The sequence below is a fragment of the Onychomys torridus genome, chromosome 10 (assembly GCF_903995425.1).
Source record: "Onychomys torridus chromosome 10, mOncTor1.1, whole genome shotgun sequence".
Taxonomy (NCBI): Eukaryota; Metazoa; Chordata; class Mammalia; order Rodentia; family Cricetidae; genus Onychomys; species Onychomys torridus.
Window position 1 is genome coordinate 2,047,296 of NC_050452.1, and position 72,089 is coordinate 2,119,384.

The window sequence follows — 72,089 nt, forward strand, 5'->3', positions numbered from 1 at the left end:
CCCAAATAAACCACACATGGAGGCATATTCTTAATTATACATTCCCAGCATTTAGCTTGGCTTGTTTCTTGCCAGCTTTTCTTAAATTATGCCATCTACCATTTGCCTCTGGGCTCTTTCCTGTTCTTACTTCAGTAATCTTACTTTCACTCTTACTCCGTGGCTGGCTGTGTGGTTGGGTGGCTGGCCCCTGGTGTCTTCCTTTTCTTGTTTTTGCTCCTTCTTCTAGACTTCTATTTATTCTCTCTGCCTGCCAGCCCTGCCTATCCTTTCTCGCTATTAGCCAGTTCAGCTCTTTATTAGACCATCAGGTGTTTTAGACAGGCAAAGAATCACATCTTCACAGAGTTAAAACAAATGCAACATTTAAATGCAACACAGCTTTGCATAATTAAACAAATGTTCCACAGCATAAACATGTAGTGGGTAGCCATCCTAGCCTTGGCCTGGAAGTTCCAACCCCCACTGAGGCTTCGGTAATGGTCACGCCCACAAGGCAGGGCTGAGGGAGGAGGCTGAAGACCCAGGATGGAGAGGAGAGGCTGCTCTTGGTTCCGGGACCCTGGACGCTGGAGGTAGACTGAGCAGTTAGTTCTCCAGAGAACACCGTCGGACTGCACCATCCCTTTCCCAGACCCTGCAACCTATCCCTTCATTTCAACCTATCCCCACAAAATAAACCTCCCTTTTAAATACGTGGAGTGGCCTTAATAATTTCACCAATATCAACAAATGTAACACACCTTAAAGTAATATTCTACAACATATGTGGGCCTCTAGGATCGAACTCAGGCTTGATGGCAAGTGCCTTTACCCACAAAAGCATCTTGCTGGCCCAACCTTTTAAACCTTTTTATATTTATTGTGCATGTGTGCAATCACTTGCCAGTATGTGTGAAGTCGGAGGACAACTTGGGGGAATCAGTTCTTTCCATCACATGGGGATTGAACTTAGATTGTCAGACGTGGTGGCAAGTGCCTATATCTGCTGAGCCATCTCATTGGCCCCTAACATGACTTTCAAAAACAAACAAAATCACAAAACAAAAATCAGAGCCATGATGCATATATGCAACTCCAACACTCAGGAAGCAGAGACAAAAAGATAGCTTCAAGTTGTATCAGCCTGTTTTATAGTGAGTTCCAGGGAAGTCAGGGCTACATTGCAAGAACCCTTTACTAGAGTGTCTATCAACTTTTTATTAATTAGTAACTATATTAAGTTTCCAAAGGAAACAGTACATCATATTGTAGCACTATAGTCCTAAGAGGCAAGGTTTTTTGTTTGGTGTGTGTTGCTGGGGACTGAATTCAGGGCCTATTAACATTCTCCATTTGAGAAGGGGAGGGTCACAAGATTCACCACAGGGGCAGGAATTTCTTTTGGGGTAGCTTCATGTCTGTTGCCCAGTGAACCTGTATACAACCCCAATGATTTCACTTGCTGCCCAGCTTGACTTGGATGGAATGCTCTCTCTGGCTAGATAGACTCCACAGAAATCATACAGCAGTCTCCAACTGCTTCCTCTGACAACCATCTCTGTGCTGGTTGATGGCTTCACTGTATCTAGCAAGCTTTCCACTGATATCAGAGCCTATTGCCTTCACAACCTTCAGGCAAAAACAGCAGTGTGACTGCTTCTTTCCCAACCCTATATATTATCCACCCATGAGACTTAAACACTGTTTTATCCTTGTCACTCAATGAGTCTTTAATTTTCTTTTCCATTTCTACTATCTGCCTTCCCTATTGTAAAGTTTCATGAGAAAGTATTTGTCAAAGCCTTTTAAACTGTTCATGATTTTGTTTATTCCTTGGAAATAGCCAAGCATATATTTGCCTGATTAAATGTTTTGAAAATGTTATCTGCTATCTCTACTTGTCTATAATTTTTAAATAAATTTTATTACATTTATTTACCTGGCAGTGGTACTCAAGTACCATGGTGTATATTTGGAGGTCAGAGAACAACTTGAAAGTGTGGCTTCTCTTTCCACAATGTGGGTCATCAGATCTTATTATAGATGGTTGTGAGCCACCATGTGGTTGCTGGGAATTGAGCGGAGAACGCCTGGAAGAACAGTCAATGCTCTTAACCTCTGAGCCATCTCTCCATTCCTTATCTGTATTCTTAATACAAAGCAAAAGACTATACTATGTGAAATTGGTTTATAAAATGGTTATTTTTGTTTTTGAATATAGAATACCACATGAAAATGAAGGCCCCTATCTGAAATTCTGTTTCTCAAATATCTTCACATCTCTTTCCTCTACTTCATTCAGGTCTCATTTTTAAATTTTATCTATTCATTGAAGTTGTTCTCGATCATTTCATTTCAAACAGTAACTTCTTATCACTTGTCCTGGTGTGTGTGTGTGTGTGTGTGTGTGTGTGTGTGTGTGTGTGTGTGTGTATTTTTGTCAACTTTATGCAAGCCAGGATCATCTGGGAAAAGGGAGCCTCAAATGAGAAAATGCTTCCATAGTCAAGTCTATGAGGGCATTTTATTGATTAATGCTTGATGTGCCAGGGCCCAGTTCACTGGGATAGGTGGTCCTAGATGTTATGAGGTAGCAGGCTAGGCTGCCGTGTGATGGTGGCACACACCTTTAATCCCAGCTCTTGTTGGGGCAGAGGCAGGCAGATCTCTGTGAGGCCAGCCTGGTCTACACAGAGAAACCCTGTCTTGAGAACCCCACCCCCATATATAAAAAATATGAAGATAATGACAAATATTTATTTAAAAAAAAAAAAAAAAAAAGATGGTAGGCTGAGTAAGCCATGGGGAGCAAGCCAGTAAGCAGCATTCCTCATGAGCTCTGCTTCAGTTTCTGCCTTGGCTCCCTCAATCGACTGTGATCTGGGCTCTCTAAGCCAAACAAGTCTTTTCCTCCCCAGGTTGACCTTGTTCACAGTCTATATACTACAGCAGCAGGACACACACTCCAACGCCTTACCCCCCCCCCCCCCAAATGCCTTTCTAATTTAGAGCACTGCCACTTCATCAGATGTATGTACTTGTTCACTGCCAGTTTTCTTCAAGCAGAAGTGAGCATGAACTTGAGCTCTGCTTGCTGATGTCCCTGTACATGTTGCAGTGCTTAGTCCATAGTAAATGAGTGAGTGAATGTGATGCTTGGCTGAGGTGAACAAAGACAGCTGCTGATGTTCAGGCTTCTACTTTAGATCCAGGAATTTAAGATGTTTTGGAAGAGGAGAAAAATAATCACATAAAAATCATAGTTTGATGCTGGAGAGATGGCTCAGTGGTTAAAAGCACCGACTGCTCTTCCAGAGGTCCTGAGTTCAATTCCCAGCATCCACATGGTGGCTCACAACCACTTGTAATGAGATCTGGTGCCCTCTTCTGGCCTGCAGGGATACATAATAAATAAATTTTTAAAAAAAAGGTAGAAAACAAACAAACAAAAACCCATAGTTTGAGCAAGTAAAATGGCTCAGTAAAGGTGCAATAATTATTTTCAAGTCTGATGACCCGAGTTTGTTTCCTGAAACTTACATAGTAGAAAAACAACTTCTACAAGTCATTCTGATCCCCACACATGCACAAAATAAATAAGAAAAAATCAGAACACTTAATTCATGGTATGTCAAAAAAAAAAAGGTCATAAAATACAATTTGCAAATACCAGTATTCAGGACTATAAATTATTTTTTGGCATATGACAGCCCCAGATTATAAACTTCATAAGAGGGCCTGGTGGTGGTGGCATACACCAGCAAATTCTCTGAGTTCGAGGACAGCCTGGTCTACAGAGCAAGTTCCCGGACAGCCATGGCTACATAGAGAAACCCTGTCTCCAAAAAACAAAATCAGATAAAACAAAACTTTCATTAGAAATTATCCACATACCTTTAATCCCAGCACTCAGGAGGCAGGAGGATCTCTGTGAGTTCGAGGCTCCTAGTATATAGAGCAGTTCTAGGACAGGCTCCAAAGCTGCACTGAGAAACCCGGTCTTGAAAAAAACAAAAACAAACAAAAAATTATGGAAAAATGTCATGATCTGAATAAAGACAGAGAAGTCTTGGCTCAAATGGTGGTTCCTGGTTTATGCAGAGGTGAAGTGCTTCTGCTGTCCATTTAATGCTGTGGTGCTCCTCTAGAGTTCTAAGAACTGGCTCCATTTTTTCCCAAATTATTAGCAGTTTAGAGTCCCTTTGAAAAATAAGAGCAAATTTAAGAAAACAATTATAATTCTGAAATCCATCCACTAATGGTTATTGTCCCTTAAACTAAGGATTATGGCGGTCGGTCACTATTAATAACAGTATACCAAATATAGAAATCAAACTTGATCTTTAATTTTCCATTAATTGTTAATATTTTAGAAAGGGTATCAATGCTCTCTAATATGGTATTTCATACAGAATAATGTTTGTTGACTTATGTGTAAATGTATCTTAAAAGTCTTTGGCTTCGGGGTTGGGGATTTAGCTCAGTGGTAGAGTGCTTGCCTAGCAAGCACAAGGCCCTGGGTTCGGTCCTCAGCTCTGGCAAAAAAAAAAAAAAAAAAAAAAAAATTAGCTTTGGAGCCTGTCCTGGAACTCACTTTGTAGCCCAGGCTGGCCTCGAACTCACAGAGATCTGCCTGCCTCTGCCTCCCCAGTGTTGGGATTAAAGGCATGTGCCACTACTGCCTGGCATAATCCCATGGTTTTTTTTGGGGGGGGGGGGGGGCGGGAGGCTTCCAAGACAGGGTTTCTCTGTGTAGCTTTGCGCCTCTTCTGGATCTTACTCTGTAGACCAGGCTGGCCTCGAACTCACAAAGATCCGCCTCCCTCTGTGTCCCCAGTGCTGGGATTAAAGGCTTGCGACACCACTGCCCGGCATAGACTTTCATTTTTTTTTTTTTTATTAGATTTATTTTCTTATTATATATACAGAAGGGGCCGCCAGATCTCATTACAGATGGTTGTGAGCCACCATGTGCTGGGAATTGAACTCAGAACCTCTGGAAGAGCAGCCAGTGCTCTTAACCTCTGAGCCATCTCTCCAAACCCCTACCTTTTTTTTTTTTCTTGGTTTTTCGAGACAGGGTTTCTCCATGTAGCTTTGCGCCTTTTCTGGATCTCGTGCTGTAGACCAGGCCGACCTCAAACTCACAGAGATCCGCCTGGCTCTGCCTCCTGAGTGCTGGGATTAAAGGCTAAACCTCTGAACTGTAAACCAATCCCAATTAAATGTGTTCTTTATAAGAGTTGCTGTGAACTGGGCGTTGGTGGCGCACGCCTTTAATCCCAGCACTGGGAGGCAGAGCCAGGCAGATCTCTGTGAGTTTGAGGCTAGCCTGGTCTACCAAGTGAGTTCCAGGTAAGGCGCAAAGCTACACAGGGAAACCCTGTCTCAAAAAACCAAAAAACAAACAAACAAACAAAAAATCCAAAACATTGGACATGATGGCGCACACCTTTAATCCTAGCACTGGAGGCCAGCCTGGTCTACAGAGCAAGTTCGAGGACATCCAGGGCTACACAGAGAAACCCTGTCTTGAAAAACAAACAAACAAACAAACAAATCACTCTAGCAAGAATCCCATTTATAAGATTCATACCACTATAATATGGTTTGTGACTGAAAGATATACCATTAATAATAAAAATAGATATACCATTAAAAACTGAATCAAATTAGCTCCCTCAATGCCAATTAAATGTGTAATTTCTCTGAAGAAAAGGTTCTAGCTTTCAAAATGGCAAGTTCTAGTATAATAGGAGTAGGCAAGCATAGTTGTTGGGTAGAAGTGAGCCCTAAGATGACTAATGGAGAATGGCCATTACTATATATGAAGAGAAAGAAGGTACGGGAGAAGATCCTTAAGAGAGCATAAATGGTCTATTATTTTTCAGTAGTTTACAATTACAGGAACAAAAAGGTAATCTCTCCTAAGATATAAAAATAGCTTACTTTAAAAAAAAAGATTTATTTATCAATTATGTATACAGTGTTCTGCCTGCATGTATGCTTACATGTCAGAAGAGGGAACCGGAAGGTTCCCTCTTATAGATGGTTGTGAGCCACCATGTGGTTGCTGGGAATTGAACTCAGGACCTCTGAAAGAACAGCCATTGTGCTTAACCTCTGAGCTATCTCTCCAGCCTTACTTTTAATAATAAATATTTATTGATTTATAATCTAAATAAAATAAGCAAATATAGGTTGCTCCTGAAATAAAAAAGGCACATGAAATGTGTTGTAGAATAATCTTTGTGTACACTGCGAGGATGTGTCACTTAGATTGGTTTAATAAAGAACTGAACGGCCAATAGCTAGGCAGGTTTTCCAGGCACAGAGGATGCTGGGAAGAAGAAGGGTGGAGTCATGAGGAGACATGGAGGAAGCAGGAAAGCAGGATGGATGCTATGTGGATGAGGAAAACGAACCTGAGGCAGCACACTGTTTAACAGAAATGGGTTAATTTAAGTTATAAGAGCTATCTAAAAACAAGCCTAAGCTATTGGCCAAGATTTTATAATTAATAATAAATCACCATGTTGTGATTTAAGAGCTGGCTTGTAGAACAAAAAATCTTCCTATAGAAATGAGCATTTTAATACAAATAATTATTTTTAAATTATATATAATCTACACATTAAACAGGACTATTAAAATTTGTTTTGCAGAATGTCACTGTTGCATACAAAAGGGGTCAAGGGGAAGAGCTCGATGATGACTGTGGAACAGGCTCTCCCATTACAATGCTGCTTCTATCACTGAGAGTCTTGACAGCAGTTATAGCTGGAGACTGAAGTACTTTTCGAGAGAGCCTCATTCTTCCATCAGCTGGATCACGGCCAAAATATTTGACCTACGTTAAAGAAACAGATTGACTTTAAAGTTGACATGTAACTTAAAAGATACTTAAATTTGCGTTGTCCAAATAAGGCAGTAATTAATATTTATGTATCTAATAAAAGCACAGCTCAGTAATATGTAGAGACACACTCAATAAATACAATCATACAATCTGGTTAAATACCTGTTATAAAAAGGCAAAAAAAGAATCAAAGCATAGTACCCTATTATAATCCCAGAACTCCATAGGAGGCTTGAGTTTGATGTTAGCCGGAGCTACTGACTAAAACAAACCAATCAACCAAACAGGAAAAAGAGAGAGCAGACATTTAATTTTCAAATTAGTCTTCTAAAACTGTGCCTTTTTATGGTTTCCAGGCCCCTATACTTTAAGACCAAAGTCACAGTTCAGATAGGGCTTTGTATTTTCTCTATGATTCAGGGACCACTGCACTTTTCCATGAAGAAGACAAACAAGGGAAAATGCAACAGGCTTTAGGTCCTCTTTGATGTAAAGCAAACATTATGTGGAGGGATGTTATTTTGGACCTCAATTTTACCCAGAGCTACTTAAACAATAAGAGCCCAGAATGGGAATAAACTCATGGCCTTACTCAGGTGTACCCAGAACATACCCAGATCAGCAACAACTTCTATTCACTGACAGAGGACTACAAGACAGAGCCAGTTTTAGTATCAGAATTCTAGACCCCAACAACATCATTCTTAGTAAGTTAAAAAATTTAATTTAATGTCAAGTACAAAGTCCCAACTGCTAAAAATGACAAGGCTTTCAACCATGTTACCAAGTCTGTTTCCAAATGACAATCTGCACAGCTTTAAAGTGGAATTATTTATTTATTTGGTTGGTTGGTTTTTGGAAACAGGGTTTCTCTGTGTAGCTTTGTGCCTTTCCTGGAACTTGCTTTGGAGACCAGGCTGGCCTTGAACTCACAGAGATCCACCTGCCTCTGCCTCCTAAGTGCTGGGATTAAAGGCATGTGCCACCACCGCCCAGCGGGAATTTTTTTTTTTTTTTTTTTTTTAAGCTAAATTGTGATTTCCTTCAGGGAAAGGATCTTATTCTAAATCCTTAGCAAGTCTAGTTAAGCCACCCTGACTTCTAAAAGAAACACTGTACAGAAATATAAGCCAAAGGTGCTTATTCTATTCCTTCAAAAATACTAATTGGAACTTGAAGTAAAATTCACACCTTTAAAGAATTGAACACAAGTACCTGAATTTCTTGGCCAACTTCTAATCCTAGGGCAGTGGGATGTTTAATCTAAAAAAAAAAGTTAATGTTATATGTAATTATCTAGTAACAACAGAAGTGAACACCTTTCCCCAAGTGAACAGCTATATTTGTTTTTCTAATGAAATCTATTAATTGAAAAGGTTGAAAACAACATAAAAGTAGTCAGAAGAAAATGAAAACCACCCGAAACTATTTGTAGATAACTACTGTTACCACTTCAGTGTGTAGCCCTTCAAACATCTATTTAGTGTGCCCTGTTAAATGTGGGCTAGGGATGCAGCTCACTCAATATGCCAAAAATGTCCTTTCATACGAGTAACTGAAGCAGTATAAGTGAATATTCAAACTATAGTCCTTTAAAGAGGGCTGTTCAATTTCTTTACATTTCATTATTACAAACATTAGTGGCTGGTGTACTTAAACTATTACTAGGCAAAATACACAATTCTCAACAGTTTAGGTTTTATATACATACATATATACATATATATATATATATATATATACATACATACACACACATATTTTAAAGATTTGTTTATTATGTATACAGTGTTCTGCCTGCACACCAGAAGAGGGCACCAGATCTCATTATAGATGGTTGTGAGCCACCATGTGGTTGCTGGGAATTGAACTCAGGACCTCTGGAAGAGCAGCCAGTGCTCTTAACCTCTGAGCCATCTCTCCAGCCCGGTAATTTTTATATTAGTTATTTTTAACAATTATAAAAGTCAAGTCTGTTCTGGGGATATGGCTCAGAAGATAAGGACATTTGCAACACAAAAACAAGGACTTGAGTTCAAATCCCCAGCATCTGTATAAAAAGCCAAGAATAGTTAGTTATTCATGTGACTGTGACTCTAGTACTATAGGGATGAAGAGAGGGAGGATCTTTGGAGCTTGCTGGCCACTGGCTTAGATGAGGAATGGCAAACTGCAGGTTGTGAAAGACCAAGTCTCAAGGGAATAAGATAGGGTGTCCCAGAGCAGGACACCCTATGCCTGCATACACATGTGTACTCACACCATGCACATTTACCGCACACAGACATAAATGTGTCCTTCCTTTTACCTTTCGTTGGTCAAGTTGGGTGTTATGAAGTAGTACAGCAGTCATGTTTGGATACAGTTTTACCATTACTCCAGTGTCTCTACAAAAAGAGATCAGCTTGGTTAAAACAGTAAGTACGTGTACTGACAAACAGAATTGACGCTTTCTCAGAAGCAGGGTGTCAAATGAGTCTCCAGACTACATTCTAGAATATATTATTCTTGTTTTTTTTTTTTTTTTTTTTTTTTTGAGAGAGGGTCTCTCTGTATAGTCCTGGAACTCACTATGTAGGACCAGGCTGGTCTTGAACGCAGAGATCCACTTGCCTCTGCTTCCTGAGTGCTGGGACCAAAGGTGTATACCACCATGTCTGGCTTCTAGGATACATTTTTTTTTTTTTAAATATGTGGAGCTGAGGATCGAACCCAGGGCCTTGTGCTTGCTAGGCAAGCGCTCTACCACTGTGCTAAATCTCCAACCCCTAGGATACATTCTTATGACTGTAAAAATTATGATTACATAACAAGTATACTTCTCTTATACCCTCTCCCCCTTGTCTCCGACTCTCCCTTTCCTGTCTCATAGTACTTGGGACTGAACCTAGGCTCTCACACATAAATATCAAGAGTGCTAATAATAAGTCACATGTCCTGAGCTCAAGTACTTTGCAAAAGGAAATTATGCCCTATATTTAAATATTTGTGACTCAAATGACCAAGAAAGATAAAGATTTTAGAATACATATTCACCTGTGTTTATCGTCATATTTATAAAATTTTATTATTAAGGCTTATTTAATATGTATGAATTTTTGCCTGTAAGTATGTCTGTCTGTCTGTACCATGTGTAGAAGAGGGCAACCAGACCTAAGAATGGAAGGCTATGAGAAGTTCTCTTCCTTTTTTCTCTAGTCTGAAACAATCAATTGTGTTGCTTATTTTTCACCTGTAATGTTAAATAGATTATCCTATTCTCTTTCATTAATTTAAAAACATTTTCAAGAAATATTCTAAATAATTTCTTTTTCTTTTTTCTTTTTTTTTAGAAGTAGCATTTTGAGATAATTTCACTTGGTAAAAATACTTTGAGGTTGAAAGTGATTTGAAAATGTGTTAATTAAATATCAAATAATAGTTGCAGAAACAATAGCAATAAGAAGGAAATACTAATTTATAGTTTTGGGGAAAATAAAATTGGTAGAAAATGTGGTAAATTTTGAATTGAAAAATTCAAAATAAATTGAAATTTTTTAAAAAATTGAAAATAAAATATGGTAAAAAATTTGGTTTAAGAAAAAAATTCTGGCAGAAGAATCTATTATAGAACTATATTACTGAAAACTACAATGGCACAGAAAATAAAATTAGCTTAAAAAAAAAGAAAAGAAGGCCGGGCAGTGGTGGCACACGCCTGTAATCCCAGCACTCGGGAGGCAGAGGCAGGTGGATCTCTGTGAGTTCGAGGCCAACCTGGTCTACAGAGCGAGATCCAGGACAGGCTCCAAAGCTACAGAGAGACCCTGTCCCGGGGTAAAAAAAAAGAAAAAGAAAAAGAAAAGAATTCCATGGGGCTAGGGATGTAGGTCAGCTGGTAGAGGACTTCCATGCCCACGGCCCAGGGTTTGGTCCCCAGCACTACAAAAACAAGTCATGGGGGTGTCTACCTAGCATTACAGAGGTGAAAGCTGGAGGATCAGAAGGCCAGAGTCAGTTGGAGAGGTGGATCAACAATTAAAGAGTGCTGGCTGCTTTTCCAGAGGACTTGGGTTTGGGTCTCAGCACCCACATAGCTGCTCACATCCATCTGTAACTAGTTCAAGGAACTCTGATGCTCTCTTCTGGCCTCTGTAGCACCAGACACACATATAGTGCAAGATATACATGTAAGCAAAACATCCAAATGAAATAAAACAAATAATAAACACAACAAAACACAAAAAGGAGGTGGGGCTGGAGGGAAGTTCAGTGGTTAAGTGCCCTTCTTGATCTTCCAGAGAACTCAGGTTTGATTCCCAGCACCTGCCTAGTGGGTCACAAGCATCTAATTCTAGTCCTGAGGAATTCAACATCCTCTTCTCGCCTCTTCAGGCACAGCATGGTGGGTAGACATACTTGCAGGCAAAACATCCACACATATAAGAATAAAGAGAGAAAACAGAGTCGTTCCCAGCTACATACAAATTCTCTCTCTCTCTCTCTCTCTCTCTCTCTGTGTATGTGTCTCTCTGTCTGTCTCTCTCTCTCTCTCTCTCTCTCTCTCTCTCTCACACACACACACACACACACACACACAATTATTGGCATGTATCTAAATACAAAGTGATTCTGGGCTTGTAGTAAAAAGTGAAGCCATTGTTTATTTGTAATTACCTGATTTCAGTTATTGTAGCAGTATAAACTGCTCCAAATTCTAATTGTTGTTCTTGCTGTAAAGTTCAAAATAAATCATTAGGTTAATAAAGATAACAGCAAAGAAAAAAAATAGAGAAAAACTATCCTAAGATCTATACTTACATCATCTCTGCAAATTTCGGTAATGAAGTCTCTTGCCTCATGCATTGCACTAGGTGTTGGTGCAAATACAGAGAAGGTTTCTTCATCAACCTGACTAACTGTTACACCTTGAGAGTAAACCCAGCATCATGGTGAGCGGTGGTGGTGGTGGTGGTGGGGGGAACAAAGAAGAGGTAACACGTTAAAATGAACAAGCTCACGCTAGAGCTAATCTAAAAAGCAAATGTGAGACTAGGGAGGGCCTGGAAGCAGCTGGTTTGGGTTTCTCTGTGTCTAATGACTGTCCCTTAGTGAAGGAGTCACTCTCCTGCCATGGGTCCCATGGATATAACAGTGAACCATGTCCTAACACAGCAGAGCTAGTTTTGATGGCTTTTGTTTTGCTCTTTAATTATGACTAGAAATTGTAGCAGAACACTTTAATCTTCTTTTATTATTTTCATCCTTCAGAATGAATGAATCATGTCAGTTTCTTACTCTTAACATGGGTTAATGCAACTCTGCTGCTTGTCTTCTCACATGCTCAAAATAACTGTTAGGTCATCTCAACATCGCTTCTAGAAGAAACAAGTTAAAATGCGACCATTTCTGCAAATACTATTGTTTTTGTTTGTTTTGAAACAAAGTCTCAAATAAATGTAGCCTTGGCTGGCTGGCTTGGAACTCAGTATGTGGAGCAAGCAGGCTGGCCTTGAACTCACTGAGAGCTGCTTGCCTCTGCCCCTGAATGCACCTGGCCTCTGCATATACTCTTTGAACAAAAGAGTCTAAATGAAACTAAGTCAAAGCTGAAGAAGTAGGAGGACTGAATAAACCTTAAGTTATCTAGTTATAAAAAAACAAAAATTGTCTGGGAATGTTCAAGTCTAACTATGAAAGGAGTATGACGGCCTTTGCCATCCCCCTCTGGTCTAAGCCGCGGGCTTGCTTCCTTGTGTCCAGGCTGTCACCCAGTACTGGGGTCTGGGTGTGCTCCGCCATGACACTTTGCTCTTCTTGAACAGAGCTGAGCATTAAAACCTGCTGACTAGCTGGGCGGTGGTGGCGCACGCCTGTAATCCCAGCACTTGGGAGGCAGAGGCATGTGGATCTCTGTGAGTTCGAGGCCAGCCTGGGCTACAGAGCTAGTCCAGGGCAGGCTCCAAAGCTACAGAGAGAAACCCTGGAACCCTGGCTCGAGAAAAAAAAAAAAAAAACAAAAACAAACAAAAAAAAAAAACCAACAACAAAAAAAAAAACGTTGACTGACAAAAGAGTCCCACAGAAAACTCACAGACAGGAAAGACATCTTGTACTTTTCCTCTGATCTTTCTCTTATCTCTTAGATACTATTTTTGGAGTAATACAGTAGAGATCAAACAGCAACCTTATATGGTTTGGTATTTAACTCTTACCTGTGTCAGCTTGAAGTTTTTTTAAGTGATATCCACCAGGTCCAACAAATTTTGCTCGTTTTGACAATGGAACCTTAACTGTTTCTGAAATGCAATACACACAATCATGTAAAGAAAGCAAAGACATATGAACCTTAATGTATGTACAGATCTTTCATTATGAAACAGAAGAAATTCACTGTGATTAAAATTACTGAATAATGTACGTAAGTATGTTCTCAAATTTAAAGTTTGGTTTTCTTTCAATATAAACAAATTTATTTTTTAAATGATACATAAAAACACAGAAATTTTATGTATTTATTGTGATTTTTTTTTTCTGGTGCTGAGGACCGAACCCAGGGCCTTAAGCGCTCTACCACTGAGCTAAATCCCCAACCCCTTATTGTGATTTTTGATACACACACACACACACACACATTGCAATGATTAAATCTGAGTAAACGTATACGTTCTCACTTTTCCATTTTTTTTTTCTCTTTTTTTGTTTTTTTCCGAGACAGGGTTTCTCTGTGTAGTTTTGGTGCCTGTCCTGGATCTCACTCTGTAGATCAGGCTGGCCTGGAACTCACAGAGATCCGCCTGGCTCTACCTCCCAAGTGCTGGGATTAAAGGTGTGCACCACCACCACCACCACCACCACCACCACCACCACCACCACCACCCAGCCACTTTTCCATTTCTTTATGGAAAGAACATTTTAAATCTTTCTTCTAGGGCTGGTAAGAGTGCTGAGTGGGTAAAGGCATGTGCTGCCAAGCCTAATAACCTGAGTTCAATCTCCAGGACTCCCATGGTAGAAGAAGAGAATCAATCCCCACAAGTTGGCCTCTGACTGCCAGACATACAGTGTAGCACGTGCATGCCCACACACAAATAAGTGAATGATTGTAAAAGAATTTTTTCTTTGAAAGTATTTAGCAATAAAAGTACTTAAATATTTTTATTTTATTAAGAGAAAAATGTTTTAAAGTAGTAATAAATGTTTAAACACTAACGTTTATCAAGTTATCAGTAATAAGTTTAATGTCTTACCTACAACTGGTCCATTTTCTTTTCTAGATGCTCGAGGTTTTGAAATTGCTCTGCTCATTATCTGTAGTATTTCCTTCTTTGCCACTAGAAGAAGCAGCAACAGAATAAGTAAGTGTGATCTGACATAGTTTCCCTCTTGGTTTCTCTGGTGTGCAATCACAACTCTCCTCAGTAATGGAGTCTTCACACTCCAATGATATCTTAAGGGTTACTTCTATTCCTCATGCACTTCTCCAGACTCCTAGCTCAGAAAGCTGCTTACTTTGTAAAAGATTAAAATTCCATTGCTTTAAAAAAAAAAAGTTTGGGTAGTCTGTCAAGTGACCAATAATTAATACTTGATCATGTGAAGTTACAGGGCCCCACTCTTTCTGTTTTAATGGTGCTGGGGATCTGACCCAATACATCACAGGCAAACATTCTTCCATTGGCTACACTGATATTTTATAGTAAGCTTAGTGGGAATTATAGGCCCTATTAACAGACTAGACAGAAATGAGAGCAGCATAGGGCATATTGACTTACCTGATGCTTGCTGAATGGCTTCCATCACAATTTTAATTGGTATTCCTGGTAATTTAATATCAGCCTAATATAGAACAGCCAAAAATAAATACTAACTACATAAATAGTGGCTCACACCATTATTCACATATTAAACATGAAACAAGGTGTACCTGTAATGCAGTTATTCCCTTATTTGTGCCAGCTATTTTGAAATCCATGTCACCATTGTAATCTTCAATTCCCTTCAACAATTCAAGAAAGGACGGTAAAGTTTTAAACAACCCCAATTCACCCATAGTCACTGCAAAAGAATGTCAAGTCCTAGCTCTGGAAGTAAGCTGTGTCCTCTAAGGTTAAATGCAGGAGCTGCCTCGCTGCTTGGCTGCTGCTCCTGTGTACAAACTTGTCTTTGGAAATATTAGCTCATGCCTGTTCCTAATAAACACATAAAAATTAATTTAGAATTATCCCACAGGAAGCCATTCTAGATAAATATATAGTGATATATATCCTTTAAAATCCAAGGCAAATGGAAGAAATAAACACTGCATGTCTACTCCTGAAGTACAAACATTCTTCTAGTGGTCCTCGCCCTTCCTAATGCTGCAACCCTTTAGTACAATTCCTCAGATTGTGGGGACTCCAACCATAAAATCATTTCATTGCTACTTCATAACTGTAATTTTGCTACTATTATGAATTGCAATGTAAATATCTGTGTTATACAATGGTCTTAGTTGACACCTGTGGAAAGGTCATTTGACCTCCAAAGGGGCTAGCACCCACAGGGTGAGAACCACTGTTCTTGGCTGAGGTTTCTATATGTCGGCCTAGAACTTGCTATGTAATCTAGATTAGATTATGACTACTGATATTTCTGTCTCAGCCTATACAGGTCTATGCCACCATGATTGGTCTAAGCATATACTTTTAAATATACTTGAAAATATTTCAAACTGGGAATATACTTGCCAGAATATCTGTCAGCAAGCGATAATCTTCTATTTCACCTTTCTCTGGATTGTTTTTAGTAACCAACCCCACTGCTACACCTGCAACAGCAGATGAAATTGGGACTCCTAGAATTAAAAAACAACAAAAAGGTTTGTGTATAATAACATGTGGTAGCATGAAACATGCTGAAATTCTGCTGACATTATTTTAATGGAAGGAGATGGTGTTCTCTAAGTCACCAAATGGAATTGAAAAGCCCCACTCATTTCTTTTTGATCCTTTTAATAACGACTTGTGAAGCAACAGATAATAACAACACTTGGCAAAAACCTAAGAGAGAAAACTCTGAAGTTATCTGTGCTCTGCTATTTTGCTTTTGGGGCCTTCTTCAAACCCTGTATTTGGTAAACTTTCTAAGCTGGAATCTTCCCGTTCACTTCCCCATGGCAGTAGTATTGGAGTAGTTTTCTAGAGATTTCTGTATACAACTATAAATGTAAATATATTCTTCAAATTATCTGTGAGAAACATGATGTATGCATTATCTAGTACCTTGCCCTTTTTATTTAGCAACAAATCTACTGCATACTAATCCCCATATATGTAATAAATAAAATATAAAAGAGTACATATATGTTTTCCTCATTATTTTGAGATAAGATCTTCCTGCCTCAGTCTCCCAAGTGCTATGGTTGTAAGTATGAAATATATACACCATGTATGGCTCCCATATATAATACAATTTTTAAATTGACACCGTGTAGTCCTGGCTGGCCTTAAAGATTTGTCTGCCTCAGTCTCAAAAGTACTGGGTTTAAAGGTATGCTACACCATTTCCAGATAAAACAAAATTTTTAAATTTTTATTTTATTTTGTGTATTTAAGTATAGTTACATGTGTTCTACTGTGTGCACGTGGAGGTCAGAAGACAACTCTAGAGACTGTTCTCTCCTGCCACTCTGTGGGATCCTGGGATCCAACTTAGGCCATCAGTGCACTGCACTGAACCATCTACTCTAATATGCCATAAAGGAGGCACTTAATCAAAGGTTGTGGGCATTTATACTTGTTCAAACTGTCAAACTTTAACGTGTGTGTGTGTGTGTGTGTGTTTGTTGTGTGAGTGTGAGAAAGAGAGAGAGAGAGAGAACTCATGTGGCCTAGAATGGCTAAACTTTGTGATATAGTCAAGGCTGGCTGTGAGCTTCTGTTCTTCCTGCCTCTAACCCGTCAAGTCTTTCTTGGTAATTCTTATTAATCCTCCCCTTTTATTTTTGCTAATTTAAAAATGGTTATTTTCTAAAATTTTATTTGGTTTCTTTTTTATGTTAATGTGGCACAATTTTACTTTACTTTGTCTTTTCATACTGACTTGTATGCACTCTTGAAAACCTTTTCTTCTCTTAATGCTATAGGAGCTCTCCAAGATTTGTTATTAAAATGTGTTATTGCTTGTTCACTTTGATAACAATTTTTTTTTCCTCCCAGAGCTGAGGATCGAACCCCAGGCCCACTGAGCTAAATCCCCAACCCCACAATGGGTTTTTTTTTTACGGAGTAGAATCTTATAGTTTATGAGATCATGTTTCTTAGATTTTGCTTAGAAAGACATTTCTTCTCCAAGTTTTGATAAAAATCTTTTGCTTTTCTCTTTTTTCTTTAAAGTTTAAGTTTTGACCACTTGGAATTTATTTCAGAATAAAGCAATGTGATGGATAGCTCCTTTCATTCTAGGTGATCTTATCTATACTTCTGGTTTTAACTATTACTGCAATAATGTCTTCTTTTTAAAGATTTATTTATTTTACTTTATGTATATGAGTGTTTTGTCAAAATATGTCAGTGTATTAGGTGTGTGCTTGCTGCCTGTGGATGCCGGCAGAGTGCAATGGATTCCCTGGAACTTGAGTTATAGATGGCTGTGAGCCACCATATGGGTGCTGGGACCAAATCCAGGTCTTCTGAATGAGCATCAAGTGCTCTTAACCAATGAGCCATCTTGGTTACAATGTTATCTTAACTGCCTATTCCTTACATCTGGATCTCTTGGCCACAGCCTGGATCTGCTTAGACAAACTGTTTCCTGGAGTTCTTTACTGAAATAGAATCTAGTTAAAGAAATAAAAGTAAAACATAGGCTCCTTTAAGCTTTCTATAACCTGCTCTTAGAAGGTTTGTTTGTTTGTTTGTTTGTTGTGGTGATGGGGATGCTTAATACCAATGCTCCTGCATGCTAAGTAAGCACCGTATCACTTAGTTATATCTGAAAGCCAGAGATTTGTTATGTTAAAGATTTATTTTCTGCTGGGTGGTGGTGGTGCACGCTTTTAATCCCAGTACTCGGGAGGTGGATCTCTGTGAGTTCCAGGCCAGCCTGGTCTACCAAGTGAGTTCCAGGAAAGGCGCAAAGCTACACAGAGAAACCCCGTCTCAAAAAACCAAAAAAAAAAAAAAAAAAATTATTTTCTAATCATGTGTATGTGTGTGCTAAACTTGGAGCCAGACCCTTCAGAGCTGATGTTATAAGCGTAAGTGGGTGCTGGGAACTGAACTTGGGTCCTGTATAAGAGCAGTATATGCTCCTAACTTCTCAGCCATCTCTCTAGCCCCAAGCTGGGGGTCGAAAAATGTTTAGGACATTGAGGTGGTCTGGATGCGAATGTCCCCAGTTTGTGGTGCTGTTTGGGAGGTGCTTAGGCTTTAATGGAAGAAGTCTATCAATGGAGGCAGGCTTTGAGAATTCATAGACTGGCCCCCAGCTCCAGTTTTCTTTCTCTGCTTTGTGTCTACAGTTGAAGATACGATCTCTCAGCTTCTTGGTCCTGTAGCCACATCTGACACCTGCTGCCATGCTTCTGCTTGCCACGATGGCTTCTTAACCCTCTGTAACTGTAGGCCAACTCGAACCTTTTCTTTTTCTTCTTCTTCTTCTTTTTTTAATTTTTCGAGACAGGATTTCTCTGTGTAACAGTCCTAGCTGTCCTAGAACTCACTCTCAAATTCAGAGATCCACCTGCCTCTACCTCCCAAGTGTTGGAATTAAAGGCATGTGCCACCACTGCCCAGATGAACACTTTTATTTTTCATAAGTTGCTTTGGTCATGGTATTTTATGACAGCAAAAGAAAAATAATTAATATAGATATAGTGTATATGCTGTTCCTAGAAATTCAGTGTGGTGGTATTTTATTTGTGCTTTGATAAATAAAGCTTGCCTGGAGAATTGGAGATAAAAGAAAGCCATTATGCCCTTAATCCTATCACTTAGCAGGCAGGATCTCTGTGTGTTCAAGGCCAAATTAGAGAACAGAGCCAAACGTGGTGACACACGCCTTTAATCCTAGTACCAACCATAGAGGTCTGTAGGTCTGTACAGACAGACAGAAAGTGACAGAGCTGTGTAGGAAGAGGAAGTGATGTAGCTGGGCTAAGAAAGCCAATGAGAGAACAGAACAGAAAACAATAGAAAATTGTAATATATTTACCTCTACTGACTAGAACTAGGAAAAAGTCATTAGCAGTGTTTGCTTTGGCCTGCTTTAAGTTTTAATGTTTCTAAGTAACACTGAAATATACTCACACGACGGCTTCACTTCCTCTTTAGTTTATCCTCTGTGGTGCTTTGAATAGGCATGGCCCCCAGAGACTCATGTACTTGAACGCTTGACCCATAGGAAGAGGCACGATTAGCAGTGTCTTGTTGGAGGAAGGGTGTCACTGTAAGGTAGGCTTTGAGGTCTTATATGCTCAAGCTATACCCAGTGTGGTACAGTCTCCTTCTGCTGCCTATGGATCAAGATACAGAACTCCCAGCTCCTTCTCCAGCACCATGTCTGCCTGCATGCCATGCTTCTCACCATGATGATAGTGGACTAAACCTCTGAAACTGTAAGTCAGCCCCAATTAAATGTTTTCCTTTATAAGAGTTTTCTTAGTCATGGTAACTCTTCACAGCAATAGAAAGAAACCCTAAGTAAGACATTCTCCTTTCTATATTTCATATCTGTGTTGAGAATTTGACAACTTAGCAGAGAAATCCTTGTAGTAGTGCCTTTGGGTACCTCTGATCTTTCTTTTTGAGTAGTATTGTAACTGTTTGCCAGATGTTTGCTCTTGAAAGCCTAAGATGTGAACTCTTTTATTTCAGGGTCACAGATGGGGATTGCATCAAGCTACTTTCAGTATACCTTCCTACAATTCTGAACATATTTTTGGAGTGCTACTCTCTCCATGGCTACTATAAACTGACTCAAAGATTATAGGATTACTTTGTCTTATGGATTCTAAAACAAAATTCTTTTGTTTACTAACTGAAACAGCTTTATTGACTGGAATCAATTCTGGAAGTTTCCACTTTTGGAATGGGAGAAAGTTCATTGGGTCACCAAAGCAAGTATATAATTTTTAGTGTATTATAAATACTCAGTGTCTTTTAGTTGAAAATAAGAATTTCAGCCAATGTCTTTCTGATGTTCTACTTTGTAATTATCTTGTGTCTGGCTTAGGTTGGTAATCTATAATCTGATTTGACTCATTAAATCCAATTTAAACAAATCTTATATTCTGTGCTCATAAAATATATATGTAAAGTACTGACAGTTTTGAGACATAATTTTTTTTTTACCTGCATCCATTAATGCCAAACTTCCACCACATGCAGATGCCATAGAAGATGACCCTATTGAAAAAAAAAAAAAGAACCACTTTTACTGTAATATATTTGTAGCTGAAGTTTTCTCCAGTCCAGTTAGGACAAATCTCTCTCACCCAACTCTGAGTAAACACAGAGACTTATATTAATTACAGTGTATGGCCATGTGGCTCAGGCTTCTAGCTATCTAGTTCTTACATCTTTTTTTTTTTTGAGCTGAGGATCGAACCCAGGACCTTTTGCTTGCTAGGCAAGCGCTCTACCACTGAGAGTTCTTACATCTTAAATCAACCCATTTCTATAAATCTATACCTTGCCACATGGCTCCTGGCTTACCAGTATCTTACATGTTGGTACTCATGGTGGTGGCTGGCAACATCTCCTGACTCAGCCTTCCTGTTCCCAGATTTCTCTTCTCTGCTTGTCTGACTATCTTGTCCCACCTATACTTCCTGCCTGGCTACTGGTCAATCAGCATTTTATTTACACAGAGCGATATCCACAGCATATATTGATTTCTTAACATATAGAAAATTACTAGTGTCAATACCTTATAATAAAATTATACTTGAACATAAACAGTCAGTAGTCTTTTCTTCCTTCTTTGTAAAATCACTTAAGGGGCTGTGCGGGTATGAGGACCTGAGTTTGAATCCCTTGTACCCTTAACAAAAAGGCTGGGTGTGTGGCCAGATGTGCACTCTAGTGCCACAGAGTACAGAGACAGGGGGGTCACTGTGGCTTGCTAGCTGACAGCCTAGCTCCAGGGTCAGTGAGAAATCCTGAATCAAAGAAATAAGGTAGCAAGTGAGAGAGCGGGATATATGATTTTCTCTCTGGTCTCTGTGTCTGCACACACACATTTCTGCCAACCCTAACCCACCCCCCACTCACAACTACAACCACACCAATACATAAACCAACAAATAAAAATATAAAAACATTTAAGTCAATTTCTCCTAAGTTACAAAGTACACAGCAACATGGTATAATATGGTAGCCACTGGCCAACAAGTAGTTACTTAAATTTAAATTAATTGAAATAAATTCAGTTTCTCCAGAGTACTGCACAGGATTCCCATTATTATGAAGAATTCTAATGTGCCATTTTGCTGCAAGATTCTGAGCACAGAACCTCCCAGAAGGACTTGTGCTATTTCTGTTGCCTTAATTAGAAGGTGTAGACATAGGCCTAGCTCTCTCATTGGACCACAAGTCCAGTACCAACTAGTAAGGAACAGAAAAGTCTTCATTCTGAGCTTACTTTGGTGTTGCCTTAAAATCTGTGACCCCCTGACATAACTGCTGGACCCTGAAGAACTCTGCCTATTCTGCCTCATGATGATACCTAGTCTTGACTCGACTAATTTATTCTATTTAACCTTGACCTTTTAGCCTGGTTTCTTTCTAGGTGCCCACTAATTTTTATTCATTTCTTATATGTGGCAGCTAGCCTTGTCTAATGGATCCCTCTTCAAGCTTAACTTGCTCTGCTGTTTGTGTCCAAAAAATAAAGTTACCCAAATCAGGTGTATTATAATACATGCAGAGAGAAATACTTGTGTTTAAAGAGCTTCCAAAACAACTCAGTAGTTAAGAACAGATTCAAGACTATGGTATGAACAACTTAACATATTTTCTCCTGTAGCAGGCTTTAAGTTCTGTAGTAGAATTCATGACAGTGTAGTCTTAGGAAGGTAAAGACTGAATCAGCGATTCTAGTCTTTTCTAGGAAAGAAATACTGCAATATCTTACCGTTTGACTCAAGGACTTCGGATGTGACTCTTATGGTAAAAGGAAAATCTTTGGGAATAACAGGACACAAAGCTTTCTCAGCAAGAGCACCTAAATCAGAATACAAAACAATGAGCAAAATGCACTATGTCTCTTTAAGAATACAACACAAGCTGAGAATTATACTCACCATGCCCAAGTTCTCTTCTATTTACACCAGTAACTTTGCCAATTTCATTGGTTGCATAAGGAGGAAACTTCAAAACAAAATACACACACATGTAAGTGACATGGAAAGATGCCTAAGATACATTACCAAAACAATAAAGCAAATTACAAAACAACAGAATCCCAATTTTATTCTAAAAAGTATTCTTTCTTTCTTTCTTTCTTTCTTTCTTTCTTTCTTTCTTTCTTTCTTTCTATCTCTCTATCTATCTAACTTCTACATATCTATCATCTATCCATGTATCTGGAAGATGTCTGAAAAATCCAAAGTATGTATCACATTACTAAAATTAGCTATTTGTGGGGCTGGGGAGATAGCTCAATGGTTAAGAGCACTGGCTGCTCTTTCAGAGGACCTGGGTTCAATTCCCAGCACCCACATGGCAGGTCACAACTGTTTGTAATTCCAGTTTCAGGGGATCTGACATCTTCATACCAATGCACATAAAATAAAGTTAAATTATTTTTTTTTAAATTTAAAATTAGCTATTTATATTGTGTAAGTAGATTAAAGGGTAGGAAATGGTTATGGAAATTTATTTCATTTAAAGATCTATTTATTTTTATATTATGTATATGAGTGTTTTGCCTGCATGTCTGTGTGTGTGTGTCTAGAATCTGTGGAGGCCAGAAGAAGGTGCTAGATTTGGAGTTGGGGTGGTTATAAAGCACCATGTGGGGACTGGGGACAGGGAGTTACTGACTGGAAAGCTACTCATCTACATCTCTTAGAATTCTAAGCAATAAAATAATTACCAAATCAGTCTTCACAGATAAATGATAAAATGTTAATGGGAGGACCGAGGAAGTAAGTACACTATCAAGTTCTTTTAGTTTTGCTATATCCTAGAAACTTCTCACAATAAAAATGTTGGGAGAAAAAATAATCTTACCTCATAGTGCAGCATGAAATTTTTATCTTTTACCCCACTGTAAGAAAAAGGAATAATATTAGAAACATTATATGGACATAAGCAAATTTACTTCCATAAACTACTAAAAATGGTTCTTTATACTTTCAGAAAAACAATCAAGTATTAATGAGTGTTGGTCTGAAACGCAACACTGGAAAAACAGAGGATGGCTGGCATTTGTTTTGTTTCACACGGTCTCTTACTATGCCGACACTTAGGCAGTGTTCCCGCTTCAGCCCCTTGAGTAGCTGAGAGCGAGATGTCTGCCATAGCTGGGACTTTCAATTGGACTCTAGATTGATTGTGGAAAACAATTTTCCTTTAAAAAAAAGTCATATTATTGCTTTTTAGAGACAAGGTCTCATGTATCTAGTGTGCCCTCTAATCTGCTATGTAGTCAAGGACAAGCCTTGGGTTATTGCTCTTTGTGCCTCTGTGCTGACTATAGGTGTGCGCCACTATGCTGATTCAGGTGGTGATAGAGACTGAATCCTGGATTTTGTATATGTTAGGCAAACACTCTACTAACTGAACTACACACACCTCCAGTCTCCAAACTGTGAACTTATTATGTACATGAGAAGTGGGGATGGGAGTAGCAATCCTGATCACATTAGGGTTACTACCACCAGTTAGGCAGGACGGCTACGAGTCTCCAGATGATGATGCAGTGGGGCTGGTGGTTTGTAGGAACAGGACAGAACACAAAATCATAGTGTCAGTTGAGACCAGACAGTGTTCATTAATAGTCTGTGGCTTATTTTTAGCACCCAGGATTTCACTCTTATGAATATGTCTTCTCTTTTGTAATACAAAATTTAATCAAGATTACCTGAGAAGTTGGTCCTGGAGAATGTTTCTAGGGACATAAGCTAAATGAAATCACATTACAGAATGAATGCTTTGTAAGTGTGTTCAAATAAACAATTTAGAAGAAAATATGGTCTACCAACAAAGAAGCATTCTTTGCAATTCTTACTGTATAGACAGAAAATGAAGTGTACAGAGATAGAGGCTATAAACATAATAACCCAGTCAGCTCTGGGGGCTGCGATCTGTAATCCCAGCACTCAGAGGTTGAGGAGGATGACCGCTATGGACCTGTAAGCAAGCTGGGGCACACACTGAGGCCTTATCTCAAAAGAGCAAACAAACACAACAGCAATGCCCTTTAAGGGTTTGCTAGTGATGAGTGCAGAATAAAGTACTAGTGCACACAAAAAGACTATTTAGTGAAAACAGAAAATATAACATAAAAATATAACTTACTTTATAGCTGTTATAATTTGATCTGATTTAATACTGGATTCTAATGAATCAAATGTAACGGTACAGAGTACCTACGAAAAGAACACAGTTATTCTTTAAGCTTGAAAATATTAACAACAAAGATTAAAACCAACAGGAAATATTCATGTATAAATGAGTACACATACATACAAACATGTGTACACAGTTTATTGGTCTTTTCATCACTCCCCCCCCCACCCCCGTGTGTGTGTGTGTGTGTGTGTGTGTGTGTGTGTGTGTGTGTGTGTGTGTGTGTGTGTTGGGGGGATTGAATTGAGGGCCTTGCATACTAGCTACACTCCCAGCCCCAAACTAAAAATATCTGGCAAACTGTAGAGAAACAGATTGAGTACATAGTTTTAATATGTACTCAATCTGTTTCTCTACGGTGCATTCAGCCTATTTAACTAGCCTTGCATTTCTTTCACAATGTAACTAACCTTACTCTGTGTTCCAGGAAAGGTGCAAAGCTACAAAGAGAAACCCTGTCTCAAAAAAAAGAAAACAAAACAAAAAACAAGTATCCACCATAACTGTTCGTGGCAACAGTGGATATAATTTCTTCCCTTTTGAACTCTGATAAAGAACTGATTAAGAGATTCTTCATTCCTTTCCCATATCATGTTTTCTGTGCTGTTCAATAAATACAGAGCAAAGTCCATTGCTGGAAACAGACAAGAGTGGCAGGTTGAAGAGTGGCAGATTGAAGACACAGGAAGTGGAGAATTCAAATTTGGGTTCACTCTTGATCTAAACTCCTCCAGGAGGAAGACTTTTCTTTGATGTAGCACTGACACATTTTTGAAGGTATTAAAAATGTCAAAAATGGCAAACATGTGGGTCATTATAAAAATAAAAGACTATCTTTTTCCTCTTTAAATGCATATAACTGTTCAAAGTAAAGATACAGTACTGCCTTGTGAGCGAACAATACAAATAGAGCATAGAGGATGAAAGTAGGTGAAGATCCATGGAGATGGACGCAGAGTTTCCTTATTTTAATTCTAAGACTCAGAGAAAGCAGAGATGTCTACTATCTCTGTAATCACCACAGAAATAATGCGTAGGTGCAGCGATGAAGCAAACAGATAAAACGGAATTATAGTAAATATGCAAGGCAACAAGGAGAAACAAAAGAGACGGGTCAAAGAAAAACCAACGGTGAAGTAACAGACATACTAGTCACGAGATTAAGCATAAACAGACCCAGACCATGCACTTTGGTTGAAAGGCAGAGACTGAAAAGAGGTCACAGAAGTATCCAGAACATGTAATTGGACATATCTTTAGTGTTTCACTGGAAGGCACAAGAGGAAATGAATCAATGGTGAGACACTACATTCACTGTAAGCACTGTAAAACTACCATTTCTTTCTCAAATAAACATATTGAATTCAGTACAATTCCAATGTAATTCTAGAAGGACTGTTTGAAACTGGCATAATTCTAACATTCAAATGAAGGAACCAATGTATCATGAAAAGCTAAAACAGTTTTGTGGTGAATGGTATGTAAACAGGGAAGATGTATTTCATAGACATGAAAGTGTACCCCAAATGCTTGAAAACAAAAATGATATTGGCCTAGAAAATCCACAAAACAATGAAGAGAGTATAGTTTTTAAAATGCTGGTATAAACTTTGAATATAAGTTATCGAAAATCAGTGGGAAAAATAAATGATTAGTGAATTGGTTTCACTATAGACTGTATACAGCAATATGTTCCAAGATAAATTAACTGTCTAAATTTAGTAGTTAATACCTGAAAGTTAAAAGAGAGAAAATAACAGGTGCATAATTTTGCCACTCTGGGAATAAGGAAACTCAAAAAGAAGTAAAAAGGAGATGGATCAACCACATCAGAACTCAAGACTCCAGGCTAATTCTATACACCCAGAGGCTACTAAAATAAAACTGAAATGCAGATGAAGATGAAAGTTATGTGCATACAGTGTGGTTTGTTACTGAAAAGGATTAATGTCCAAGACATTAATTCAAAACAGCAGTAAAGTACTGTAATCAATATTAAAAATAGAAAAATAAATCAACCCAGAAGCTGGCCAAGAAATCTGGACAGAAAGACAGAAGTTGACCTGATCCAGTGCCTCAAGTCACACAATTCTAGGTGAGATGATCTGCAGGAAAACAGGGATATGAAGTCCTCCCGGGCATGGCTCAGACAGTGATCCCACCCACTGGTTCTTACATAGGAGAGTCTTTCTAGGGAAATACAAACCAAAGCAACAAGATACAACTTTGTACTTATTAGGTTTTAAGTAGTGATTAATGTGAGGAAGACAAGCATCAAACATTGTAACCCCCAGAAAACAATGGGTACATGGGCAAATGAACAAGTCAACAGTGGAATCGATGTAAATACCAGAGAGCAGGTATCTCTGTGAAGAAAAAGAGTATGACAGGTTCTCAGTGAATGTAGAAAGCAAAGGATCATGAATGGATGAACAATGACAACATACCCTAGAACAAGGAGAATAAGTCACTCAGTTTTGTGCTAGTTCTAATATTAAAACAAAAATTAAAATACTTAATAGTCCTGGAAAATGAAGTGAACTTACAGCAATAAAAGCAGTTTCCTGGAGGAAGGCAAGCAGGAAGAAGGTGCTACAAAGACACGTGAGGTACTTTTGGAGGTGACTGAAAGCTTATCATGCTTGTGTGCTTTCTTTCTGTGGTGTTGGGGACTGAACCCAGGGCTTCTCACATGCTAGGGAAGTCCCAACACTGAGCTATGGCCTGGCACCAACATATCAATTAATTAATAAATTTGGTTTTTTAAGACCGAGTTTCTCTGTGTAACAGTCCTAGCTGTCCTGGTACTCACTTTGTACACCAGGCTGGCCTTTAACTCACAGAGATCCACCTGTCTCTGTCTCCTGAGTGCTGGGATTAAAGGCATGTACCACCACTGCCCATTGCATATTAATTTTAATTATGGAACCTGTTGTCCATGTGTATACATTTAACATATCAAATCAAACATTTTAGACATCGGGCTAAGCTGTGCACTCAGGGCAGCAAGGCAGGAGGAACACAAGTTTGGGGTCAGTCTGTGCTGCAGAGTGAGCTCCAAGCCAGCCCAAACCACACAGTGAGACTCCAAGAACAATATGAAACAAATAAAAAACTATACACAAAAATTCCATGTTAGAATGTGGGGTTGGGGATTTAGCTCAATGGTAGAGTGCTTGCCTAGCAAGCACAAGGCCCTGGGTTCGGTCCTCAGCTCTGGAAAAAAAAAAATGTATACTTCACTACATTGAAATTATGCCTTAAAGGTATTTAAATTATATTAATAGACATATTGAGGCTATGCATAGTGAAGCATACCTATACTTTAGGCACTCAGAAATCAAAGGCTTATTTATGAGTTCCAGACCAACCTAGGATACAGTGACACCATCACAACAAAATAAAACACAATACATCAGTGAGACTCCATCTCAAAAAAAAAAAAAAAAAAAAAAAAAAAAAAAAAGATGGGTGGTAGTGGCCCACACCTTTAATCCTAGCACTTGGAAGGCAGAGACAGGTGGATCTCTCTGAGTTAGAGGCCAGCCTGGTCTACAGATCTAGTTCCAGGACAGCAGGGATACAGAGACCTTGTCTTGAAAAACCAAAAACAAACAAACAAACAAAAAACAACCTCCCCTGCCCCCAATCAACCAACGAACCAAAGAGAGTTGGGCACAGTAGTATGCATCTATAATTCTGGAGCATGAGAGACAATGAGTGGGGACACTAGAAGCTCACAATCCAGCTTCCTATGCAAATGCAGTTGTAAACAATGAACGAGATTTCCTGATTTCAAACAAGGACTTAGACACACTCACACATACACACACACATACACACACACACACACACACACACACATACACATACCCCCAAAATTACAGCATCTACATTGAAGATATAATTAAAGAAATAACTTTCATATTTTACCTGTGTCTGTCCCCTCTGAAATAATGCTGATCCATGAAGTGTCTTAAACATATCTACCTCACAATTTATATTTCTAAGTGAAGTCAAATCCCGTCCATCACACCTGTAATAAGGTAGTAAAGTCATATAGGAAGTCAGAAAAGTATTTATCTCTGCCATTAAGATCTTAACACCAGCTGCCTACAGTAACTTGTTAGAACTGTAAACAGTAATATAAATACTTGGGTCCCACCGAATCAGTGTCTGTAGGTGTGATTTATACATCAAGAGAGAGCCACAGCCACACAATCCAGACACTTGCCAACAGGTGCTGATTTATAAAATGAACACACCAGTTCCCTCCTTTAAGTAAGCTGCTACTTTCAAAGGCAACTTGCAGGCATAGCATCTGCTTCAATTCTACCACAGGAGGATGTGTTTACCTTTTGTATTCATTCAAAATAATACTTCTGAAAACCTCCTTTGCAGCAACATTGAAGGATTCTATTATTTCAAATTGGTCCACCTCTGGAAATTTTTCTATAGAAAAGACACAAATCAAAACAAAATAAACAACTTACCTTTTGGGAAGATAAGTAAGTTCTCCAAGGTTCACAGCATCAAATCAAGTATTGTGGATAAACCAAGGGAGATGTCTGAACACTTAGTTCTTGAGCAAACAAAGCACATAAATCAAATGCTCTTAAGCTAGTCAATAGGAACTTAGCTTGTGTTTTCACCAGAATGAAATGCTATGATGCACTTCTTTTTTTAAAGATTTATTTATTTATTTACTATGTATACAATATTCTGTCTGCATGTGTCCCTGCTGGCCAGAAGAGGGCGCTAGATCTCGTTACATGTGGTTGCTGGGAATTGAACTCAGGACCTCTGGAAGAGCAGTTGGTGTTCTTAACACTGAGCCATCTCTCCAGCCCTATGTTGCACTTCTGTTCTGTCATGTCACCTGACCATTTCAGACACCTACATTATGAAGAGGGTTAACTAATAGTTGACTTTCAATTATCTTTTACTTTGTGAACTTTTAATCTGTAAACAGAGAAACAGTTTATTTCATTACAAACCCGTACCAGCTGCCCAGCTACCTATTAAACTAACATTTACTAACTATTTTCATGAGCCAGGTTCTTTACAGGCATGCTTTGCTTTAAATGCCTCTAACTTTCATAACAGTCTATAAGGAAAAGTCTATTTTTACCGCCTCCCCCCAAAACAAATAAACAAACAAAACCCAAAAACCAGAAGACAGGAAAAGCTTAGAGTAAAGTAGGGCTGGGGCCGAAGGTTACGGTAGGCTGCTTGCCTGGCAAGTGGAGGACTACAGACTGTAAGAAAAAGAAACAATACACTGCCTGAGATCACACAGCACATCTTTAGAGAACCATCCAGTTGTGACATGATACTCATCTGCCTGCCTCACAGGCTTATGCTTTTAAATGTTGTTACACTGCCTTTAAGTAATGCCATGGACCAGGTTTTTTTTTTTTTTTTGGTTTTTCAAGACAGGGTTTCTCTGTAGCTTTGGAGCCAGTCCTGGACTAGCTAGATCTGTAGACCAGGCTGGCCTCAAACTCACAGAGATCCACCTGCCTTTGCCTCCCAAGTGCTGGGATTACAGGCGTGGACCACCACCGCCCAGCGCAGTCTCTTGCTTCATTAAGTAATGTATAATTTTAAAGTAATCGGAACATAAAATATGGCCACAGAAAGAGGTAGTATTGTATCTTCATCACACAACAAGCTTTTTTTTTTTGGTAGTGCTGAGCAGAACCCAGGGTGCACACAAGAGACAGGTTTCTACAAAGCCACACTCTTAGTTTAAAATACTTCTGTTAGTTTTGCCTTTTAAGACAGTCTTCTATGTAGCCCAGGATGTCCTTGAATCCACAATGCTACTGCCTTAGCTCCCAGAGTGCTTACAGGCCTGAACCACAACCTCTGACTAATTTCCATTCTCTTAAAAACTTATTGGTCAGCTGGGCGGTAGTGGCGCACGCCTGTAATCCCAGCACTCTGGAGGCAGAGGCAGGTGGATCTCTGTGAGTTTGAGGCCAGCCTGGTCTACAAAGCGAGTTCCAGGAAAGGTGCAAAGCTACAGAGAAACCCTGTCTCGAAAAACCAAAAAAAAAAAAAAAAAAAAACCCCAAAAAAAACCAAAAGAAACCCCAAAAAACCAAAAACCAAAAACCAAAAAACCAAACAAGCAAAAAAACTTATTGGTCAACTGATTACTGCATACGTAAGCAACAAATGTGTATGGGCATGCATGCCATGGTGTACTTATAGAGGTCAGAGGACAACTATATGGATTCACTTCTTTTCTTCCACCTTTGATAAATTCCAGGGGTCAAACTCAGGTTTCCAGGCTTGTTCAGCAAGCATTGTTAACTGCTGAGCCATCTTGCTGACCATAATTTCTTACCCTTGATAAAAAGGATAAAAAAAACCCTAAACTATGTTGAAGATAATTATAAGTAAAGGCATTAACATAAATGCATCAGAAGAATTTTTATTTTAAAATCTGATAAATACTCCCACAAGAGGGCACTTCTCTCTTGGTGGAAAAATTATTAAGAACTGTATGTCAATATTTCCTCATATTTAAGTTGTTACAAGAATAATGTTATATAATAAGATATTCTGCTTAGTGATTTGTGCAGAGTTAACCACCTCCAGACCATGTTAGGAATAACAACAGTATCATGTAAATGATGTCTATGTATGTGCCAGGTACAGATGCAAATATCATTTAATTACATATAAACCAGATATTATTGGTATTATGTCACACAGATAGACTCAAGAATGTATTGTTAAGTGCTTTTTTGTTTTTAGTATTGGATATAGCATAGGGCCTCATGCATGCTGGGCAAGCACTCTGCTGTTTCCTTTGCTCTCTTTTCTTTTTCTTGATTTTTGAGACAGGGTCTCTCTACACAACCCTGGCTGTTTTGGAACTATGCAGATCAGCCTGGCCTAAAACTCACAGAGATCCTCCTGCCTCCGCCTCCCAACTGCTGGGAGTAAAGGTGTGCGCCCAGCTGCTTTTTCTTTTTTGACTCAAGAATTTAAAAAATATTTTTTAGGTTTTCAAATGACGGGCAAAAGACTAGCACATTAAGACCCTGAAGCAGATGAGAAAGGAACATTTTTTATGAACTCAAGCCCAGTGTTAGCCACATTCTAGAAGTTAACATGGCAGTCACTCCATGGTCTGTCATTACTGATTTAAAATAAAACGGAGGAACTATGAGAATAACTGAGCTTGTCAAGGTCTTACCACTGAAATTTGAAAACAAATGTATGTGTTTAAAAAACAAAAAACAATGTTTTTCTTTCAACCTCCTTAAAAATGAAAATGGAATTTACCCTTTAGTTGCTCCTCTGTATCCAGTCTTATCTTGTTAACAGCTTCATCTCTAGAAATCTAAAACAGCATTGATGTTAGTGTATAAATATGAAACATTCTCATTTCTGTTTTCAATGCTACACAAATAGTGCACTGTAAGAACATTCCTTAAAGATTAAAACCTGATTTAATTAGTTCAAATTATATTTGCACATTTCCTTAAAATGTATATTAACAAAAGAATAGAGAAACAAACAGGTAGGCTTTGACTTAGCTTTACAAAGGAAAGTCCAGTTGAAGGTGAAAGTTTTTAAGCAGTAGGGCTAAGAGGAAGAAAGGTACCAGAAAAGAAGCAAGACACACTTGGGGATGTGGGTGTAAGCTCTCAAAGAGGAATCGCTTTATTAACGTTTGTTAGAGAGTTCTTCATTCTCTGCAGTGCTGCCAATCCATCCCAGGGTCTCATGAACACTGGACAACTCTCTACTCCTGAGCCACAGCCTCAGGCCTGGCCAGAGAGTTCTCGAAGACAAATAGGACTGACATGCACCAACAGGATTTGAATAAGTATAACAGAAGTAATCTTCAAACAAAACCTAAAGTACACTTACTTTATCATGTTCATAATCTGTAAAAACTGCATAGAGTTTCTCCGTGGCGATTCTATTAAGTATAAAATAAATGTTGGCAAAACAATAATAGAACTATCAAGTTCTTATAACTGAAACAAATATTAAACAGCAATGAAGGACAAACTAAATAATTAGCACTTCACAAAACTGAAATGTTGCTGCATGTCACTGCGACAGAACAGATTTCTTTCCATCTTTCAGGCAAGTCACTCACACGGCATGATACTCCCTCCCTCTTCACTTCTCTTCTAATTCCAACTCAGATCCACTCGTATTTACTGAGTGCCTCCCTGTTCTAAGCATTGTCAGGCACCACTGTAAGCCCTAGGCATAGGGCTGGTTCTTTTTGAGAAATCCAACCGTTTCCTAGAATTCAAATATCGTATGTTTTACTCTCTTTTCCCTGGACATGGAAAGATAAAGGATCTGATTTTTAAACAACAAATGTCTGTCCTTTTCACTTGAGATTTAAATTTATGTCTTGGATTAAGTTTATGCCATATGCTGGGTTTATCCCCCTGTAGGTATCAGATAGATGTTTACAGTAATGATGTAAGGGCTCCATGTGAAGCAATACAAAGCGTATTTCCTCAGAGGAAAGTGAACCTGGCGACACCAGCCCATCTGCACAGGTGTTCTTACTTATGAGCATATTTCATAATCTCTGGCGAAGGGGTGAATATCTTCTGGGGTGTCCTCTTGGCAACACCAATTTCTTTTACCAACTGCTGGATGCCCTGAATTATTTGCTGGGTATGCTTCACTCCCACTTTGATGGCATGACAGAAGTCCTGCTGGAGAACGTTTTCTGCAGAGGCTTCCAACATAACTAGTTAGAGAGTAAGGGACGATTACTGTTGGAGAACCTTTTCCACCAACAGAGTATTTTAAAATGAAAAACAAAGACACAAATAACAAAAGAAGAAAGAACAACTTGCAAGTGAAATCCAGAATGAATATATTTAAATTATTTACCAATTTGGCTTTTAGGTGCTCCAGCAACCACTAAATTTAAAGTACTAGAAGACATTTCTTTCCTGGTTGGGTTAACAACACAGTCTCCATCAATCATTCCTATTCGTACTGCCCCTAAAACATTAAAATGTCAGCAATTGTTTAATTAAAACTGGCAATTTTCACAGTATTATTCTAGTAGCAGCTTCAATCCATTGTCTTTCTGACAACAGAATGAAATTTCTATTTCTCCCATGTTGATGAAGTCTTCCTTGGTAGGCTCAGTGGGATGCTCTGAATCCGTCCAGTCAAATGATTTTTGCACACCTTTTGATCATGCTCTTGCTCTTCTCTATATCCAGACTACTCTATCCAAAGCAAATGCTTGCACGCCTTTCCCACTGAAGTTTCCCTTACACACTGGCTACTTTAAGAAGACCTGCCCTTCTATGTCATTTTTCAAGCACCTTGTCTGTGCCATTATAAGTACTCGTTATAAATAAATCTCCCTCTTTTCCCCTTACTCATGCTAAAAGCACCAAGAGCCTCTTTAACCCTTCTACTGCTACTTCCCAGATAGCCGTTTTCCCTTCAGTGCTTAGCCCCATTGCTAGTACAGAGGACACTTGACAGTTACAAACTTAAGTCGTTAGCAGACTGTATGGTTACACTTATAGGAGTTTTAAGTTACAAACATGTTTGTTTTATCTTGAAAAAGTATGTATTGTGGTAATTCCCACTGTAAAGAAAGAAAAGATCTCACAAAGAAAGGGGACTAAGAAGTCTAGGCCATAAATTCAATAGCACTATAACAGTGTTACTAGTAACACAACTCGAAGCAAGAATGAAAAGGCCTGAAAGAAATCTTAGAACGCTATCTAGTTCAGCTTCCCAAGAAGCAATAAGTCAGCACTAACAACATGCCCAGCCTCACTGGAAGAATGCAAAAGCGGCTCATACTGCAACCGTGACTTACCGACAGGTCCATTCCAAGGAATGTCTGATAAGGAGAGCGCTACCGAGGCTTTACAGGAGAAAAACAAAACACTGAAATTACAATATTTCACTGCTTTAAACATCAACAGTGATCACTTTAGCTGGTGTTCTTACACTTACCACCATTAATTGCCAGGATATCAGGTTCATTGATGCCATCTACTGCTAGCAGATTACAAATCACCTGGCAACAAGGGAGACAAATTAGACACACAGACAACAACAACAGCCACTTGATGTTGGCAGATTATGATTTCAATTAGCAACTTGGCCTAAAATATAAAAACTATACGACCAATATCCAAATCCCTTAAAGTTAGATATCATTTAACTAAATCTTTGACACTAGGCATTTAAAATTTCAGTTTCCTCATTTTCTTTTTAAGGGTATGTGGTGTGTGTGTGTGTGTGTGTGTGTCTCCCAGGCATTGTTGAACCCAGGGCTTTATTTTTACTACCAAGTTGCATACTCAGTTCTGTTTCTTTGAGAAACAATACAGCATCTTCCTGAGTTCTGTAGAACTACAGAAATGCGGGATGTAAAGAACTTGTGACAATACTAGATATACTACAGTAGTCTGTAAATGTTAGCTATGTACTTGTATTATTCCAGTTTATATTGCAATGATGTACCTATGTTACATTTTTAAAAGAATAATTTTCTTGAGTCTCTGATGTCCTCTCAAAGGTATACTATTTAGTGCAGTTAATAAAATGGCTTCCTAAATATACCTAACTAATAATATGATCACCTTGAGGAAAGAATACTAAAAAAGTATTATAAAATATAATAGAAGTTCAGAAGACCTAGAAATAAAGATGTATTATAAAAATTAATTGTGAGCCAGGCGGTGGTGGTGCACGCCTTTAATCCCAGCACTGAGGAGGCAGAGACAGGCGGATCTCTGTGAGTTCAAGGCCAGATTGGTCTACAGAGAGAGTTCCAGGATAGACTCCAAAGCTACACAGAGAAACCCTGTCTTGAAAAAAACAAAAACAAAAACAAACAACAACAAAAAAATTAATTGTGATAAGCTGGTCATGATGGCTTACTGCTGTAATCTCAGCACTTGGAAGGTCAAGGCAGACAGACTGCCATGTGTTTGAAGCTAGCCTAGGCTATGCACAGAGTTAAAATCCAGACTGAGCTATAGAGATTTAGATGTTGTATACCAAATCAAAACAAATAGTTATGTTGATTATCCTAATGGACTATTATAAATTAGACCTACAAAATCTAGCCACCTAGTCGAGCTACACCCATAACTATCACACTAACCATCTTTTATATACACTCATTTGTTTGCTAACACAGAACTTTTCAGATTCTTGTTCAACCTGGCTAGAGAGTTCCCAACAGTCCCTTACTCATACTCATAATTCAGGCATTAGCTCAAAATGGCACCAATCACATAGTTTTTCAAAGCACTGCTTTTAAAGTGACTTAAAGCATATGCATAAGTACCATAAAAATTCTTTATAAAGCTTTCTTTGAAAAGTTATAGGGATTAAATAATTTAAAAATATAATATATGGTAACAAACCAAAGCAGAATTTACCTGAGTATCATAAAAATAGCCAGCTGGAAAGAGAGGTCGAATCGAACGATCTGTCAAAACAAAGAAAAAAATATTAAGTGGCCCTGGCAGAGCTGCTTCAGAATTCAAAACTACTGAACTAATGGACAGCTGTTGAATATGTCACAGACACAAGCAAAAAGACTATGTGTTAAGAAAAACACTGATACAACAAATCAGAGGAAGAGGCTGAAGACCAGCAGCAGACACAAAGAAAATCTTCATTTGGTTCACATTTGGTGTCTGAGGAATGCATATAAATATGTACAAGCCAAAAAAAAATATGTACAAGCTAGCAATCATGGGGTAGAAAAGCTGTAGGCTACAAATGATCCCATAATATTTGTAGATATCAAAGAGCTGGAATATTATTAGGCTGATGATTTTACTTAGTAATACAGTGCTTACACAGCATGTGACTAGCCTAGTGTTTTATCACCACCATCACCACGACCCACTACCACCTCTCCATCCCCACCCCTCACCACCACCACCGGCCTACCACCACCATGACCAACACTACCACCACCCACCCACCATGACCAACACTACCACCACCCATCATGACCACCACTACCACCACTACCACCACCTACCATGTCCACCACTACCACCATCACCATGACCAACACTACCACCACCCACCCACCATGACCAACACTACCACCACCACCATGACCACCACTACCACCATCACCATGACCAACACTACCACCACCCACCCACCATGACCAACACTACTACCACCACCATGACCACCACTACCACCATCACCATGACCAACACTACCACCACCCACCCACCATGACCAACACTACTACCACCACCATGACCAACACTACCACCACCACCCACCATGACCAGCCCTCCACTACCACCACCCACCCACCATGACCAGCCCTCCACCACTACCCCTACCCACCCACACACTCATGCCTCTTCCTTCTCAAAAAGACCTGGAAGATGATAGACATACTTCAATAGCTGATAAATACAATGCTTTTAGGAGTTACTAAGTTGAACATAAACATGAAAAACCACAAGGGATAAATTTAACAGAGAACAGACATGGACATGGTATTCACATGTTTTACAGATTCATTCAGTCAGTATTTACTGAATGCCTCTACACTAGGTTTAAGGATTTGATAGTGAAGACACAAGTTTTTCCTCTCATGAAGCATACATCTGATGGTATATAAGAGCCACAGTCACACAATGAAAGGAAGCTTAGGAGACCCTGTAGAGCAGAGGTGGAAAAGAAGTCACGTGGAGAAGGGCAGCACCCCTGCTAATATCTTACCTATTATTCGACTTGTAAGAATTTCTTTGTCAGAAGAGCCAATCTCTCTTCTAAGGTAGTTTGTTGGGATTCTTCCTGCTGCAGCAGCCTTCTGTCTGTAGTCAACCTGAAGTAGCAATGAAGAATTAAGGTTTACTCCCCAAGAACCGCTACATGAGCACCAACTTCCTGAGGTGCTGACAACATATTCTAGAGGACAGAAAGATAATATTTAATTTGCTTTTAGTATTCTTTTAAACCACTCAGGGGAAGAAGAGTATATAGAGTGCTTCAACTCTGATGAAAACAAGCCCTTCATTGGCAGTCAGCTGACTGCCGAGTTCACTACTTTCCACAGCAGCTCACCTTGATCCAGTCAAATAGTGCCCCTTCCTCCCCACTTTGTGCATCAACCCTGTGAGACATAGTTGCCTAATGAATTCTTCACTTAACATATAATTGCACACTTACACTGGAAGAATACCCACTAAGACAACAAATCATTGCTTCCTTAACACCAACTTACTTGCACACTTCCACCGAGCTTGGCAACCTTGATAAATGAAATAAGCCCTCTCTTAGCCATTAGTTCACATCCTCTTAACTGACACAGTCTCAAACATACAAGGGCAATCCTCTGTTGTGTAGTTTAATTTTAACTTCAGACACTTGACAGGGTGTTACAAATACACATTTATACTATTCTGGAAGCAGATGAATAAGCAAATACTTACCACCAGGGGCATGAACTGGGAAGGTGAGGGTTTTGTTTTGCTGACTGCTGTGACCATTACTGCAGTATCACCTGACTTGAACATATACAAAAATACCAGTAAATTTCTTTGGAATCAGACATTAATGTGTAAACAGCAACTGAATGAATCCCCACTCCAAATAAACTCAATGAAAGCTCTCTCTCTCTCTCTCTTTGAAATCCTGTCTCACTATGTGGCCCTCCTTGGCCTGGGAGAGAGGTCCAGAGTGCAGGGTTTAAAGGCTTGCACCACACCTGGCTCAACAAAAGAGTTCTTCTTCCATGACTGTAACCAGTGCAATATCGATCCTTTATATCTGATTATGATCAGTATTAGAATACTCACTGAGGTTTTCACATGGAGAAATGGCTAACAGCTTAGTCACATCTATGAACTGAATCACATTTTTTACTCTTTATGAGGAAATTTACACTATAAAGAAAAATTTTCAAGAATTACTACAAAAAGTATAATAAAAACACCTTTTCTAGAACAAAAGCATAATAGATTTTATTAACAGAATATAATAAAGGCCAAAGTTTGGAAGAGTTCCTAAAGGTCATTTAATAATAGATCCAACACTGACTTTGCCAGCCTAGCATGCATGGTTCTGACACAGAAATACTTAGTTGTATCTGAACTAATTCCTAATACCATGTGATGACTTATGATGGCACACAGGTACCCGGCCACATTTTCACTTTAAAATACAGACTAGTTTCTTACCTGTACCACAGCACAGCCATCTGCAAATCTTGCCAGTTTTCCAGAGGATATTTCTAATTTTCTGTTTCAAAATAAAAAATTAATACAAAATGACACCAGTTCATGTCTTAGCTTAGTAAAAATAATTGGAGAATCTAAAAAACAAACAAACAAAAACCAAAAACAAAAGGCTCCCAATCTTTCTAAGTTCCCACCCCTATTTCAGGGAAAAAAAAAAAAAAGCCCAAGTATGCAGGAGATAATAAGTGCAGCTGGATGATAGAAAACAAGGCGGAGGACTCACCTGGAGGATGGGAAGAAACAGGATTCCTAACTACTAATTCCCATCTCATGACTCATTCACTGTAGAAACTTTAACACATGAACTCTTCTCTTCCCTAATTAAAATACCTTAAAATTTTCCCCCATTATTTTCTGGAAGAAGTATACACTTTTGAATATTGACTACAAATACTTTCATATTCTGATATATAATAGTATTTTGTTATGCTACGTTAAAAATAATAAAGACTTTTATCTTCTGATAAATAACAGTATTTTGAATGTTAACTTTAAAACTTAATAAATAGGGGTTGAGGATTTAGCTCAGTGGTAGAGCGCGCGCCTAGCAAGCGCAAGGCCCTGGGTTCGATCCCCAGCTCAAAAAAAAAAAAAACTTAATAAATAATAATACCATTAATAATGACTTTCATGCTCAACAGTGTCAAGATAATTTAATGGTGGAAGAATAGTCTTTTTCAGTCAAAGGTGTGGAGATGGCTGGATGGCCACATACTCTATAAAAAAGTAAAAACTCAAAATAGACACTATTCCTTTTAGGTATAGCTCTTTTAGAGCAAAAAAAATTAAAACTCTTGGGGAAAAAAGCAACAGGAGTAAATCTCCATAAACTTGGATTAAACAATGTCTTTTTTGATGTGCATTAAAAGCCCAAACACATAAGATGTAACTTATGCAAGTAGACTTCTTGTCTAGAACCATCCATAAGGCATAGGTGTGTACATAACTTAGTTCTAAAAGTAAAAAGGTATGACCTATAAACTTAGCAAACATATCGAGAACATATATATGAGCACACACGTATATTAAAGGTGTGTAAGAAAAAAACAGGGCCAAGAACTCATCAAATTCAGCCAACCAATGAAGGGTGTAACTCTCTCACCTGGACCCCACAAGGATGTCTACCACCACTAGTGATGAACCCATTGATCTGCTGTTTCATCAGTAGAGAACCGACTGTTCCCAAGGCTTCAGCTGAGCTGGTTGGCATGGGCCACTCAAACTGTTGTAGACATACATGGCTGTCACCCATCTGAATTCAGTCATGAGCCTCAACTCCTCAGCTGAGCCCACCCTATGGCCTGGTCCTAAGGGCCTCCAGCAGCTGTCCAACTGAGGCTACCAGCAGTAGTCTCTAGCCATCCTAGCTTTTTGTCTAGTCTTTTTCAACTCCTTGAATACACAGCATAGTTGATTCTGTAGTCACCCTGCAAACTACATATGTACAAACATTCAGTTATTATTACTGTGTGGGGTGTAAGGTGTACTCTGAGAGTTGATATTAGTAACTGCCAGTGGAATAAAAAACACCATGTTTGCCAACAGCCAGCATGCATCAAGGTAAAGTAGAGCTACCTGGCGAATTTTGGTTAACAGAACTGATATAGTGTGTGAGTTTGTTGTTACTCAATGAATTCTGATAATGCAGAAAGATGGGATGATTTTGTTTTGGGAGCATGGAATTTTGGTTGTTGCCAAGAAAACTATTGAATTTATGTTTTTTTGTTGTTCGCTTTGCCTCTTACCAATTTACTTTTCAATATTATATGTATAAAATATCTCCAAATGCACAGGGGACTTATACTACATGGATGGCCTCTGGAGTTTGAAATTGGGAGTTATGGGAACTGGGGGAAGAGCTCTCAAGTTTTAATATGTCAAACCATGTGAGTGAATGCCTAACTAAATACTCTGAAAATAAAATAAATAAGAAGAATGACACAATGAGCAGGACATGGTGAGATGGGAAAGATACCAAGGAAGGACAGGGGCAGCTGCTTGCCACAGAAAGTAGAATTTCAGGGAAAAAACATGTTCACTCTCATTCTCTGTCTCTCTTTCTCGTGTGTGTCTGTGTGCAGGTGCCCTAGCTTTGTTAATTCTGAGAAATTTACCTTTTCTGACCCTCTGTTGTCCTAAGTACGAAATGAAGGCAATAGCACCTTCACTACAGGTTTAATAGGGCTGTGTTTATCATATAACTGGTATTCAACAAAACGACTGTCCCTTCCCACTCGGGTTCACACTGGCCTCGCTTTTGGCAGAATTGAGCTGGGCACACAGACAACGTGGTACCTCGAGGTGGCAGGTTTCCCAATTCAGAAAATACAGAGAAAGGGTGGCAGGGGCACAGGCAGGTCAGACTCAGAAGGAAATCCACCACAGAGCAACCAGCAGCGGCCAGCGTGGGAAAGGGGAGGCCCAGGGAGACAGACTTCAGGTCCGGAAAAGGAAATCTCGAACTTAGGTTTGGAGTCGAGAGGTTAAAAGAGACTCAGGCTGCTGGAGTCCCATCCTGGGAGATTTGGCTACCAGGGCTGGCTGGACGGGACACCGCGAGAAAAGTCCGCGAAGTCACGCTGTTCCTTACCTGTGGCCCAGGTCCACAGTCACCGCTCGGGACCCGGTGCTGCTCCACAGCTCTCGTACCTGCGAAGAGGTGAGTACCCGACTCCGCCCGGGCCAGCCTAGGGGACGGAGAGGACCGCAGCCCAGCGGCCGGAGCCGCAAGTAAGAGCAGCACTGCCTGCAGGCCGCCATGACACCCGCGCGCGCGCGGCCCGAGCGGCTCCTCATTGGCCAGCCCACGCGTGGGCGGGGCCTTGTGGGCGGGGCCTGTCGCGGTTTCGTTTCAGGGGAGCCTAGGGGAGCCAGCCTTGGCCTTCTACATAGATCCAAGAGGGTCAAACCACCAGAATGAGTTTCTGCTCAGCTTTCCCCACCTTTTTTCTGACCTTACTAGTGAAAAATAAATAGCTTTAAAAAATTACACAGGGGCTGGGGATTTAGCTCAGTGGCAGAGCGCTTGCCTAGCAAGCGCAAGGCCCTGGGTTCACAAGCGCAAGGCCCTGGGTTCAGTCCTCAGCTCTGGGAAAAAAAAAAAAAAAATTACACAGAAAGAAAGAAAGAAAGAAAGCTCTCTCTGTTTTATCAGGGTTTAAAAGAAAGTCTTAGAACAACATATTTAATATGTAACAATAAATTAGTGGGGTAGAGAGATGGCTCAAAGGCTGTTCTTCCAGAGGTCCTGAGTTCAATTCCCAGCTCATGACCATCTACAATGAGATCTGGTGCCCTTTTCTGGCCTACAAGAAAGCAGAACACAGTATACATAGTGAATAAATAAATCTTAAAAAAAAATATGCCCTGATTATGGCTAAAAAAATTTAGTACTGAACAACCCATAATTATTTGGTTCAGTTAAGTAAGGACTTGCTTCGTATCTATGGAAGGGCTTTGGAAGAGACCTCCCTCTCACCCAGTGGCAGCCACCTGTAATTCCAGCTCTTGGAGGCTCATATTACATCCATAGACCAAGCTGGCTTGCTAGACTTGCCTGAGGGCTCCAGGTGTAGCCAGAGACCCTGACTCAAAAAATAAACAGAGCCTTATTAGGCAAGACACCATATGTAAATCTCTGGCCTCCACATGCACACCACAAGCCCGTGCACCTATATACACATATGTATGTATCCACACACATGACAACTTGCATACCATATACACATACATAAGCAAACAAAACAAAATAAACTAGCTCTTTTTTGAGAACCCCTGGAACGATTTAGTTTTTGTTCAGCTGTAAATTTTGGAAAGGAGCATAAAAAATGGCGAAAGAGTCTATCTTTACTTCCTTATGTCAGTCTAAAATGATTAGAATAGTAGTAACTGAGTCATAAACTCAAAAGCTAATACAAGCTTTGAAATCTGTGGCAGAGCTTTTTTTCACAGTATGTTTATGCTAGGCAGTTTTAGGGTTTGCACAAAGACAGAAATATAACAAAGTTTAAATTCTTTTGACTGTAGCAACTGAAACTGATTTCTGAGGTTTTCACATTCTGGAAGTATAGTTTTGCTAACTATGTTCCACAGCTACAGTGTAATTTAAAAGGAATTTCTCTATGACTCTTGGAGAATATTAAAGGTGCTTCCTTCTAAATCACTAGCAGTGTTTCTTCTATCCCCTCTTTCCTTCCTTCCTTCCTTCCTTCCTCCCTCCCCCCCCCCCCCCCCCAGAGCTGAGGACCGAACCCAGGGCCCTGTGCTTGCTAGGCAAGTGCTCTAGCACTGAGCTGAATCCCCAACCCCCCTTTTTTTCTTTCATAATCAAATTAAACTACATCAAAATAATACCACTGTGTTCTTTGTGTGACAATGTTACTAAAGTAAAACATCATTGCATTAAGATATGCTTAATCAAAGTGTAATTTGGTTTGTAGTTTGGTTTGGAATAATATATATTTAGTTTATTACTTTTTCTTGAGACAGATAACTATCCAAAGTTTACACATTTGTAGACATTTATTAACATTGTAACTAAAAGTATCAGGGGATACTGAGGCATGCAAGAGAGTTTTCTTAAGAAAGAACACAGCCTATTCAACTCTAAACACTGCTTTGGGGCCTGCAAGATTGTTCATCCCTTTGTTACCAAACCTGATTGCCGTGGGATGTTCTGTATGTCAAATGTGTTGTTCTGATTGGTTAAAATAAATAAAGTGCTGATTGGCCAGTAGCCAGGCAGGAAGGATAGGGTAGGCAGGACAAGGAGGAGGAGAATTGTTGGAAACAGAAGGCTGAGAGAGACGCTGCCAGCCGCCATCATGACAGAAAAAGACATAAGGTACTGGTAAGCCACGAGCCATGTGGTAAAGTATAGATTTATAGAAATGGGTTAATTTAAGATAGAAGAAGTAGATAACAAGAAGCCTGCCACGGCCATACAGTTTGTAAACAATATAAGTCTCTGTGTGCTTACTTGGTTGGGTCTGAGCGACTGTGGGCCTGGTGGATGAGAGAGATTTGTCCTGACTGTGGGCCAGACAGGAAAACTCTAACTACACCTGATGGTCTAGGCTTGATTCCTATAATCCACACAATAAAAGGAGAGGGCAGACTCTAGCAGGTTGAACTCTGATCTCCACAGAAGTGCAAAGACACACAAACTCTTACAAAGTTTTACATCACAGCCAGGTGGTGCTTTCTGATCTAAAATACAATGTGTCTTTATTCAAATTTCAGTAGCTTCCTGTTTCTCATGGTGTATAAACATTTCGTTTTCTACTTTTTTTTTTTTTATGAACTTTAACTTTCCAATTTGTTTATCTCTATCTCCTTTTTATACTCCAACAAAACTAAACATACTCCCCTACTATGTTCCACTTTTTCTCAAGCCTCTGTGTCTTTGCATGTGCACCTGTGTGCTTGCACTCTTTCTCCCATGTGTCATTCTGGTGGACTCAGTACTAAGTAAGATGCCCTGTGCTTTCCCCAGGCAGACATGCATGGTGACCCGTTCAATCTATATGTCACTCTCTGGACAGAGGAAAAACAATGTTCATACTTTTTAACCCAAAGATATAGCTTTTGCTAGGATTCAAAAGCATAAATCAACTCCAGCTCTTTACAAACATCAGTTAATTGACTTTTCTACAATGTGATTTTTCTTCTTTTGGTTTTTTGAGACAGAGTTTCTCTGTGTAGCTTTGGAGCCAGTCCTAGAACTCACTCTGTAGCCCAGGCTGGCCTGGAACTTGCAGAGATCCACTTGCCTCTGTCTCCCAAGTGCTAGTATTAAAGGCATGTGCCACCACCGCCTGGCTACAGTGTGAATTTACACACAATGGTACAGATTACAAACAATGGTAATGCCAACATATCTGGAACTTTTTGTGAACTTAGAAAAGGTTCTTGTAAGCTTCAGGGTATCGACTTGGATCCACCTCTCGAATAAACTCCAGATAAGTACTGTCAGTCAATAGCCTATTTCCCCATCTGCCTGTTCTACAGGGTGGGAACTCTTCCCTTTCCTGGTCTTGGGACTCTCCTCCCTCAGCTACCAGGACCGTGGACCTGGAAGTTTCAAATGTACACCTAAAAGAAAAAAAAAAAATTAACTATGTTCTGCCTCTACTATTGAAAATCAGCTAAAGACTACATACTGCTCCAACTGCTGCCTGACAGTTTTCCTAGCTCCAGAAGTTCCAAAATAGCCTGGACAAGTGAAACAGCTGCTCTTTCTGGATTTGTTCAACATTCCAGCTTTTTGAGTCCCTAACTACCACACCCCAATGTCAGCAGAATGTAGTCATAGATGGATTTCCTCATCCCTGATCATTCATTTATTGTCAATGAAAAGAGTGAAATGTTAAGTTTCAAACTCAGGACAATAGGCTAAGGAGCCTATTTAACATATCAAAGCTGGACCTGGCTGCCAGTTTTTCCCAGCATCCCTCATCCCTATCTGTTACAGGGTGTGGCTCACGTACCCTGCCCTGACCCAGAGTTCTCCAGTCAAGGGCTGGGCTGCCCTTTCCTCAGAGGCTCTGCTGCAATCTCTCTCAGCTTCCTGGGTGGTGAAAGATGTGTGAATTCTTTAAATTCCTTTCTGACAGGAAAAACCTTTTGGTCATTTATTAGCAATTTGGGCATTTTTCTAGTGGTTGTGGTCATTCTCATCCTTCTTCCAGTCACCCTCTGGCAATTGACTAGCCCTATTAGATCTCTTCAACATGATTTCCAGACATATAAATTAAAAAATAAAAAAAGGAGGAGATAGTGTGGACTATGTGGGAGAGGGACCTCCACATTTCCCAGAGTGCTCTTGAGTACGAGCAGCAGGAAATATTAGATAGAAGGATTTAGAGTGTGGAGATAAACAGAAAATACAGGATAGCCTGGAGAGGGCCTGGAACTTATTCCTATGGGCCCAGACTATCTCTGCCCTAGGGTATTTATAGAAATACCAAGGGGTGGAGCAAAAGACCTCCCCCCAGCACAGCCAAGTGGTGCAGACCATCTCAGACACCTGTATTCAGGCCGTGGTCCAATCATCCTCTCTATGCAGACCTGCCGGGTAAAGCCACTAGGAACCTGAAAATGGGTTCCCACAGGTCCCCCTTCCTTCCTTCCTTCCTTCCTTCCTTCCTTCCTTCCTTCCTTCCTTTCTTTCTTTTTTAAAATGTATTTATTTATTATGTATACAGTGTTCTGTCTGCATATACATCTGCAGGCCAGAAGAGGGCACTAGATCTTATTATGGATGATTTTGAGCCACCATGTGGTTGTTGGGAATTTAACTCAGGACCTCTGGAAGAACAGCCAGTGCTCTTAACCTCTGAGCCATCTTTCCAGCCCACCCACCCCCCTTCTTAATATATAAAAAACAAATCCTCGTTAAGAGCTTACAGCAATCTCCACAGCTATCACACCACCCCAGTATGGGAGTAGAAGATGATAAAAATGGCATTTTATTTTTGGATTGGGTTCAAGTAACTATAGCAGTCTTTTTTTTTGAGCTGAGAATCGAACCCAGGGCCTTGTGCTTTTTAGGCAAGCACTCTACCACTGAGCTAAATCCCCAACCCAACTACAGCAGTCTTTAGCTGCATCCAGCCCCTTTTAAACCAAAACCTTTCTTTTTTCTTTTTTCTTTTTTTTTCCCATTTTTCGAGACAGGGTTTCTCTGTGTAGCTTTGCACCTTTCCTGGAACTTACTTGGTAGCCCAGGCTGGCCTTGAACTCACAGAGATTCACCTGGCTCTGCCTCCCAAGTGCTGGGATTAAAGGCGTGCACCACCACCGCCTGGCCCAAAAACTCTTAATGCAACTGCAAACTTAAAGAATCCCTTAGCTTCATCATTACCATTAACAGGTTAACATAAATATTGCTGAAAATAGTTATAATTCTCACACTCTTACAACTTAAAGTGAACTCTTAATAGAACCATTTGTGGTGTAACTAGTTAAATTGTGCTGTAACTAGTTAAAATTTTCTGAGTCTTACAACTTAAACTCTTAATAGAACCACTTAAATTTCTTGCTAACAGAACATAAGAAAAGCTTCTGGGGTCCTGAGTTCAATTCCCAGCAACCACATGGTGGCTCACAACCATCTATAATGAGATCTGTTGCCCTCTTCTGTCATGCAGGCAGAACACTGTATACATAATAAATAAATCTTAAAAAAAAAAAAAGAAAAGAAAAGCTTCTGATGTTTTCACATCAAAGTTAAATATTTCTTTAACTTCACAAAACCAGGGTGCATTAATATAAATAGGTTAATATAATTTCTGCAAACATACATTCAACTTTAATTCACTCATAACTACTCCTTATATATTTATAAATAATTTTTTAAAACAAAATCTCAAACCTAGTTAGAAAAAAACCCAAACTTTTCTCTTTAAACAGTTCCATTTGTAACACAAAACCAGTTCCATAAGTAATTCCATTTTTACATACACAGTTCCATAAAACAGTTCCTAGGTCATCACCATAGGTAGATTCAAAATTGTCCCATTGCAATGAAATCACTATTGTTCATTTCTTCTCTCTCTCTCTCTTTTTTTTTTTTTTTTTTTTTTTTTTGGTTTTTCGAGATAGGCTTTCTCGGTGTTGCTTTGCGCCTTTTCCTGGAGCTCGCTCTGTAGACTAGGCTGGCCTTGAACTCACAAAGATCCACCTGCCTCTGTGTCCAGAGTGCAGGGATTAAAGGTGTGCGCCACCACCACCCAGTTTATTGTTCATATCTTAAGTCCCAAAATTTAAATAATAAATTCTGGTATCAGCCTTCCAAATATGAAGAAATCCATAACCAAAACCTCTTTGAATTTTTTAAATTTTTGTTTTTGTTTTTGTTTTTGGAGACAGGGCTTCTCTGTGTAGCTTTGTGCCTTTCCTGGAACTCACTCTGTAATCCAGGTTGGCCTCGAACTCACGGAGATCCGCCTGCCTCTGCCTCCTGAGTGCTGGTGCCACTGCTGCCGCCACCACCACCACCACCCAGCTCCTTTTTTAAAGATTTATCTCCTTTTTTCAAGTTCAAAAAGTTCAAAAAAAATTCTGGTACTAGACTTCTATTTCCAAACATGAAGAAACATTTTACAACCAAAAACTTTTTGCAGTTAGTGATTTTTCGTTCAAACAAGCTTCTCTAAAACTTTCATTCTTAAGCCAGAGACATTTTTAGTTACAGTAGCATTTAAACTGCACCGTTTTTGCTGCTAGCTGAGGTTTTTCTGTGCTGCATTGATTTCCAATGCTCTCAGCTGCAGATGCCTGTGGTGGTGGTTGTGCTAGTTCTGACATTGGCCATTCTTAGCTGATTGTCTGCTTCTGGAGCTTTTGAAACCCACTCAGACAGCCAGCTCACAGTCTCCTAGGACACTATCTTCTGTGTCTCAGGTTCCTTCACCATATACATTAAGCATAGACTCACATTCAATATTTACACTTTTTCACAAACTCACATATAACATATTAACATATACTTATTTCTTAAAACTCTATAGGACTACATTAGCCAATATATTTCTTATATACATCTTTAAACTTACATCATGACCATTTCCTACATGTCTTTAACTCTTACAAACTTATTACTACACATCTTAAATTCTATAGCTCTATTTTACACTCTTATATTTCTAAGAACTATTAAGCAAACTCTATAAAGCTACCATAAGCATATATCTAACTTAGCAAACACCTAAAAGGTTTCTGAATACTTAGAAGAGATGTAACAAGACAGAATAAGTTTCTACTTCTTACTCTGAATTTTTATCACTATAACTATTAGAAAGAGTCTTTTAACTAGACAGGCTGAATGCAAATCATTTCTAAAATTCAGAGCTTATTAGCTTTGATAGTTCTGAGAGTTCTTTTGAAACAAGAGTATTTCTTTAATGGCTCTCTTAACTCTGGGATTTAGTGAGTTCTGTTGCTACACAGTACTTCATGCATTCCAGATCTTCTACAAAAACTCTATTAAGAGCTATCTTAGTTTACAGCAAACCCCCCAAATAAGAAAAAAGATAAGAAAAACCTTAAGGAATATTTTGTTTCTGAGTTGCTTAGCTGGCAACTCAACAGACAATTTTCCATCAGGAGTTAAAGCTGTTTTTGCCGTGAGTTCTTTTAACAATGCTGATGTTTCTGATAGATTTTTATGAGTCCAATATTTTCACCAAAACTGCTACTATTCAAAGGAGTCAAGAACATAGATGTGCTTTCATGTTTCATATTCTTCATTAACTTCTCAACCCCAATGTTATTATTGTTATCAGCTGTGATACACTCTAACTGAAAGTTATTTAACTCAGATTGTTCTCACAAACATTAGTGCATTCACTAAGCAAATATCCTGATTTAACATTGTTTTCTTATGAAGCAACTCTATTTTGTAAGACAGCTAGATTTTTTGAAGCTTGATCTCCATCTATAAAGCAGTTATTCCTTTTTGAATGCCTGTTTCCTTGTCCCCTTATTAGATTTGAAAAGGAATCATTTATTGCAGGCTGTTTGTTCAAAAGGCAAAGAACCTTTTAATTGCCCATAAGTTTCTTCATATCTAAAACAATGTTCAGTGTACAGATTGCTTTCCCTTGTTTTTAAAAAGGGTTTTTAAAGTGGCTTGTTTGCTCTTATAGGTAGCTTTTTGTCATCCAACTGCTATACAAACTCTGCACAGCTATTAGGGAAAAAAAGGTATTTTCTCAAAGTAGCCAAAAAAAAAAAAAAAAAAAAAAAAACCAAAAAAACAAAAAAACAAAAAACAAAAACAAAACAAAACAAAAAAACCCCAAAAACCAAAAAACTGCATAGCTCCGAGTTTTGTATTCTTACAATTTTTCCTTGGAACTAACATTCAACAGCCTCATAGATGATTTTGCTCCTTCTTAATCTTTTAAAAGCTGTATTTTAAGTTTATATGAACATCTTTTCGAGCTGAAAAAAGTTTCTTCCTGGGAATGTCGCCATCTTTAGCAGAAAAACTACCTTTCCCAGAATGCATTTCTCTTATATCAGTCCGCTGTTACATGTTACCTTTACAGACTCCATTTCCCATAGTTCTTCTCAGGTCCAGGAGTCAACTTCCTGTTCTCTTTTACTGGGCTTACTTTCAAAGTTTTCATCCAGGAGGTTTGAACCAAGCATTTTGAGCTGCCAACCATGGAAAATGGGAAGATTTCCGTTCTCCCTGAACTGGCTTCAATAGATGTTTTTCTGGCCCTGTATCAGAATTGCACCAATCCTACCCACGTGCATTTGAGGTGGGCACTTCTGATACCAACTTCCTTGGGGCGTAGTGCATTTTCCTTAGCCAGACAGCACTTAAAAACCAAAGCACTTAAAACAGAACTTTTCCACAGTTCCTCAGAGAGATTTTTCTCCCAGACAGTTCTCAGTTTGGTCTCAGTTTATTCCTTCTGACCCAGAAACATTTCCTTGATGCCACAGTGGCAGCTTTTCTGCTTTTGAAGGTAGAGGCCTTTCCCCCTGAATCTGCCTCAAACTCTAGCAGATTTCCCCAGGTCTTGCACCTTCTGGGGAGGAATTTATCCCTTCTCCATTTCTGTTTTTAGGGCCTTGTATTCTGACCTCTGCTTTTTTTTATCAGGGAGGTTTTGTTATTCCTAAGATCGCATTAGGACAGGTGCACTTCCCTAATCAGGCCTTCACCTGGCCCAGTTCCTCAGCACCATGATTAAAAGCAACTTTAGGAGGAGAAAAGGATTTATTCCAGTTTACAGGGTATAGTCCATCGCTGAGAGAAGCCAGATTGCGTTCCTTTATCCATGTGCTCTCAGACAGAGCTTATTACCAGAGGCAATTAACCCCTCAGGGCTACACTCCCTCACCTCACCAGAAATCAATGGGGTAAACCAAAAGCATTTGTTTTAGAAAGGTCCTTTCTCTGATAGGAAAGAGCTTTTCTGAGGGAGATTTCTTTTTGCAGCTGTGGACACTGCGTAGCCCCACCTATCAACCCAGGACTTGCAGGAAAGCTGGCGACTGTACTGTTCCCACTGGCTCTGGCTTTGCTTGTATGCTAGTAATCTTCTTGATAGGAAATCACAACATGTCCACACGATTGGGCTTTCCCGGCGGACCGCCTAGTTATTTCCGGTTCAAAATAACCATTTCCAGGTCAGAACATCTTGTGTGGCTGGGACTCCGTGGCTTTACATGGTTGCGTAAAGCGCGTGCAGCCATGTAATCTATGCGCATGCGTGGAGTAGCCAATGAGGTCCTGTAGGCATGCGCGGCTCACTCTTCAAAAAGCTGGCGCCATTTTGCACAGATCTCTCTTCTCTCTCTCTCCCCCTCTCCTCACTCACGTGTGAGCTTCACACAGGCCCGTCACCTCTATCCTCTATCAATAAACAGCTCTTCTGTGGATTTGTTGTGTTCAGGACGTGTTCCTTGCAGGGTAAGAGTGCCAATAAATAACTAACACTTCTCCCTGTGTCCTGCACTTTCCTGCCTCTGCTCTACGCTTGAGGAAGCTGTTGACAAGTGCAGGAACCCTAGTATCTCTGAAATGCACTCAAATTGGAGGTACTGGCTGTTAGTTATTTTTGGCGCTCTTACCCTGCAAGGAAACGTCCCAAAACATGACAAATCCACAGAAGGGTTTTTATTAATATAGGAAAAAAGACACAGATGTGAACAGGTCTGTGGGAAACACACGTGGTCAAGAGAAAGGTGAAGCTGGTGCAAAATGATGCTGGCTTTATAAAGGGTGGGCCATGCATGCGTACAGGAACTCATGTGGCTACTCCACACGTGTGTAGATTACATGGCTGCGCGCTTTACGCAACCATGCAATGCCATGGAGTCCTAGTAACGCGAGATATTTTGACCCGGAAATGGCTATTTTAAACCTGAAATAACTAGGCAGAAGTGTCTAGCTCTGCCAGGCATGCCCAGCCGTGTGGGCATGTGAATTCATATCACTGGCTTCTCAGTTGTAGGTTAGAAATGAGGATACAATGCTAACAGGGTTTGTGTCACTTCAGGGGATTTTAGCATTAGGAGGATTAGTGTCTCAACAGTGCAGACAACACTTCTCTAGCACCTTTTTACTTTCATTTTTAATGATTCCCGATATTAATGCCTTTCTTTCCCTTTGGGAAATTTTGTGTGGGCTTTGGTAAAGGGAAAAATGCGTACAACGATAGCTGCTCTAAACCAAACAGTCCTTTGGGAAAAATCCCCACCACTGTGGGACCAGGGATTCCATTGTACCCTCCTAATTACACCAAGAACAGGAATATTAGAGATTTACTAGACACATCTGGTCCCAAGGATGAAATGCCTACAATTCAGATCTAGAGCCTAAGGCCATTAAGGGCAAGAGTTCAGTTAATAAATACAGAGAAATCAGAATGGTAAGGTATAATGGCAAAAGAGTCAAACATCAAGGCCTTCCCTTTGGGGAACGTTACAAGGGGGAAAGGCCCCATATAGTAAGACTTAAGAAATTGTAGTATAGTGTCTGCTCCCTAGAAGAAGTCCTTTTCCCAAGGTCAGACATTTGGATATGGGTGTTGAGGACCCTTATCCCCTGAGGGCTTGAGGAATGTTTCTGCTGTCATTCCTATCTCTAGCAAGAGGAACTTGTGGCCCTTCCCTTAACATATGACTTGTCAAGGTCAATGCTAGATTCCTCAACTCCTGAACTCAAACCACACCCCAGTGTAGTGGGTAGCCATCCCAGCATTGGCCTGGAAGTTCCAACCCACATTGAGGCTTCGGTAATGGTCATGCCTACAAAGAGAGAATAATGGGATAGGGAGGATGATTTTTCAAATAGGGTGACCAGAGAGAATCTTTCTAAGGAGCAGAGAATTAAGCTCAGCAGAAGCATGAGAAAGAAAGCAACTCAGCTTTTCCAGCAGAGGGATGAGTGACCTGTAATGAGAGGGCTGTCCCTGACTTAGGGAAGAATGTGACTTCTGTGAAGACAGGGAACTGCCAGGCCAGTAGTTAAGTGCCAGGGCTTGCAAATGAGAACATAGGTTCCGTTTCTAGGGAGTAAACCTCCTCTCTTGCAAGGGACTCTAGATTTCTCATGGAATCATGGACGTTTTTATGTTCTTCTGAAACACATGATTCCATGGACCTTATCAATTAATGATAATTTTTCTTCCTTATATAGTGTCTGAGTAGCTACAACTTCACTCTGGAGAGTTAGAGTTCTATCCATTAAATATTCACATATATTATCAATAAAATCAATTTTTGGGTACAAGCCTGTTTTGTAAATTCTGGTTAGCAGATTCCAGAGAGAGAGTATATTTTTATGTAAGTCCTGGTTAGCAGATTCCAGAGAAATAATCTTTTTTTTTTTATTATTATAAATGTTGAACACTTTACGAATTTGCGTGTCCCCTTGCTCAGGGGCCATGCTAATCTTCTCTGTATTGTTCCAATTTTAGTATGTGTGCTGCCGAAGCGAGCACATTGATCACTCTTTAATAAATTTGATTTTACTATAGGGTTCAGTCCCACATTGTAGCAGTATTGCTATGTACCTTTAGACGTTCCTGATAAGTTTTTGAAGGAAATAGGCATACTTAATTTGGAGATTTTTCCTTGCTAGTTTACCTCTTTTGTGATGCCATGAGGGAAAAAAAATGAATGATAGAGGATTAATGTAAGTTCAGAATTGGGGGAGAGGCAATGGACTGAATTGCCCCTTGCCCCAGCAAATTCATGTTGAAGCCTTAGCTGTCAGTGTGACTGAATTTGGAATAGGGTCAAATGAGATCCTAATGGTAGGTCCTAGTGGAATTAGTGTGTGGTGATGTATTGTGTTCCCAGTATGTTGTGCACCTTATTAAAGTCTATCAGAGGAAAAAGCCAGCCACTGTAGTAAACACAGAGGTCAGGCAATGGTAACACATGCCTTTAATCCTATCACTCAGAAGGCAGAGGTCCATCTGGATCTCTGTGAGTTCATGGCCACACTGGGAACAGAGCCAGGCATGGTGGTACATACCTTTTATCCCAGCACTAACCATAAAGGTCTGGAGGTCTATACAGAGAGACAGGAGGTGACAAAGCTGGGCAGGAAGAGAAAATGATATAGCTGGGCAGAGAGAGGAAATAGCAGAATTGAGAGGGATATAGGCATGGGTATAAAGGAAATAGCTCTCTTTGGCAGAGGATCTCCAAGTAATGAGAACATGGCTGGCTTCTTTCTGCCTTTCTGATCCTTTGGTTGTAATCTCAATATCTAGCTCTGGACATTAAAAAATATATATTTATTTATTAATTTTTTTTCATTTTACATATCAACCCCGGTTACCCCTCTATCCCCTTCTCCCTCCTCCTCACTTCCCTCCCACTCTGCCCCCATCCACTCCTCAGAGTGGGTAAGGCCTCCCATGGTCGTCAACAAAGCCTGGCATACCAAGTTGAAGGAGAGCCTAGCCCCTCCCCATTGTATCAAGGCTGAGCAAGGTATCCCACCACAGGGAATGGGCTCCAAAAAAGCCAGTTCATGCACCTGGGATAAGTCCTGGTTCTGCTGCCAGGGATCCCACAAACAGATCAAGCCACACAACTGTCACCCACATTCAGCGGGCCTAGTTCAGTCCCATGTCTGACTTTTTCTCTTCTGGTGAGTGGTGGTCTCTCTCTGGATTTCCATCTTGGACTGCTACCACACTAGGTAGCTGCTTTGAAATTCCCTTGGACCTCTATTGTTCTACACAGTCAGCAGACTTGGTGAGTCAATTAATATATCTTTTTATTTTTCCAAGATAGGGTTTCTCTGTGTAGCTTTGTGCCTTTCCTGGAACTTGCTTTGGAGACCAGGCTGGCCTTGAACTCACAAAGATCCACCTGCCTCTGCCTTCTGAGTGCTGGGATTAAAGACAAGCACCACCACTCCCTGGCCAATTAAGATAGCTTAAAGGGAGAAATTAGTTAAAAGAGAATATTCTCCCACATTAGAAAATGGGAAACATTTTTACAATGGAAGGAATTTGGTCTCTGTTTGATAACACATTAGGCAGTCTGAAAATGGAATATGATGGGATGTATATAACATCAATTATGAATATTATTTGTTTGATCATTTTTATTTTAGCATTAAAAAGGTTGGTCATTTTGAGTGCCAAGATAAAAGCTTTAGGAAAACCTGTTAAAGAGAAATTCAGACCCAGACAGAAGAATTTAAAGGTGAACCAATCTCAGCATTTAATTATATGGTTACAGAGAAACAGCCTAAGGTTATGAGACAGCAAACATAATCTACGCAGTAACCTTATAGGAACTGGCAAATGCTTAATGGTGTGGATGAGCTAATTAGACTCCAGTGAAAATGTTAGATTTGAGGATATTTAAAGAAGCTATAGTATCATATGGTATGCATTCTGTATTTGTAAAGCAGATGTTAAACTTGTGGTCAAATTGTAATAGAATTATCCCTCAGGACTGGAAAGATTTGATTACAGCAGTCATAGAGGCTGGGCCACAGTTACAGTGGAGAACCTGGTGGAAAGAGGAGGCTAAAACTATATAACAACATAGGCCTAGAGGTGTGGAAATGTCCTAAGATCAACTTCTTCGAGAAGGATTACACTGATATACAAAGACAATGTTTATATGACAACAAAACCCTAATTCTATGGAACATTGAAGGCGTGAATGGGTGGGACATAATTGAGGAGCAGGGAAGAAAATTAAGTCATTTATGGAAATTATATAGGGCCAAAAGAAACCTTCATGGATTTCTTACAAAGGCTGTTTTCAGCAGTAAATAGAATGATATCAAATTTAGAAGCTAGATAGATAATAATTGAACCTCTAGATTTTGAGATTGCCAATGCAGCATACCAAAGGGTAATCAGGCCATTAAAGGTGAGATCACAACCCTTGGATGATTGGATCAGAGACGCAATCAATATTGCATCTCATGACCATGATGATACATGGATAGGATAGGTGATTTCAAGAGGTATGAAGAAAAATAATGTCAGATGCTTTAATTGTGATAAACAAGGCCACCTAAAAAGGGACTGTAAACAGGGCATTCCTAGAAACAATGTTTCTTCAAGGATCAATGGCAACAGAATGCCACTCCCACCTGGATTATGCAGAAGTTGTGATAAAGGTAAAATTGGACAAACGTAGATCAAAAAGGGACAAAGTAAACCTTTGCCTTTGCCATCAGGAAACTCACTGAGGGGCCTCTCACAGGCCTTCATGGCAAATTCAGTTCAGTCCTTTTCTGCCATCATAGAAGAAACCCTTTCTCAGAGAAATTAAATAACCAAATGCATATTGGAATAAACCAGACTGCTCAGGGTGATAGATCAGCTATAGCAGAGAGAACAGGAAATTGAGGAGAAACCATAAAGTGAATTTTTAGCAAATTTCTATAAATGAACAAAGACCAAAATTAAAAATACAAATAAATGATGCTTTCTTGGAGGATCTTGTAGACATAGGTGCAGATGTCACAATAAATGCACCAGAATCTTGTCATCCAAATTGGCCTCTTCAGGAGGTAAATGTTCAACTGTTAGGGATTGGAACATTATCTCAAGTGAAACAGAGTGTAAGATGGGTTGAATGTATAGGGCCAGAAGGACAGAGAGGAAAATTCAAGCCATATATGGCTAATATAGCTATGAATTTATGGGGCTGTGATCTGTTACAGCAATGGAATACCTAGATTAACATTTCTCCAACCTCAGAAACAAACCATAAACTTACATATGTTTCTGAGATAAATATTAGGAGATATGATAAAGAACAGTCATTGACCATCCAGATTTGTGATGATATTGTGTCCCCCAATATATGCACTCTAATAAACTTATCTGGGGTCATAGAACAGAACAACCATTAGATAGACACAGAGGCCAGAAAATGGTGGCACATACACCTTTAATTCTATCACTTGGGAGGCAGAGATCCATCTGGAACTCTGTGAGTTCAAGGCCACACTGGAAACAGCCAGGCATGGTGGCACACACCTTTAATTCCAGGAAGTGATGGTAGGAAGCAGAAAGGTATGTAAGGCACAAGGACCAGGAACTAGAGGCTTTTAAGCTTTTAGGCTTTTAGCAGCAGTTCAACTGAGATCCATTCAGATGATGAATCAGAAGCTTCCAGTTTGAGGAACTAGATCAGCTGAGGAGTTAATGAGGTAAGGTTAGCTGTGGCTTGTTCTATCTTGCTGATCTTTCAGGATTTACCCCATTGCTGGCACTGAGTTTTTTATTAATAAGAATTTATTAATTTATTAATAATTTAAGATGCATGTTACACAGACTGTACAATAACAGGGCACAACAGCTGTTGCTCTTTCAAAGATACCAATAGCTCTACCTTTAAAATGGTTAACAGACAGGGTTGGGGATTTAGCTCAGTGGTAGAGTGCTTGCCTAGCAAGTGGAAGGCCCTGGGTTCGGTCCTCAGCTCCAGTAAAAGAAAAGAAAAAAAGGTTAACAGACAAGCCTGTATGGGTTCAGCAATGGCCTTTAACAACCGAGAAATTGCAGGTTTTAGAAGAGTTGATACAAGAGCAGTTAAATGCTCAGCAAACCGAAGAATCAAACAGCCCTTGGAATTCTCCTGTATTTGTTATTGAAAAGAAATCTGGTAAGTGGAGAATGGTAACAGACCTAAGAGCAATTAACAAGGTAATTCAGCCAATGGGCTCTCTACAATCTGGAATTCCTTTGCCTACTCTGTTACCTGAAGGATGGCTTTTTACAGTTATCGATTTAAAAGACTGTTTCTTCTCTCAATACCCTTACAAGATAAAGACAGAGAAAGACTTGCCTTCATGGTGCTTACTTATAATAATTGTCAGCCAGCTAAGAGATATCAATGGAGTGTTCTCCCACAGGGAATGTTAAATAGCCCAACCCTGTGCCAATATTTTGCGTGACAGCTGTTGGAAGTAATATGTAAACAATTTCCTGAATCTATAGTTTATCATTATTTTACTAGCTGATTCAAATGCAGATACTTTAGAAAGAATGAAGAAGTAAAGACAATTTTGCCTTATTGGGGATTACAATTTGCTCCTGAAAAGATACTAAAGGGAGATTCTATTAATTATTTAGGATATAAAATAGTTTCTGGTTTTCAGTATGCCAAAAGTCTTACATATTGAGACTGCAGAATTTATCCCTGATGAGTCAGAATTAACTTCATTTTATTCAGTTATAAGTTATGATCAGGAATAGGAAGCATCCCTTATATATAACTTATTTCTGATCCCATACATGTATGCCAGGAACTCTAGCACAAGGTAATGATGAGATCAATAAACTTTTGATAGGAAATGTGCTGGATGCTTCAGAATTTCATAAAAAAATTATGTCAATAGTAACGGCTTAAAAAAAATATTTTCCATAACCTTGCAACAAGCCAAGGAAATTATAAGGAAATATCCTATTTGTTGTTTTTACAACCAGACTCTACCACCAGCAGGATATAACCCAAAAGGTACTCAGAGGAATAAAATCTGGCAGATGGATGTGTTTCTTTTTGCAGAATTTGGAAAACTGACATATGTATACCATACCATTGATACCTATTCAGGATTTCAGTGGGCAACTGCTCTGAGTTTTGAAAAGCTGATTCTGTAATCACACATTTGCTAGAAGTTATGACTATCATGGATATACCTCTACAAATGAAAACTGACAATGCTTCAGCACATGTCTCTGGTAAAATGAAACAGTTTTTTGCTTATTACAATAAAAAGCATATTACAGGTATATTACAAAATCATTCAGGTCAAGCAGCTATAGAAAGATCAAATTGAACTCTAAAGGATATGCTAAATAAACAGAAAGGGGTAACAAATACCCACAGAAATAGATTAAATAATGCTCTATTAACTTTGAATTTTCTCAATGCTAATGAGAAAGGAACAACAGCTGCAGAGAGGCATTCAATAATAGGAAAAAAAACTTCAGAATTAAATCAGCCTATATACTTTAAGGATGTGCAGACCTCAGAATGGAAACCAGAAGATGTCTTATGTTGGGGATGAGGTTTTGCTTTTGTTTCTGCAGGAGAAGCTAAGCTATGGATACCATCAAAATTGATAAAGTTTCGATTTGAACAAGAGAGACCTCTTAATTAGAAGAGGTGATATTTCATCAATCAGCATGACCATTCAACTTAAACTAACTTATACCACTAACAAATGCTTTTCATTTAATCAGATATAACTTGCCAAAGGGGAACCTCCCCAAAGTTAGGGTTGGGAAAGGGTTTTTGTTTTTGTCCAGAACACTGGACAAATGAGATATCTGAAGAAAAAGGACAAATCATCCAGAAAAAAATGTCCCAAGGAAAAGAGTAAATTGGCCTATTGGTATGTCAAATATAAAATTTTGTAAGTCTTCCTAAATGTTCGTTTCTGCTGTTCTCTACAGACACATAACACAAATGGTCTTTATGTAGTCCCAGTTCAATTAAAAATTAAAGCTGGATTTGGAGTTGGAAAGTGGCTCTCTTCTTCTCTAAACCCAAGCATATTGTTAAAAGGAAAATGCAAAAATCTCCGTATTATGTCAGAAGTGCCATCTAGTATGGGACAGAAGAAAACCAAAAAAATTAAGAGACTATTCTATTGCCACTAATCTCATAATTATTTGGTTCTATTTTGATTCTTTAAACTTTTCTTAAGGTATGAATTTTATATCAAAATTTATAAGATTAACATATATTTTAACCTTTGTCATGATATTAATGATCATATAGAGTACTAATTCTAGAAAAAAGGCTTCATCTAGCTGCCTGCACATGTTTTTGTGCTTTAGTCTCTATCAGTTTTCTTCAGGGAATCACAAACAGGCCTAACAGCAAATTTGAAGTCTCCAGAAAGATGATAGGGCCCCACAATGACAATTCCACATGGACAATAATAATACCACTAAGCTGACAAACATCACCCAAAGATCAGCTTTGGACTACAAACTGCTCAGGACATGATCCAGCTGAGATGATCCAGCTTCACAGATTACTTGAGCAAGCCCTGCACTTTCATATTATGCAGAGACTGGACAACAGATGATGTAGCTACCTCCCCCAGGACTTGACAATTAACTCAAAATTTTTCTTTTGATGATCCCCTAAAAATGCCTTTGCCTTCAAACAGCATGAAGTAATTTTAAGAACATGATGCTCACATTTCCAATAGGTGGGGTAGGTGGTTTTTGGTCTTTCTATGGGTTTTGGATAATTGTCATTGTTTAGGGTGGTTGGTTACAAGTTGTTATTGTTAATGGTCAGGAAAAAAGGCTAAACAAAGGAGCTTAGATTTAAGGCTCTTGTTTGAAACAAAAAAGAAAAGCAAAAGGAGGGTATAGATAAGAGGTAGATTATTGAATCTACTCTGAAAAAAGATATAGAAATGATAGAATAAAGGGTAGATTATTGAATCTACTCTGAAAAGAAAAAAGAGAGAATGTAGATATGATATAGATTAAAAGGTATATTATTGAATCTACTTTTAAAAGGCAGCTACTAGTTTTAAATATTTTATACTGGATTGGATTTTTGTATGTTATATACAAATTATGTATATTGATATGAATTTGAGATTGATTTTGTTAGAAAATGTTGTACATGTATTTTTAATCTTGTTCAAGATATTGTACCTCTATAGTTCAGTTAACAATGAAATGCAATTTGCTAATCCTTGAAAGTTATTATTACTATTAGGATATAAAGAAATGAAAGTTAGTAGTTAGTCATTACAATTGAACTTGTAGTCATATTAGGTATGTTTTCAAGCTCAAGCAGAGATATATTTTAGATATACAGGTCATCTTCAAACCCTTCAGGGATCTACAGAATATAGCATTTAAGATGATTTAATAACACAGATTTTTTTTTTTTTGACTATGAGACATGTCTGCTCCTGTCAGCAGCAATGTACTTCAGAGAAAATGATGGGCATTGAAGAAACTCCTTAAGAGTTTACTTTCATTGTGGTATGAGCTAGCCCCTTATATTGACTTCTGACAGTATGCTGTTCAAAATGGACAAGCAGGACACAAAAGAAAGGGCTGCTGATTCTTGCCAAGACAAGGTAGGAAGGCTATTTAGAAAATCCTGCTTTACAGATGAGTCTATCAAATATGCTAAGCCTATAGGCCAAAGAGTGGATGCCCCAAAATTGCAGAGGAACCTCAGGTGACTGTCCAGGCAGCTGGCTGTTTCTGTCATAACTCACATTTTTTGGAAGTCACTTGTTTGCACTTCCTGTTTTACTAGGTAATATTATTTCCTTCTTGGTCTTTGAGGGAGCTGAAGATTAGATAGTTATAGTTTTCCTTGTTTAGAAATTCAGAAAAGAAACTCACTAAGAGGTATTAAGTGTATAAATTTGAAAGATATCAAACAATAGTTTTCAGTTGGTAATATAAATTAGGATAGAAAATGAATTAGGTACATTTTGGATTCATCAAAGTAAGATAGATAATGAAGTATTTTCTCTGTTGATGTATTTATTGCCTGTATATATTATATATAGTTATTGTACTTATTGTATATAGTTTTTCTTATATTAGTTATAACTTTAAAATTTTTTAAATTTTAGACAAAAAAGGGGAAAGAAATGTGGTGATGTATTGTGTCCCCAATATATTGTGCACCCTAATAAAGGTTATCTGCGTTTGAGAGGAAAAAGCCAGCCACTATAGTAAACATAGAGGTCAGGCAATGGTAGCACAGGCCTTTAATCCTATTACTCAGAAGGCAGAGATCCATCTGGTTATCTGTGAGTTCAAGGCTACACTGGGAACAGAGCCAGTTGGTACGTACCTTTTATCCCAGCACTAACCATAAAGGTCTGGAGGTTTGTACAGACAGACAGGAAGTGACAGAGCTGGGCAGGAAGAGAAAGTGATGTGGCTTGGCAGAGAGAGGAAGTGAGATGGCAGAACAGAAAGGCATATAGGCATGGGTCTACAGGATGGAGGATCTCCAAGTAGTAAGAGTGTGGCTGGCTTCTTTCTGCTTTTCTGGTCTCTCAGTTTTAACCCCAATATTTGGCTCTGGGTTTTTTTTTTTTTTATTAATAAGACCATTTAGCACTTCATCTTACATTAATGTCCTTATAAGAGGAGGTGTGGCTTCAAATACAAAGCAACCAAATGTTTCAGATGTGGCTTTGTAGTCATGATTCTTAGGAGGAGCCAGCCTGACTGTCTTAGAGATTTGAGGCAACATGTGGTCCTTGACGCTAGGGGGCATTTCTGGTGCTGGTGTGGGAAATCTTAGAACCCCGAGCCTGAGTTGAGTCTTCTGTACAAAGCTGATCCCAGAGTACAGCTCATCACAATGAATGCTGTCTATTTTCAGGGACAGTTGGCAGAGTGGAGCCTTGCCATCAATGTGAGGCAAACTTCTGACCTTATAAGCACTGGATGTCCAATGGCTGAGGTCAGTGACTTACATATGGAAAATCTGATAAAAATTGACAGGATATTCCCAAGAGAGAGTGAGTTCATTGCAGGCTCTCACATATGGGATCTGATAAGATGTTGTATTCTCAAAGGGAGGAGAAACTACACTCCAAAACAAAAACACCATCTCCAAAACTATGCAAGTATTTGGAATCATTTCAAAAGTGTGTAACAGTCACAAATAACACATGACAAGTGTGTATATATGCATGAATGCCAATTGCATTACATTTCATAAAGATTATATACATAATGGGCACCTTGTTGTACTATCCAGAATATAGATGACATTTCTGGATCAGCCCAGAAAGAGAACTTCCTTGGTTTAGATGTTGGGGGATAAAGTATCATGCAGTGGAAGCTTGGCCCTCAAGTTGGCAGTACTGGGAGATGGTATGAAACATTTAAGAGATGGGCTCTAGTGACAAGTCTTCAGGTCAACTGGGGTTGTGCTTTTGGGAAGAACTGTGGGACTCTGGCTTCTCCCCACTTTTCTGTTTTGAGATGTGTTTCTCCTCACATGTACTCCTATGGTGACATAATGCAGGTAAGAAGGCTTTTTCTGGAGCCAAGCCATTGCCAGTGTGATGTCCCTGAACTTACAAAACTGTGCTGTTAAGAAACTTCTTGTCTTTATAGGGTCACCCTGTCTCATGTGTTTTATTAGTAATGAAGATGTGTGTTCATCTTCACATCAGTGTAAAGCAAATGCATATAACATTGTGCTTCCTTGCTTTTTACAAATAGGAAACAGAAACAGCTCTTCCTTATTGTGTGGGTTCATTAAGAGGGCTGTGACTAGATACTTCTGCTGGTTTGCAGTTTCCATTTGGAAGGAAATCCTAACAGTGGCTAGGACTATTTCCTTGTTTTTTGTTACCCAGCCTTGCTGGTATAGACAGAAGGCGTAGTTTTTGTTCTGGGGCTCTGGACTTTTGGCTAACTGAAAGCCTCCACCTTAAGGCAGAGGGGCAGCAGGTATTACCTGGATCATTCTAGCTGCTCTTTTTGAAAGATGAAGGGTAATTAAAATAGGCCTTTTTTTGTGTGTCTTGTTATGACAATTTTCTTCATCTCAATAAAAGAGAATATGAGAAAGGCATTTCTCCCATTGTGGGGATTGGCCTATTTCCCAGGTTTCATAACAGCTGGATGCAATATCTAGACCCTCTTGGTACTCTCTGTGCCAGGGTGCTGCCAATCACCACTTTGGTGGTTGCTTTGTTACTTCTTGAACTGGTTTGCTGGCACCAGTAGTTGCCATTCTTTCCTACACTTGTATTTCCCTGCTGATCACAGGCTCATGCTTTCATGCCTTGTCACACACTGTTTCAGAGAAAGTCTTACAGCTTTGCAATAACCAGAGTCCTCTGAAAATAGACTTTAATCAGTGTTTGTACTTGTGTTGGTTTCTAACAAAATGAACAACATTGGACTGCTGTTTAAACATTCACCTTTGGTTAACTGTTTTTAGGATAGTAAGTTGTTGTTCTCTTTGACAAAACAAAACAGTTCTTTTGAGTAAGCATGAATGAACAGCAATTGAGCACAAGTCCTCTTTGCCAACCCTGCATTGCATGCTCAGTCAAATGAGCTTAGATGATTACAGTTCAGAGTAACTGTGTTTGACAGTTGTAATTAATGTGCATTGAAATCTGGAAGAGACTTTGGGAGTTGTTCTGGATTGATGATGCTAGAGGGAATTTCAGATGACATTAACATTTTCTTTTCTTCCTTAAATTTGCTGTTTTCTTAACAGAATAATGACATCTTTTAACTGATTTTTAGGGTAGGCTCACTTCAAAGTTTGCCAAGGGAGAATGTGAAAATTATTCTCCATCCATTTTTCTCTGGTTCCATTTGACATTTTACCCAAGGAATGGCCAGGAGGGAAGGAAACCATGTATTTGGATTTTGGCAAGTTGTGTAAAATGATAACATTGATCGGGACCTAAGTAGTCTTGGAGTAACTTAAGTTTTTGTGTTAAAATGCACTCACTGTATCTGGGACATGAATAAAACAGGCTGCTCAGCAGACAGACAGAGCTGCTGGTAGCAGGTGAACTATTGTGTAAGGGTCTGAGAGTTGCTGAAAAAGACCCCAGACCCAAATAGTATGTAAAAGCAAAGAGCATTTATTCCAGCATACAGGGGTCTACCATTTGTACAAAATGGTGACCCCAAAAGGAGCAAGCAAGTCCCTTTTAAGCTCAGCTAGGGGAATTCTTGGAACAGTTAGATCATCTAAACATAATTGGTAGATACATTAGTACAATTTTAATTGGCTGTGGTTATAATTTTACCATTTTTGGGACATACTTTGGCAAGACAGGATATGATTTAGGGAGGTTATAGGAACTGTCCTTTTAGTCACTGCCTTGAGGTACTGTGGGGGCTGGCTCAGGCCTGATACATGCTATCTCCCTCGTTATCCTTTTAGGAAACTGAAACTTAGGCCCAATTGTAAAACTGGGAAAATTCAGACCTTTCAATTGTATACAAAGGTGCCTAGTTTTTCCTCTCTCCCTTAACCTTCATTACACTTCTATGTCTTCTGTGACTTGTTATCTTTTAAAGAGATGGTATTCAAGGTTATGTGGTATTTTCTGAAATGCTTGTATTTAAAGTAAAACTTCTCTTTGTGGTTATTTATTGATATCATTTATAAAAACAAGACTTGTTACAGGCTGTGATATGGCTCAGTAGGTAAAGGTGCTTGCTGCCAAGATTTGACCAGAGTTCTAGCCTCAGGTCCTCAAATGCTGGTCAGGGCACATATGCAAACCACACTTTCCCCCATTGGGTGACAAGACTCTTACTGAGGAGACAAAATACACATGTCTACTCACTCCATATAGGGAGCCCATGACAGATCAACATATGGTTACCACCAAAGTCCTACTTGGTGAACAAATGACTATTATCAGGTTACTTAGAATATAGATGAGGAGTTACCTATATGAGCAGAAATGACTTGAGAGCTTGTGTCACCAAGTTCTGCCCCAGCATGAGTGACAGCTCAGTGAAAGCTAGGAATCTGGAGCACATTGCACAGCCTGCAGGCAGCTCAACAGGGTAGAGAGTGTTCTTTGCAAGTGACTATGTTTACCTAAACCTCCTCCAGGCAGCTGGGGTATTTTTTGCTTCTTCCAGGCAGCTGTGGTCTGGTCTCAGAATCAAGCTGCTCTGCTCATCTGAGAGTAATAAAGACTCTCATCAGTCTTTATTGTTCATTCTCAGGGGGCATAGGGAGTCTGATTAGTTTGAGGAACTTCCTGAAGCTATTCTGAGTTGTTTACCTTCAAGATTAAGGAGCTTCCCTGCAGGATAGATTGTTTCAATCTTGTAGAATACTGCTACACAAATACCCACAACCATACTCCACAAATAACAAATAAATATTGTTGGTTGTAGTGAGATGGCTTGACAATGTGTGTAGTTGCCAGGTGTTTTGAATGTTCTGCACTTAGCTGTGATGGGGGAAGATCTTTTGCTCTACCCCTTGGCATTTCTATAAAAAGCCTTTTAGTAAAGACAGAAGGGGCCAGTGAGTTTTGACCCAGGCCCTCCTGAGGCTATCCTGTGTTTCTATCTGTCTCTCTCCTCTATATTTCTATCTAAGTATTTCTCACTTCTCCCTGATCAAGAGTATGGGGGGTGGGGATGGGAGCAGGTCCCCCACAGTTAGTTGTTTTTGCTCTTTTGCTCTTAGCTCTTTGGGGAGGGGCACCACCCAGTTTCCAAATAAATCACACACAGATACTTATTCTTATTTATAAATGCCTGGCCTTAGCTTGGCTTGTTTGTAGCCAGCTTTTCTTAATTTTAATTATCCTATTGTAGGAGACTTTCTCCCACTTTTTCTCCCAAGGTACTCTTGAGGAAGGAGAAGTGAGAAATATTTAGATAGAAATATAGAGGTAGAGAGACAGAAAGAAACATAGGATAGCCTTGAGAGGGCCTGGGTCACAACCCATCAGACCCTTCTGTCTCTTCTAAAGGGCTATGTATATAAATGCCAAGGGGTGGAGCAAAAGACCCCCCCACCCAGCACAGCCAAGTGCAGAACATTCCAAATACCTGGTAACCACACACATGGTCAAGCCATCCCCTAATGCAGCCCTGCTGTGTAAAGCAAACTCAGATCTCACTAGAAAACTTCAGTGGACCCCAACATCCCATCTAACTTTTGCCTCTGGGTATTTACCTTTCTCTATTTTTGTGTATCTTTCCTTTCCTTTTTATTCCATGTCTGGCAGGGTGGCTGGCCCCTGATGTCCTTCTCCTTCTTGTTCTCTTGCTCTTTTTTCCTTCCTCCTCCCAGAGTTCTTCTATTTATTCTCTCTGCCTGCCAGCCCCACCTATTCTTCCTCCTGCCTTGCTATTGGCCATTTAGCTATATTAGCTAAATATCAGGGGTTTTAGACAGGCAAAGTAACAAAACTTCACAGAGTTAAACAAATGCAGTATAAACAAATACAACACATCTTTGCACTGTTAAAACAAATGTAACATATCTGAAAATAATATTCTACAACACATTTTTTCCTTTTTGTTTGAATAAAAAGGTTTTAACTTTAACATAGTAAAAATATACACAACAAAAACAATTATCAAGTAAGAATTACATTTATAATATTCAGTCCATTTGTATTTATCAAATTCTGAGAAAATATTCTATTATCAATTCTAAAGTTGTATACCTAATTTACTTTCTATCACGACTAAGGAAAACTGCAACTATAACTATCCAGTCTTCATCTCTATCAAAGGGTGTAACATTACCTAACAACAGAGACATCTTGCTGCCTGGACAGTCACCCAAAGTACCTGTTCAATGTTGGGACACCTATCTTCACTTACAGGCGTAGAGTGTCTGGCAGATTTTTCAGTGAAGTAGGAAATTTGAAGGACTTTCCTGCATTGTATTGGCAATGTTTATCAGTTGCTTTCCTCTGTGTTCTGCAGAATTTCTGGCAGACTCTTCCATGAATCAGGAACCCTGAAGGACCATCACATCTTGTTGTGGCAAAGTTCAGCAGTCACTTTCTTGTGGATCCTGCATGTCCAGTTTATATAGCATACTGTCAAGGAATCAAAGCAAAAGAAGTTTCTTGCCCAAATGGCTAACTTTGCCACAATGAAAGCACAGTCCATAAGGTGTTTCTTTAATGCTCATCTTCTCTGAAGTAAATTGGTGATGCTAGGAGCAGATGTGTCTCATTATCATGAAAAACCTTATGTTATCAAAAACATTTTAAATGCCATGTTCTATAGGTCTTTGAAGTATTTGAAGACCATTTATCCATTTAAAACATATCTATTTAAAACTTAACTAATATATTATAATAGATTAACTACTAACCTCATTTCTTATTCAGACGTTGCATTTTTAAATGAGCTGCATAAGCATAATACCCCAAAGAAGAGTTGAAACATATATACAGTATAGCAAAAGTAATTTTAAATTTGTATCAATAAAAAATCCAGGCCAATGCACATTATCTGAGATTAATAGTTATCTTTTTATCCTATATTCCTATATTCCATAAATATTACAAACAATCATCATATACCACTTAACCAAAAGCCTCCCATACCCCTCATGGGAATGTCGGCAACTTGTTCTCCAACCTTCTTCCTGTTGTCTGTGGATGAAGGCATCCCCAGGGGTCCCTGAGAAAATTTCATGATAATGACCAAATCCTGGGAAGAGCAGCAGTAGTCTTTGCTGATAGATATCACCTGTCAAGTTTCAGGAGGTCTCCCTTGATCAAATCTGATCCATATTATTCCTGAAGGAATCCACAGCCTCTAGTCTCCTGTAGGAACAAAACTCCAAAGATTTTTAAAATTTCCATTTGAAAAATACATTTTTTGACTTATATTTTTAAAGTTAAGGCATTCCTAAAGTCTATAGGTTGGTTCAATTTTGTAGTCCTGCTCATAATTCTGTGTCTCTCAGCAACTGTCTCTTGCACATTAGTCATCAAAAAATTAAAAATCAACATAATAACATACAGTATCCAGACTCCCTGTGTATTTCCCATCTCTATGTGGCTTATTCTTTTTTAAAAAAATTATTTTTATTTATTTATTTATTTTTAGACAGGATTTCTCAATATAGCTTTGGAGCCTGTCCTGGAACTCGCTCTGTAGACCAGGCTGGCCTCGAACTCACAGAGATCCACCTGCCCAAAGAAGATACTTAACATTACAAGAGGGAAATAGTAACTTTAGAGGTAAGAAACATCAATCACCAGGGATGAGAGAGATCCTTAGCAGGTTTTGTGGTGTTTTTTTGTTTTTTTAGCTGAGGATCAAATCCAGGGTCTTGTGCTTGCTAGGCAAGTGCTCTACCACTGAGCTAAATCCCCAACTGGGTTATTTATTATTTTTTTTATATAAGATCTTTAATTGACAGATAATTCACATAATATACAACTTTCCTGTTTGCACAGTTTGATAGACTTTAGTTCAGCATTCTCAGGCCCATGATACCATCACCACTTCCTTTTTTAAAACATCGCTGTCTTCAATTTCTTTCTTTCTTTCATTTTTTTTTTTTGAATGTCCAATGCCATTTATTGAAGGAGGGAGGAAGTCTTAAATACAGGCTTACAGCACAATGGGAGAACCCCAGAGGGTAGAAGTTCGCTTCTGATGTTTTACAATCTTGCATCTAAGCTGTTAATACCCAATATGCAGCATACACAGACAAGGAACTTCCCTTAAGCATTCAGGAGGGTGGGATCTCACAGGGAATTAGCATAGGGAGGATATCAAGGTCAAGGTCAGCAAGCAAGGCAACAGTTACCCAAAACTGGGGCCAGGGCCCTATAGGTCCCCCCCCCCCATTTTACTAAAAAATGAGCTTCTGACTTAGGTTGCATGGGACATCAGCATGTCACCTTACCTATCATGGAGACACCTGTCCAGGCCACACAGGTGCTCTGTCTTAGGTTGGTGAGTGCCCCCAGGAATTACCTGTCTCTGAATACTTATTATCATACAGGCTCATCATGTGAGAGCTACAGAGTTAACTGTTGCCAAAGATCTCTAAATGGTGCTGGGCTTGCAATCTGTGTGTTTGACACAGAAAAGACCAACAGAAGTCTTAATCCACCCATATCTGGTAGGCTAAAGGCAACTGAGCCATTCCCTTCCTTAATGAACCTTACTGCAAACTGGAGTCCTTGTAAGATGGTATCCCAAAAGCAAATGGAACTTGAGTTTGTAAATTTATAACTTTCAAAGCCAATTGAAATGTATATAACTATTGATTTAAATTTGTCATGCCCAATAGAATGAAAAATTAACTAACTGTGGTAGCTACTTTGGCTGCCAGGGTCTCCACTGTGCTAGCTGTAGTAACCAACCATGAAATGGTAATCCCAGAAACAGAAGTAGCAGTGGTCATCACTGTTATAACAGCAACAATGGTAGCAGCGATGTCAAATTCTCTTCTGGAGCATGTGGGCATCCATTGGCATGGACACAACTCCAGGAACACAAACTGCAGAGGCCCATTATTCTTGATCACAGCACGACTTAAGCTGGCAGCTCTGCAGAAGAACAACTAAGAACCATACAGAAAAAATAGGCAGCTCACAGGAGCAGAACTAATGGTCTCATAATGGCTACATTCAGGCTCACAAATTTTAAGATATCTTTAAATGGGGCTAATAGATAAATTTTATTAGGGTACACAATATATCACTACACACCTTTCCCCAAGAAGACAAAGAAAATATTTTATTCTTTAAAATGAAAGTCCCTCATTAGAAGATAGTTGGTTTCTAATGGGTTGAGCATGAGTTGATATGGAGTTTCAATTTGCTAGTAGAAACCCACAGTTTTGGAGTCATCCCCTCTGAAGCCTAGTTGCTAATGGGATTATTTTTGTGTCTTTTTCCCCTGCAAGTTTGTTACTGCTGTGTAGAAAAGCTACTGATATTTGTACTCTGTCTTCTGTTAATTTGATGATAGTATTTATCAGATCCAGTAACTTTCTGGAAGAGTCTCAAGGGTTCTTAAGTATTAGATCATGCCATCTGCAAATAGTGTGTCTTAGTTAAGGTTTCTAATGCTGTGAAAAGACACCATGAACAAGGCAACTCTTATAAGAAAATATTTAACTGAGGGGGCTCTTTTACAGTTTCAGAGGTTCAGTCCATTATCATTATGGCAGGGAGCATGGTTATGTGCAGGCAGATGTGGTCCTGGAGAAATAGCTAAGATTCCTACATCTAGCAGACAACAAGAAGTCTACTGAGACATTGGGTGATATACTGAGCATAAGAAACCTCAAAGTTTGTCCCCACAGTGACATACTTCCTCCAAAAAGTCCATATTCACTCCAACAAAGACACACCTCCTAATAGTGTCACTCCCCATGAGATTATGGGGGCCAATTACATTCAAACTATCACATAGGGACACCTTGACATCTTCTTAACTTATGTGGATCCTTTTTATTTTGATTTCTTGTCTTAATACTCTAGCTGAGACTATGAATAGTGTATCAATTAAGCATGGAAATGGTGTTCCTGATTTTAAATGAAATGCTTTGAGTATTTCCCCATTTTGGATAATTTTGTCTATAGATTTGTTGTATATAGACTTTATTTTATTGGGCTATATTCCTTGTATTTCTAGTTTCCCTAGGGCTTTTGTCATGAAGAGATGTTGAACTTTGTCAAAGGCCTTTTATGTGATTTCTGTGTGGTGATATTTTATTTGTACTGAAATGTGATTTTATTTGTATGTTAATAAAGTTGCCTGGGGTCAGAGCAAGCCATAGCAGAAGCTGGGCAGTGGTGGTACATACCTTTAATCCCAGCACTTGGGAGGCAGAGCTAGGAAGATCTCTGTGTGTTCAAGGATACAGCCAGCATGGCGACACATGCCTTTAATCTCAATACCAACCATAGAAGACCTGGATGTCTGTATAGACAGGCAGTGACGAGGAGGTCATGTGGTTGGGTTTACAACCAATGAGAAGGCAGAACAGAAAGTCTATAAAAAATGATAGGACATAGGAAATAGGTCTCTGGCGGAGAGGAAAGACACAGCCGCAGTGAAGGGTAAGGTTTTCAGCCCTCAGCTATTGCTCTGACCTCTTGGTTTTTAACTCTGTAATTGGCTTTGTGTTTCTTATTTAACAAGATGAATATGTCTACATTTCTGTTCTTTTGTAAATGTTTTATTTTTGAGACCAGGTCTCACTATGTTCTCCTGGTTCGCCTGGAACCTTCTATATAGGCCTCAAACTCACAGAGATCCTTCTTCCAAGTGCTGGGATTAAAGACATGTCTTACCATGTCTAGCAGTGATTTTTGCTGTTAAGTCTATTTATGCACTGAATTACATTATTTGATTTGTATATGTTGGACTAGCCTTACATCCTTAGATGAAACCAACTTGATTGTGATGTATGATCTTTTTAATGTGTTCTTAAATTCACCATGCAGTATTTTATTAGTGATCTTTGTGTTAGGCTGGTGAGATGGTTATGTGGGTAGAAGTGCCTGGTGACAGATGTGATGACCCGAGTTTGGTCCCCTGAGCACACATGGTGAAGGAGAAGACTAGCTCTGACCTCCATGTATGTGTCACACACATGCACACTAAATAAATACATGCTAAAGAGCTGAAAAAATTTTGTGTCTATGTTTATCAAGTATATTGCTTTACAGTTTTGTTGCTGGTTCCATATTCAACTTTGATAATCTTTAGAATGAATTTTTCATCATTTCTTACTTTTCTATTTAATAGAAAAATTTAAGTATCATTGATGTTAGCCTTTCTAAAGCAGCGGCTTTCAACTTTTCTTTAATAAAGTTCCTCATATTGTAGTGACCCCTATCCAAAAAATTGTTTTTGTAGCTATTTCATAACTGTAATTTTGGTACTGCTATGATTCATTCTGTCACAACCCACAGGTTGAGAACTGTTGCTGTAAAGGTTTGATAGAATTAGATCCTGA

The 72,089-nt window shown here is 39.2% G+C and overlaps 1 protein-coding gene and 1 non-coding gene across 5 annotated transcripts; both read right to left on the reverse strand.

Moving 5' to 3' along the window:
* Positions 1 to 3,958: 3,958 nt before the first annotated feature.
* On the reverse strand, positions 3,959 to 41,423 carry Pnpt1 (polyribonucleotide nucleotidyltransferase 1). 4 transcript variants are annotated; one of them, XM_036200549.1, is made up of 29 exons: positions 41,233 to 41,423; positions 38,583 to 38,643; positions 37,836 to 37,910; positions 37,123 to 37,228; positions 35,802 to 35,851; positions 34,363 to 34,426; positions 34,223 to 34,270; positions 33,268 to 33,381; positions 32,935 to 33,121; positions 32,272 to 32,323; positions 31,681 to 31,738; positions 28,734 to 28,830; positions 28,312 to 28,414; positions 24,328 to 24,398; positions 23,038 to 23,074; positions 22,107 to 22,173; positions 21,938 to 22,027; positions 20,155 to 20,208; positions 15,550 to 15,656; positions 14,748 to 14,819; positions 14,596 to 14,659; positions 14,071 to 14,154; positions 13,036 to 13,119; positions 11,642 to 11,748; positions 11,498 to 11,553; positions 9,150 to 9,228; positions 8,057 to 8,104; positions 6,666 to 6,832; positions 3,959 to 3,982 (listed from the first exon to the last, which is right to left on the reverse strand). In XM_036200549.1, the coding sequence occupies exons 1-28, from the start codon at positions 41,400 to 41,402 to the stop codon at positions 6,674 to 6,676; spliced, it is 2,364 nt and encodes a 787-aa protein (XP_036056442.1). In that variant the 5' UTR covers positions 41,403 to 41,423; the 3' UTR covers positions 3,959 to 3,982; positions 6,666 to 6,673. The 4 variants fall into 4 exon arrangements, with proteins under 4 accessions (XP_036056442.1, XP_036056441.1, XP_036056444.1 ...); XM_036200548.1 differs by lacking the exon at positions 3,959 to 3,982 and adding an exon at positions 3,989 to 4,182; XM_036200551.1 differs by lacking the exon at positions 3,959 to 3,982 and adding an exon at positions 4,490 to 4,517.
* Positions 41,424 to 53,004: 11,581 nt separating this feature from the next.
* Positions 53,005 to 53,110, reverse strand: LOC118592684. Its single transcript, XR_004946138.1, has one exon. It is a non-coding gene; the product is annotated as a U6 spliceosomal RNA (small nuclear RNA).
* Positions 53,111 to 72,089: the final 18,979 nt, after the last annotated feature.

Excerpts from the sequence above, each read along its gene's own strand:
- Pnpt1 (XM_036200549.1), bottom strand. The coding sequence starts at position 41,402 with ATGGCGGCCTGCAGGCAGTGCTGCTCTTACTTGCGGCTCCGGCCGCTG. Across the intron at positions 9,229-11,497 it reads GCTACAATAACTGAAATCAG|AGACACTGGAGTAATGGTAA; the intron begins GTAATTACAAAT and ends CTCTTTTTGTAG. Across the intron at positions 8,105-9,149 it reads CCCAACTTGACCAACGAAAG|ATTAAACATCCCACTGCCCT; the intron begins GTAAAAGGAAGG and ends TTTTTTTTTTAG.